This window comes from Neoarius graeffei, chromosome 16 (genome assembly GCF_027579695.1).
Source record: "Neoarius graeffei isolate fNeoGra1 chromosome 16, fNeoGra1.pri, whole genome shotgun sequence".
Taxonomy (NCBI): Eukaryota; Metazoa; Chordata; class Actinopteri; order Siluriformes; family Ariidae; genus Neoarius; species Neoarius graeffei.
Window position 1 is genome coordinate 54,047,520 of NC_083584.1, and position 72,089 is coordinate 54,119,608.

The 72,089-nt window shown below is 41.3% G+C and overlaps 3 protein-coding genes across 3 annotated transcripts; all 3 read right to left on the reverse strand.

Moving 5' to 3' along the window:
- Positions 1–15,598: 15,598 nt before the first annotated feature.
- On the reverse strand, positions 15,599–16,722 carry hoxa1a (homeobox A1a). The gene is made up of 2 exons (XM_060942155.1): positions 16,104–16,722; positions 15,599–15,951 (listed from the first exon to the last, which is right to left on the reverse strand). The coding sequence occupies exons 1-2, from the start codon at positions 16,714–16,716 to the stop codon at positions 15,599–15,601; spliced, it is 966 nt and encodes a 321-aa protein (XP_060798138.1). The 5' UTR covers positions 16,717–16,722.
- Positions 16,723–39,476: 22,754 nt separating this feature from the next.
- Positions 39,477–55,231, reverse strand: hoxa3a (homeobox A3a). Its single transcript, XM_060942264.1, is given in 4 exon segments — positions 39,477–40,234; positions 51,636–51,762; positions 51,764–51,940; positions 55,136–55,231. Coding segments are annotated over 4 exon segments (1,158 nt in total).
- A 10,293-nt stretch (positions 55,232–65,524) lies between these two features.
- Positions 65,525–67,200, reverse strand: hoxa4a (homeobox A4a). The gene is made up of 2 exons (XM_060942156.1): positions 66,795–67,200; positions 65,525–66,309 (listed from the first exon to the last, which is right to left on the reverse strand). The coding sequence occupies exons 1-2, from the start codon at positions 67,198–67,200 to the stop codon at positions 65,984–65,986; spliced, it is 732 nt and encodes a 243-aa protein (XP_060798139.1). The 3' UTR covers positions 65,525–65,983.
- Between the last annotated feature and the right edge of the window lie 4,889 nt (positions 67,201–72,089).

The window sequence follows — 72,089 nt, forward strand, 5'->3', positions numbered from 1 at the left end:
TGACATTGCTACATGTGTGTGGAAGAAGAGTATGGAGACAAAAATCTTAGTTTCTCCATCGTTAGCCTGTGCTGCCTGCTCTCCGACTCATGGTTAAGCTAGCATTGGCCTTCCAGAAGGTCTAGGGTGATAAATTTTGGTATCTCCCACTATAAATCAAAATCTGATTGGTTAATTCATCTGTCACTTCCTACATAAACATACACTGCCATTGCCTTCTGTCCCGGCAATGAACTCCTAACCAATGAGTGAGCCAACTCTAAACTCTTCTCTGCCTTGAGATAACAAACAAAAAAATCTCTTTGGATAATTATTTTTTTAATATTTTCAGTACCGGGGCGGCACGGTGGTGTAGTGGTTAGCGCTGTCGCCTCACAGCAAGAAGGTCCGGGTTCGAGCCCCGTGGCCGGCGAGGGCCTTTCTGTGCGGAGTTTGCATGTTCTCCCTGTGTCCGCGTGGGTTTCCTCCGGGTGCTCCGGTTTCCCCCACAGTCCAAAGACATGCAGGTTAGGTTAACTGGTGACTTTAAATTGACCGTAGGTGTGAGTGTGAATGGTTGTCTGTGTCTATGTGTCAGCCCTGTGATGACCTGGCGACTTGTCCAGGGTGTACCCCGCCTTTCGCCCGTGGTCAGCTGGGATGGGCTCCAGCTTGCCTGCGACCCTGTAGAACAGGATAAAGCGGCTAGAGATAATGAGATGAGATTTTCAGTACCCCTTTCATTTCTGAAGCAAATTTGATAGAAAATGAGGCCAAATTAAAGAGAGTAAGAGAATAATTTAGATTATTAATTATTAATTTTTTTAGAAGAAGAAGACAGCTTTATTTGTCACATGCACACTTCAAGCACAGTGAAATTCATCCTCTGCATTTAACCCATCTGAAGCAATGAACACATACGCACACACACTCAGAGCAGTGGGCAGCCACACCAGAGCGCCCGGGGAGCAGTCAGGGGTTCGGTACCTTGCTCAAGGGCACCTCAGCCCAAGGCTGCCCCACGTCAACCTAACTGCATGTCTTTTGGATTGTGGGGGAAACCAGAGCACCCGGATTTAGAATAATTTAAATTAGAGAATAATCATAATAATTCATCTCATCTCATTATCTCTAGCCGCTTTATCCTTCTACAGGGTCGCAGGCAAGCTGAAGCCTATCCCAGCTGACTACAGGCAAAAGGTGGGGTACACCCTGGACAAGTCGCCAGGTCATCACAGGGCTGACACATAGACACAGACAACCATTCACACTCACATCTACGGTCAATTTAGAGTCACCAGTTAACCTAACCTGCATGTCTTTGGACTGTGGGGGAAACCGGAGCACCCGGATGAAACCCATGTGGACACGGGGAGAACATGCAAACTCCACACAGAAAGGCCCTCGCCGGCCCCAGGGCTCGAACCCAGGACCTTCTTGCTGTGAGGCGACAGCGCTAACCACTACACCACCGTGCCGCCATCATAATAATTATGAAAGAAATTAAATATAATATTTGAAATGCTGATATATATGTTTGGGCCTTTTCTGAAGGCCAAGAAGGCCCTGATGGTTTCCATATATATAATATATTTTATTGGAGTAGCTGCATCTCACTTCACTTTGTATGTGCCATTGCCACTTCACTTTGTATGTGCAATGGCAAGAAGAAACCTTGCCATTGCACATACAAAGTGAAGTGGCAATGGCACATACAAATGTGTATGTGATAAATAAACCTTGAATCTTGATAATGATTGTGCTATCCAGTTTTGCTTTGGCATAACCTCACATTAGCTTTATCAAAGTTTCCTACTGGGACAATACAAGGTTGAAGCTCTCTTCAGTGAACAGGGGATGTGATGTGAAACCATACACTGAAAATAAGGATTTTTTTCCCATCTGCCACCCCTTCATCTTTATTTATTATTACTTCTTTAATTTCAAGTGTAAATTCATGACATTAAGTGAAGCTGGTCTGAACCCCACCACCACTGACCCAAAAACCATGATAATACAACCCCAATTCCAAAAAAAAAAGTTGGGACTCTGTGTAAACTGTAAATAAAAACAATGCGGTGATTTGCAAATCACTGAAACCCTATATTTCATTGAAAATAGTACAAAGACAACATATCAAATGTTGATACTGAGAAACTTTATTGTTTTTTTTTAATCTATGATCATTTTGAATTTGATGAATTTGACGTCAGTAACATATTTCAGAAAAGTAGGCACAGGGGCATATTTACCACTGGGTTGCATCACCTCTATTTTTAATAACACTGTAAACGTTTGAGAACTGAGGAGACTGATTGCTGTAGTTTTGAAAGAGAAATGTTGTCCCATTCTTGCCTGATATACAATTTCAGTTACTCAACAGTTTGAGGGTCTCCTTTGTCATATTTTGCACTTCATAATGTGCCAAATGTTTTAAATGGGAGACAGTTTAGCACCCGGACTCTTACCATGGAACCATGCAGTTTTAATATGTGCAGAAAGCGATTTGGCAGTGTCTTGCTGAAAGAAGGAAGGCCTTCCCTGAAAAAAGATTTTGTCTGGATGGCAGCATATTGCTCTGAAACATGTATATATCATTCATGATATAGGGTTTCCATGATTTGCAAATCTTCACATTCTGTTTCTACACAGTGCTTTACAGAGTGTCCCAACTTTTTTGGAATTGGGGAGGTAGACAGACATGCAAACAAACCAACAGACTAACCTGATGAGACATGGCAATACCAAGTAGATAAACAGATAGACTGAAAAAACAGATTGACATGGAAAGACATGATGAGACATGAAGAGAATCAAACATATGGACAGAAACAGACAGAGAGATAGATAGGCATACACAGATACTCATGACAGGATCAAGCATGGCTAATAATGGGTTGTAAGAAAGTTAAAGGGGATGTATATATGCTAATGTAGGAGGTATGATATCAGAGAGTTGGATGATGAAAAGAAGAAAATGTCAGGGACCAAACAGGAGAGGAGATCAAATGCGCTCAAACCACAGTTTATTAATAACAGGGGAAAAGGGAGTATGTGTGTAGTCCAGTGGCAAGAGAACTGAGAGGCAGGGACAGCTGGTGGTGACATCTGAGGTCTCCCATCCAAGTACTGACCAGGCCCAACCCTGCTTAGCTTCTGCAAGCTGACCAAATCAGGCGTTGTCAGAGGCATGGCTGTAGGCTGACAGTACTTGGGTTTCAGGCAGTCTCCCAGCAAGCAGACCCTCAGCAGGCAGGAGTTAGAGAGCAGGCTGGAACACAGTCACAAATCAGGTAGCAAGATAGGGGACAGAAATGCAGGGTCAGGTTACCAGGGCTGAAGAGTAGGGCTCCAGGCAGGGCTGCTCACACAAGGCAGATGGAGAGGCAGGCGAGCAGCAGGGCTGAGCGAGCTGGAGATCAGGCGAAGATACAGGAGAGGCAGGCAAGAGGCAGAGTCGACAGAACGGAAGGCAGATCAGGTTACCGGGGCTGGAGAGCAGACAGAGTCAGATGGAACAGGATATTTACAGGAGTCAGAGTAGTAGGAACACAGAGCAGATTATCAGGCTGAGAGTTGCAGACGATCTGACACAGAAGCTTGGGAGGACTGCAGCTTAAATACACACAGGGGGAAAGCAGGTGATCGGCAACAGCCAATGACAGTCACTGAAAGATAAGAGGAAGTGAGTGCGGGCATGGCCGGTAATGCTGAGTGGAGAGGTTACCTGAAGAGAGAAGCCCACAGGTAGGACCATGACAGAACCCCCCCCCCTCAAGGGACGGCTCCAGAAGTCCCTAGCCACAGATCCACCAAGACGGGCGGGAGGAGGGGGAATACCAGTGAAGGGTTAGAACTCCTCTGACCGGTCAGAGTCCAAGGCCTCAGGATCTGGTTCAGGATCAGGGACAGTAGCGGTGGGCGCATCGTCATTCCGACAAGGCTCCTTTTGTCGACCCCTCCGGTTGGCCGGCTGGTCCGGATGCAGGCGATGAAAGGTACTGATGAGGTCTAAGATTCTCCCAGCAGGGACCCACATCCTCTCCTCAGGACCATAGCCCTCCCAATCCACCAGGTATTGGAGGCCCCTGCCCCTGCATCGTGACTTCAGCAGTCGCCGAACGGAGTAGACCGGGCCACCATCGATGAGACAAGGAGGAGGAGGAGAAGGTGCAGCTGGGACCAGCGGGCTCTCGTGCACTGGCTTGATCTTAGAGACGTGGAAGGTGGGGTGCACTCTCATAGATTTGGGCAGTCAGAGCTGGACAGCAGACTGGCTGATGATCCTCTGGATAGGGAATGGTCCGACAAACCGAGGTGCTAGCTTACGAGACTCCACCTGGAGGGGCAGGTCCTTGGCAGATAGCCACACCTTCTGGCCCACCCGGTAGGTGGGCGCAGGCGTCCTCCGACGGTTGGCGCCAGTAGAGTAGCTGGTGACTGACTTGGAGTGCAGCGCGGGCTTGAGACCAGGTGCGGTGACATCAGCGTGCATAGGTGAGGGCAGCCGGGCAGGTGACCTCTCCCTCCTGGCTGGGGAACAGGGGTGGTTGGTAGCCATACACGCAGTGGAATGGGGACAGCCCGGTGGCTGAGCTGGTGAGGGGGTTGTGAGAGTATTCCACCCACAGCAGGTGCTCGCACCAGGCCCTAGGGTTGCGTGACGCCATGCACCGAAGTGCCTTCTCCAACTCCTGGTTAGTCCGTTCTGACTGGCCGTTGGACTGGGGTCGGAATCCGGAGGTGAGGCTGGCGGTGGCCCCGAGTAGGTGACAGAACTCCTTCCAAAAAGAGGAGGTGAATTGCAGCCCCCGGTCCGAGACGATGTCCTTGGGCAGCCCATGGATGCGGAAAACATGTTGCAAGACGATCTGGGCAGTCTCCTTGGCTGACGGTAGTTTAGGGAGGGGAACAAAGTGTGCCATCTTGCTAAAGCAGTCCACGATGGTGAGTATGACCGTCATCCCGTTAGAAGGGGGTAGACCCGTAACAAAATCCAGGGAAATGTGGGACCAGGGTCACATTGGCACGGGCAGAGGCTGGAGCAAACCGGCAGGAGGCCGGCTAGAGGACTTATTTTGATTACAGGTAGGGCAGGCTCGGACGAAGTCTTGCACATCCCTGCTCATAGTAGGCCACCAGAACCATTGGGCGAGCAGGTGGTAAGTGCGAGTGGAACCAGGGTGGCAGGCTAGACGGGAGTCGTGTCCCCATTGTATAACCTGGGATCGCAGGTCTTCAGAAATGAAGAGGCGACTTGTGGGGCATGCACTGGGGCTGGGTTGGTCACGGAGGGCTTCCCGCACTCGTTCTTCGATGTCCCAGGTCAGAACAGCAACGATACAGGGGTCAGGTAGGATGGAAGCCAGGTCCTTGGAGGGGGCATCATCCTTCTGGAACTGGCGGGAGAGTGCGTCAGGCTTGGTGTTGCGAGATCCAGGCCGGTATGAAAGGGTGAAATTGAATCGGGTGAAAAAGACAGCCCAGTGGGCCTGTCTGGGGTTGAGTCGTTTGGCGGTGCGGATGTATTCTAGATTCTTATGGTCTGTCCAGACCAGGAATGGGACTACGCATCCCTCCAGCCAGTGATGCCATTCCTCCAGGGTGAGCTTGACCGCCAGCAGTTCCCGATTGCCTACGTCGTAATTGCGTTCGGCCGGCGATAGCCTGCGGGAGAAGAACGCACAGGGATGGAGCTTGTTGTCATCCGCAGACCTCTGTGAGAGCACTGCCCTGACTCCCATGTCCGAGGCATCCACCTCAATGATGAATTGCTGCTCCTCATCAGGCAGCCAGAGGACGGGAGCAGTGGTGAACTGAGCCTTGAGGGTGGCAAAGGCTTCATTGGCGGCCGGAGTCCAGGTGAAGGGCTGTTTGGTGCTGGTCAAGGCAGTGAGGGGTGACGCAATGGTGCTGTAATTACGAATGAACTTCCTGTAGAAATTTGCGAAGCCCAGGAACTGCTGAAGCTGCTTCCTGCTCTCTGGTACTGGCCATGAAGTAACTGCAGAGACTTTGGCAGGGTCCATCTGGATGCTCCCTTCTGCCACGATGTACCCCAGGAACCCCACAGACTTGGCATGAAACTCACTTCTCTGCCTTGATGAAGAGAGAGTTTTCCAGGAGGTGACGGAGCACTTGCTGGACATGCTGGGTGTGTTCAGACAGGGTTTTAGAGAAGATCAGGACGTTGTCGAGGTAAACAAACACGAACTTGTTCAACATATCTCACAGGACATCATTCACCAGAGCCTGGAATACCGCTGGCACGTTGGTAAGGCCAAATGGCATCACCCGGTATTCATAGTGACCGGCGGGGGTGTTGAACGCTGTCTTCCACTCGTCTCCCTCCCTTATCCAAACCAGGTGGTAGGCATTCCGGAGATCGAGTTTGGTGAAGACCGTGGCTCCCTGGAGTAGCTCGAAGGCGGAGGTAAGCAGTGGGAGAGGGTATCGGTTCTTGAGGGTGATGTCGTTGAGACCCCTGTAATCGATGCAGGGGCGCAGGGATCCATCCTTCTTTTCCACGAAGAAGAACCCAGTGCCGGCGGGAGAAGAGGATGGATGGATAAGGCCGGCAGCCAGAGAATCACTGATGTAGGCCTCCATCGCCTTCCTTTCTGGGGCGGACAGAGAGTAGAGACGACCCTTGGGTGGTGCAGTGCCTGGGAGGAGATCAATGGTGCAGTTGTAGGGCCGGTGAGGAGGCAAGGAAGTGGCCTTGGTTTTACTGAATACCTCCCGAAGGCTGTGATAACACACTGGGACATTAGTGAGGTCGGGGGCAGAGCTGGCAGGTGGAGTACGGGTGTTTAGGATGGTGGCTCGTAAGCAGTCCTTGCCCCATTCTCTTATCTCTCCAGTGGCCCAGTCGAGGTGAGGACTGTGCTGGCAGAGCCATGGATAGCCCAGGATGAGGGGTTGGCCGGGGGAATGGAGCAGGTGAAATTGGATGGTTTCGTGGTGGTTGCCTGACAGTCATCAGAACAGGGGCAGTGAGGCGGGTGACGGTGCCAAGGAGGTGGCCATCCAGCGCCCTGGCTGGCACAGGAGAGGATAAGAGATGGCTCTGCAGACCCAACTGGCGTGCAAGCTCGGTGTCCATGATGTTAGCCTCGGCGCCAGAGTCGATCAGGGCGGCCAGGGTGTGGGTGGAATCCAACAGACGGAGACAAACTTGGAGCATAGGTTTCTGGCTGGTGGAGGACTGGATGGTCATTGAGCCCAGCTGGGCCCCTCCTGTGTCCGGTGAGCTCATCACTTTTACTATGCAAGAGGCAGCACGGTGACCATCACCCCCACAGTACAGGCACAGATTGGAGGTGATCCGACGCTGGTGCTCTGCCGGGCTGAGGGAAGCACGGCTGATCTCCATGGGCTCTGACTGGTCCAGAAGGCTCAGCAGAGAAGCAGCAGGAGACGTAGAAGGGGCTGGGTTACTCCGTGCGCTGGTGACTGACTGAGTCTGGCGGGCCCTCTCTCGTCGACGGGTCCGGACCCGGCTGTCAATGCGGACAGCCAGGGCAATGGCCTCATCGAGTGTCGATGGTTGTTCGTACAAGACCAAATTGTCCTTCATGTAGTCGGCCAGGCTGTACAGAAAAGCGTCCACCAGCGCCTGCATGTTCCACTTGCTGCGCCGGGCCAAGGTCCGGAAATCGATTGAGTAGTCAGCCACTGTTTGTCCGCCTTGGCAAATACTCATCAGTCCTCCGGATGCCTCTACTGACGACGAGCCCAGGTCGAAGACCTTGGTCATCTCCGCTGCAAGCAGGGAGAAGGAGGCACACGCCGATGTCCGGCACTCATACTCTGCAGTCCCCCACAGGCGGGCACAGCCAGTCAGACGAGTGATGACGAAGGCCACCTTCACTGCCTCCGACGCAAAGGTTCTGGGCTGCAGGTTGAACAGCAACCGGCAGCTGGTCAGGAAAGCACGGACTTGGGAGGGATCACCGTCAAAACACTCCAGACTGCCGACCTTGGGTTCCAGGGCATCGAGTGTAGCAGGAGCACCTTCCGGAGCTGGAACGTCAGTGGCGGGTATGACGGGGGCTGATGCAACAAGGGGCTGCGGTGGTTGACTCGGAGGAGCAGGGGGTGCTAGGGCGGTGAGCAGCTGGAGTGCTTGGTCCAGTTGTCATTGCTGTTGATGACCAAGCTGGATCAGGGCTGTAATGTCGGCAGACATCCGACTGACCTCCCCTTCGGTGCGCTGCAGCCGGTCTAGGCCAGAGGGTTCGGGCGCTGACTCCATGTAGTGGTCAGATCGTTCTGTCAAGGACCAAACGCGCTCAAACCACAGTTTATTAATAACAGGGGAAAAGGGAGTTGGGAGAATGTGTGTGGGTGAAGTCCAGTGGCAGGAGAACTGAGAGGTAGGGATGGCTCGTGGTGACATCTGAGGTCTCCCATCCAAGTACTAACCAGGCCCGACCCTGCTTAGCTTCTGAGACCTGATGGTATCAGGTGTTGTCAGAGAGGTGTGGTTGTAGGCTGATAGTACTTGGGTTTCAGGCAGTCTCCCAGCAAGCAGACCCTCAGCAGGCAGGAGTTAGAGAGCAGGCTGGAACACAGAGTCACAAATCAGGTAGCAAGATAGGGGACAGAAATGCAGGGTCAGGTTACCAGGGCTGAAGAGTAGGGCTCCAGGCAGGGCTGCTCACACCAGGCAGATGGAGAGGCAGGCAAGCAGCAGGGCTGAGTGAGCTGGAGATCAGGCAAAGGTACAGGAGAGACAGGCAAGAGGCAGAGTCGACAGAACAGAAGGCAGATCAGGTTACCGGGGCTGGAGAGCAGACAGAGTCAGATGGAACAGGATATTTACAGGAGTCAGAGTAGTAGGAACACAGAGCAGGTTATCAGGCTGAGAGTTGCAGACGATCTGACACAGAAGCTTGGGAGGACTGCAGCTTAAATACACACAGGGGGAAAGCAGGTGATCGGCAACAGCCAATGACAGTCACTGAAAGATAATAAGAGGAAGTGAGTGTGGGCGTGGCTGGTAATGCTGAGTGGAGATGTTACCTGAAGGGAGAAGCCCACAGGTAGGACCATGACAGAAAATAAGGTTTTCGAGAGGGTTTATGGTGTGTGTGTGTGTGTGTTTTGGAGGGATTAGTTAAAAGGCAAGTCTAATGAGAAGGTACCCCAAACTTTTTCAAAGTGTGAGGGTTGGTGCTGGAATGTAATTTGTTCCATGGATATGTATTCTTTGAGGAAATTTAACCATTACATGATATTTAATATATTTCTAGTTTTCCAGGTTTTGAATTTTAGATTGGTGGATTTATCAAGAGATCTCCAAGAAAACAGGGATAGAAATATTGGAATGCTCCAGCTCATAATAGGACAAGTTCTGTTCATGACTTCTTGCCAGAAACGTTGAGTTGGTGGGCAGGGCAAAGTGGATTGGAGATAATTATCTGGGGTGTTTAATGTACAGTGTGAGCATGTGTCAGAGTCTGTGAGTCCCATCTTATACTTCCTGTGCCGAGTGATATGTGCTCTGTGGATTACCTTGTACTGTATTACTTGTAGGTTCATTAGCCATTGTGAAGGTGTTCCTGCAGATTTGATTCCAGAATTTGCTATTGGGAGTAAATAATAAGCATTTTTTCCAGGCTTTCACTTGGATGGAAATTGTTGAGTTTACTGTGGATATTAGTTTGTAAAAATTTTGAAATAATTTTCTGTTGGTTGGCTATTTTGTTAACTTCTTCTACTAGTAAGGATGAGAGTAAATTGTTATTTGATATATTGATTACAGATTTTAGAACAGACTTGCTGGAAATACTGAAGAAATTGTTCTTTCCCAATACTGTACTTTTGGACTAAATGCTGAAAAGTGATTAAACTGTTATTGTAGAAAAGGTGATGGTGTGTGATACCACTTTGCTTGCATACAGTGTCTTGCAAAAATATTCATCCCCCTTGGTGTTTGTCCTGTTTTGTCACATTACAAGCTGAAATTAAAATGGATTTTGGTGGATTTGGCAGCATTTGATTTACACAACATGCTTACCACTCTAAAGGTAAAAATTGTTGTTTTATTGCGACAAAAATAATAATTAAGATGAAAAAACAGAAATCTGGAGTGTGCATAGGTATTCACTCCCTTTTGTATGAAACCCCTAAATAAGAGCTGGTCCAACCAATTCATTTCATAAGTCACATAATTATTTGATTGAGATCCACCTATGTGCAATCAAAATGTCACATGATCTGTCACATGATGTCTGTATTAATCAACCTGTTCTGGAAGAACACTGACTCTGCAACACTATTAAGCAAGCAACATGAAAACCAAGGAGCACTCCAAACAGGTCAGAGACAGAGCTGTGAAGAATTATGGATCAGGGTTGGGTTATAAAAAATATCTCAAACTTTGAATATCCCAGGGAGCACCAATCCATTAGATTCATTATAGCAAAATGGAAAGAATATGTCACCAGTACAAACCTGACAAGAGAAGGCTGCCTACCAAAACTCATAGACTGGGCAAGGAGGGCATTAATCAGAGATGCAACAAAGACACCAAAGATAACACTGAAGGAGCTGCAAAGATCCACAGCAGAGATGGGAGTATCTGTCCAGAGGACCACTTTAAGCCATACACTCCACAGAGTGGGGCTTTATGGAAGAGTGGCCAGAAAAAAAAAATGCATTGCTTAAGAAAACACATTTGCAGTTTGCCCAACAGCATGTGGCAGACTCCCCAAACACATGGAAGAAGATTCTCTGGTCAAATGAGACTAAAATTGATATTTTTGACCATCATGGGAAATGCCTTGTGTGGTGCAAACCCAACACCCTGAGAACACCATTCCTACAGTGAAGCATGGTGGTGGCAGCATCATGCTGTGGGGATATTTTTCATCTGCAGGGACAGGAAAGCTGGTTAGGACTGAAGGAAAGATGGATTGCACTAAATACAGGACAAATCTAGAGGAAAACCTGTTTGAATCAGCCAGAGGTTTGAGACTAGGAAGAAGGTTCACATTCCAACAGGACAATGACCCTAAACATACTGCTAAAGCTCCACTGGAGTGGTTTAAAGGGAAACATTTAAATGTCTTGGAATGGCCTAATCAAAGCCCAGACCTCAATCCAACTGAGAATCTGTGGCAGAACTTGAAGATTGCTGTACACCAACACAACCCATCTAACTTGAAGGAGTTGGAGCAGTTTTGCCTTAAGGAATGGGCAAAAAAAATCCCAGTAGCTAGATGTGATAAGCTAATAGAGACAAACCCCAAGAGATTTGCAGCTGTAATTGCAGTAAAAGGTGCCTCTACAATGTATTGAATTTGGGGGGTGAATACCTATGCACACTCCATATTTCTGTTTTTTTTTTTCATCTTAATTATTGTTTGTGTCACAATAAAACAACAATTTTCACCTTTAAAGTTGTAGGCATTTTGTGTAAATCAAATGATGCTAACTCCCCAAAAATCCATTTTAATTCCAGCTTGTAATGTGACAAAACAGGACAAACACCAAGGGGGATGAATACTTTTGCAAGACACTGTACTTTAAATATGTGTTTTTTGTTGAGTTGAAAGTCAGGGTTGTGCCATGTTTACATAGTTTCATCGTTGATTTTAAAATTGTGTTGATTTTCCACCAGGCTTTCAGAGATGTTGAAAGTGTAGAGCCATTAAAGCACTTATGGTATTTAATAGTGATGTTGAACACCATAATTGCTTTAATGACTATAATTGCTGGTCCAGAGCAGACAGGAGTGGAGGACTTTCACTGCTGCCTTACATGCCAGTCACCATAATGAGTGCCAAGTAAGTAAGTAAGTCATAGTGGTGTTGAGAAATAGTAGATCAGAGATTGAAATTTCTTTACATTCTGATTGTTCTATTTCTAACCATGTTCTATTGTTCTATTTCTAACCGTTCTGATGGTTTGGATTAGTCCAATTTGTGATATACTTTAAATGATTTGTCAGCTAGGGCGGCACGGTGGTGTAGTGTTTAGCGCTGTCGCCTCACAGCAAGAAGGTCCGGGTTCAAGCCCCGTGGCCGGCGAGGACCTTTCTGTGAGGAGTTTGCATGTTCTCCCCATGTCCGCATGGGTTTCCTCCGGGTGCTCCGGTTTCCCCCACAGTCCAAAGACATGCAGGTTAGGTTAACTGGTGACTCTAAATTGACCGTGAATGTGAATGGTTGTCTATGTCTATGTGTCAGCCCTGTGATGACCTGGCGACTTGTCCAGGGTGTACCCCGCCTTTCGCCCGTAGTCAGCTGGGATAGGCTCCAGCTTGCCTGCGACCCTGTATAACAGGATAAAGCAGCTAGAGATAATGAGATGAGATTTGTCAGATAATAATTTTTAAACATCAGGATTAACTTTCCTATGCTCCATCTTCATTTAACATTTTGTCAGACTTACAGGCTTAGCACTCTTCCACCCAATGAAAATGACCTGTAACCCTCTTTGCCGATATTTCCACTGCCAAGCTAATCATGCTGTCCTTAAATACCCATGTTGAAATAGCATCTATGTATTTGTTCTTGACCAGATATACTTGGTTATTTTTGAAACATAAGCAAGAATACACTATACTCTTTGCATATCATTGTCGTATTCACACTGTCATTAAAACAAACTTGCTGTGTCTCTTTCAGTGTATGAGAAACATGGCAATGTCATGTACATTTTAATGTCTCAAACTAATCTGGCCATTTGCTTCTGACCTCTCTTAACAAGGCATTTCTGCCTAAAGAATTGCTGCTCACTGGAAGCTTTTCCCCCTGCACATTCTCTAGACGGTCTAGGGACTGTTCATGGATAAATCCCAAGAGCTCAGCAGTTTATGAAATACTTCAATCAGACTGTCTGGTACCAATAACCACTCCACAGTCCAAGTCACAGGCACAATCATGGATGCATCAAGATTGTAACACTAGAAAAGAAGACATCTTAGGAACTAAAAAAGTAAAATACTTTATCTTGTATATAATCAGATTGTTCTTGTATTTCCTATAGTACGAGAAACCAAATATAAGATTATGAAACCTTTTTTTTTTTTGTTACTAATTACAAGCAAGAAAATTTCTTTTGTAGATAAATTTGCACAATTTTAAGCATTTATTTCTAGAAAAGAAAGTAAAATTATCTGCTAACAGATCAGGAAATCCTAAAACTTGAATTTAGTAAAATGTCTAAAAATGGACTTAATAATCTTATATTTGCTTTATTGTAATCTTATAAAAGGAGATGCTATGTATGAATATAAAGGTAAGACTTTTTTTTTGCAGTGGACGAAAATAAGTCAAGTGTTTGAGATTCACTGATGTGCCTACAAACTACATTAAGATTTCTCAGCTTTATTGTGCAACTTTAAAACTAAAACACTGAAGCAGTGAACCGTTTAACCCACTGAGCTGAGATCAGGGAGAATATATCGAATCATGTACAATATTATGCTTATTATTTACGAACCAACAGTGTGTACAATACGACAGTTAGAACACATAATAAATAGAAAGATGGTTATAATACAGATTTCCTTTTTTAAAAATCATCTAAATCCACGATTACTTTCTCAGCGCTCTGTTGCGATAGGCAACAATACCATCTTTTTTTTAGTATGAGCCACTAAAAGTGCACAAAACGGAGGCATCTGACAGTCTTACCGCATGTAAGTAGATGTAATGTACTACAGAAACGTGTAAGGAAATGCCGAGCGCAGATGGCAGTATTTACACAATCACAGGAAACCACAGACAATTTATATAGTCTAATCTGCGTTTATTATCTCCTGCCGTCTTACTCTTAAACAGAGAAGTCACATGACCACATGTGGCACCTCCAGAATGGTTGTGTCTCAGTCAGACATGATTGCACTGCAGTGTTTGAATTAAATCTATTATTAAGAAATAACTTCATGATCGACCAGGAACTGCAGAACGTTAAAGATTTGCGCGCGCACGTGTTCAAGTACTCGCACATTTCAGAGACTCTTAAGGACTTTTTGTACATTGCTTTTATTTTTAGGCCTCCGTGTAACACCCCCCGAATTAAGAAGTCACAGTATGCCAATATTCCTCCTCTGGGACGAGATCCACTCGAGCTGGGGAGCACGTTCCTCCTGGTGATGACAGTATTGACAAGCCAATCGTTGCATTAAAGAAACCATTAAAGGTGCCATGAAAACGTAGACCATCATCAGATTCCTCTGAGAAACTGTGGACGTGGGAATATGGGAATAATATTAGAATGTGACTTTCGCTGATGTATTTTTGATGTTACTCAGTGGTATTTATAGCTACTAAATTCTGATTAATAATGGCGTTCAGACAGACTGGAACTAGGAATGGTACAAAGAAGCCATGATACAATAAAATAAAATAAGTTTATTTTGTATATATGGACCCGTATTTCTGATAGAATAGAATTACAGTTCAGCAATTATGACGTAAAGCCACGATCGACTGATAAAACTCAGCTCGACTGGGGCTGCAAGGACACGAGAAACAAGGCTGCTGAGGATGCTGAAGCATCCCCCGACTCTCAGGATTCCCATAACTACTGCTGCAACTATAATAATAATAATAATAATAATAATAATAATAATAATAATAATAATAATAGACATTTTAAAGCTGAGCATTTTGAGTAGTTTTTTTAAGTTTGGATGTTACATTATTCCTTTATACCAAACATTTGCCAAAAAAATCACCTTTTTTTAATTTTTACATTTATTATTCACCAACTCACGCTTTGTAAGGAACGTCCGCGAGACTTCCAGACAGGACTTTGCGCTTTCCGACTTCACATTAACACGACAAGCTGCGTTTTTGTCTCAGTAACTTCAAGGAAAAAAAAAAGAAGGAGAAACTGGATACTCTGTATAGGGACACTAACTGTCTGTTAAAAGCGCTAATGTTAAATAAATGTCTCTTTATAGAAAACTTCACCATATCAACGATTATACACTTTTCTTTGGTAAACAACACGTTTTTAATCCGTTTATTATTATGTAGGCCTAACTGAGCTGTTACTATATGAACAATAACGCATTACAACGCGCGCATTATTATAAACATTTATTTTACAGCTGTACTAAATCATTATCATTTGACCGTGTGTGACGTCATAGCGCATGACATCTGTATGGTGCTTCAAATTCCAGTATCCCCGCTAAAAAAGGCTTTTCCCAGTCCCTGGTTACATGAGTGTCAAGCAGGATTCATACTGAACAGCCTGGGTAACAGATGCTGATAAGACGAGGTAGCTTAATGCAGACTTGTTTTCAGCCAAACAAGGTTCTCCGATAGCACTATTCTCTTTCTCTTTAGATTAGTAATTACATTTCCATATCTTGCATCCTTTTCTATAGGCTACATGAGGTCGGCGTGTTTAACTGAGCCATCCAGACGTGGCAACTGTAATTATTGTGTCCGAAATTACACGAGCCACTTAATTTCATTTAATTATTTAACTCGATTGCCTAATATCTTACAATAACACACTGAATTGTCAAAGCCCATAAATAGTGCATTATTTTAGTGACAAAATGCCGGACAGATCCAGTTACATAAGTCCACCATAATTATGGATCTATGGTGCTGTATTTCTTATCCAATTAGCACAAGATAGGCTATTAGCCCGAGGAGTAAGGATCAGTCGCAGAGGAACCAGGAGATGGCGTTGACGGTGCAGAGAAAGAAAGCTCGGATGAAACTTCAGCCTTTTCTGGGCCGTCTCCTGGTACCGACTCAGTTTTTGGCAGCAGACCCTCTTTTTCTCGCTTCTTCTGTTTCATGCGACGATTCTGAAACCAAATCTTCACCTGAGTCTCATTCAGCTGGAGCGCAGCAGCTATCTCTACACGCCTGGCGCGCGTCAAATACTTGTTGAAGTGAAACTCCTTCTCTAGCTCTGTCAGCTGTTTGGTGGTAAAATTGGTCCGAACAGTGTTGGGCTGCCCGACATAGCCATACTCTCCTACTTTTCCTGAGGAAAAAACGAATAAAAGAAAGCAATTCAAGAATCTTCAGCATTCTTAGTAAACAGGCACGTTGTCTCTTCCTAAACTTTAATAATAAACATTATCAGCCTGGGCACTTTTAACTTTAGCTTTACATCAAGTTCAAGACTCCAGTCACCTGTTTTTGGTGGGTTCCGTTTAACTTTCATCCAGTCAAACGTCTGCGCCGTTGATACACCATCTGATAGAGAGGAACAGCACGCGTTGTGATGTGACACATGCAGAGAAGATAGATGATTTGAGCAACCAGTCAGCAACGTCGCCTGATCCTGACCTTGACCACACGTAGCAGCTGAAAACTGAAGTTGCCCAGGTAAGCTGCCGGTGTAACCATGTCGAAAATGATGATGACGATGATGGGGCTCAACAGTATTTCCAGAGTAAACCAATGGACCGCACTGACTTAAACCTACAGTGGAGTCAGAATCCTGGTTCACGGTGTAGTGATTATAACTGGTGCAAAATGTTTGAGCCCCGTAAGATGGATGGGCACCATAGGCAATTGACAGTGTACCAGAGGATTGGTAAGAGCCGGCTTTATGGGAGTGATTTGAAACAGAGTCCGGTGACGCTCGACTAGTCAAGAACCGCTCGCTCCCGTTGCAATTATTTACCGTGACGGAACACGACTGGAAAGTTCCGTGATCTGCATGGAATGCACTGACAGAGCACGAACCCCCGCCACCCCCATCGCCGCCGCTCATCACTGAGTAATCTAAGAATGTATTCATTCTGGCATTGTCTCCAGCGTCTCTTCTACCGTCACGATGAAATTGTATATTGCCACAACCACGGTCCAACCGCCAGACTTCCGCCGGCTTCAATCAGCGGAGTTGTGAGGGAGGCTGCGCAGAATTGATATGAATGAGCTGTGACAGTCACGTGAGCCAGGTCAGCCAGTTGATTTTGCCGGGTGTTGAGCTCCGTTCGCCTCGTGCTGACAGGTAGTCGTTAAAGAGTAAGGCTATGCAAATCCGAACCTCTTGTCGATCATAATGACGTAAGCACACCCACTGGTTCCTACTCGCTGACTGATGAAACAATAGTGTTAGAAGGTAGAGATACTGTACTGCACGGACAAGTGGAAGAAAGGATCCGTCCCCACATATACGGAAACTATATAGTGAACTATGCCAGTGTGAGGTAAGACAAGTTGCATGTAATATAACTTGCCATATATAGGTAACTGCGTCGTGTTTATTGTTAACGGGTCGTCTACTCTGACTAAATGTCTGTGCGTATAACCTACTATTGGGTCGGAGACGGTTATTGAGTTCTCCGTCCTCAAACCACACACACGCACACCTTTTCTCTGAACATATCTTTTGTTCACATCTTGTAAATATAGTTTTGCTCGCATAGTTAGATTCTATATTAGGCTACAGCATGAAAATGACAATTAGGCTACATGAATTGTTGATGTTACCATCTATCCATAACTGCTTATCCCGTGTTGCGGGCAAGCTGGAGCCTGTCCCAGCTGTCTATGGGCTAGAGGCAGGGTACACCCCGGACAAGTCGCCACATCATCGCAGGGCTGATGTTATACCCGAAAGGCTTCATGTAAAATCCATGGACGGCTAGCAGTATTCATTTTCCACACTTTCCTTGTGGAATTTATTTGATCATATTTTGATGCTTACTTTTCAAGAAAGGATTAAAATCTCCATAGTTTCCAAATTTCGATTCGAGGCACTGAATTGCAATAAAATGTAATTAAAAAATTAGAATAGTTCCCTTGACTGTAGAACCTCCCGCTGAACATACTTGTTTATTTAATTTTATAACGATTTTATGGCTGCATCCCAGCAGTCCATCCTATGTCCCCTTCCTGACCTCGATAGAAAACGTCATGAGGTCAAGGAAAGATGTAAATGAGAATCCATACAGACGTAGGAAGAGACAAGTACAGTGCTAAGGGAATCCCACTGCATTTATATTCTGTATATTCTGAAAATGGACTACAACTCCGTGTGTTCTTACCATGTTCCTTCATGCGGGTTAGAAAAGCGGACAACACGGTGAAAAGAAAATACTTCATTACCAAGGAGGGAATTTGAGATTTTATATATATATATATATATATATATATATATATATATATATATATATATATATATATATATATATATGCATGCCACCAGACACAAAACTGAAACGAAATGATTGCTCACGCTCACTTTCCTGTCCTCTCATTTTTTTTATCGACATGGATCCCAATTATTGTATGAAAAATGATGGTTATATTTATAACAAATAGACATAATTTAGAAATACAAACTCCTGCTGCATACATTAGTGCGTGAAAGGTGTGCTGATGGTGCTTCGCTTTAAATGTTGCTGCCGCAAGGAATTGTGGGACGGCATTATCTCATTTCCTACCAGGAGACATTATATATTGAAGCACCTTTCCTTAATATGTACAGAAATCCAGTAATTCTTATCATGACTGCCACTTAGATACTTCCAGGTCATTTCACTCAGTTAGGAACCAGCAAAAAAAGACTACTGGGACGCATTTTGTTGTTGTTGTTGTTTTTAATGAAACAAGATCCTTATTTATAAACAACTTGGCACTAACATCTTAACATAAAAATAAAACTGGCTACGGTACATATAATAAATAAACAATTCAGAACCTACTAACTAACTAATCAATCAATCAATCAATCGGACTTTTTTAAATTAAAGGTCTTTTAACTAAAGGTCCAAATACACGAGCCGCCATACTGCGCCCCCTCTGATAGTAAGGATGAAGTGGTCGTTGCTTATTTTCATGCAAAAAGGCGTTGCGTGTTGAGCAGGAGGATATTCAACAAAGCGAGCTTCTTTGGAATAGTAGTCCACTGATGATATAGCGATATGGCTGCAAATCAGAGACCCGTTTCAAGCCAGCAACTTATAACTAAATCATTCTAAGAGTATAAAAGCATTATTAAAAAGAAAAACAATATCCCGGTAATTAACAAAGCTCAGAAAGCAGTCTAATAGAAAATAACCAACAAATTAAATGCAGAAGGGCATCCATCCATCCATTATCTATAATTCTTATCCATCATTGTCGTGGGGGAGCTGGAGCTTTCCCAACTGACTTCAGTCGAGAATCGGGGTACACCCTGGGCAGGTCAGCAATTCATCGCAGAAGAATCAATCAATCAATCAATCAATCAATCAATCAATCAATCAATCAATCAATCAAATGTCTTGTCTAAACGTCCATTCTTAATGCTCTTAAACAAAAAGTAGGCACTGACAACGTCGCAGACCTTTTTGTAACTGGACAAATTTGTAGATTCTTGCTATTTTTTCTCCTATGTTCAGATAACTTTAATATCCTAAGATTTGTGGATTGCATAAATATATATGTTTTAAACCTGTCATAAATATGTTCAAACCTGTCATTGAAGATGAAACTAAAATGTGTCCCAAAACACCAAACGTAATTAAAAATAGTTTTCAGTCAGTCATTCTTTCCTATTTTTTCCATATAATAGGGAATTTTAAAATCTGTCCTGAGAGAGAGAGCTTTACTGTGTCTGCATAGTAATTGCTCTAGAGCCAATTGGCAAGCGGCCTACTGCTACAAACTAATTTTAAAAAGTAGAGAAGGGGAACGCAGCCCTGTGATGACCTGGCGACTTGTCCAGGGTGTACCCCGCCTTTCGCCCGTAGTCAGCTGGGATAGGCTCCAGCTTGCCTGCGACCCTGTAGAACAGGATAAAGCGGCTACAGATAATGAGATGAGATGAGAAGGGGAACGCTAACTTCACGTGATGCATGCTGGACTTTAAACAGTGCATACTTAGTAATTTTGTCCGACTTTCACCGGCGTTCCGGAACGTCACCATGTCACATGACTTTAAAACCTCGTGGGGGGGAAAGTGGCTGCAGTGCTCTCCATCCGCTGCACGAGCTAGAACGTGTCTTCGTGACGTCAGATCATCATCAACGGCTGGAATCTCCGATGACAAACATGACCTTAAAAAAAAAAGAAGAAAAAAAAAAAGAATGTGTGAATAGTCTTACATTTTGGAAACACTTGGATTTCTGCAACAGTGGAGCTGAAAACCTTTTTATACCCCATTATTTTATGCTGCGGTGTAGGCTGGTGATAAAAATGTGCAGAAAACACTCCACAGTGAATTTATGTGAATGTATCCCAACAAAAGACTGATTAAATGAACACTATAATGTATTTAGTCAATTATCGTGTTCAATTTAATGAAAAGGAAACGGGAATTTCAATTGTAAACAACAATAAGGAAGATAATTCCGCAAGATCTCATGTTAGTCACGTCGGCTGCAAAGGACAAGAGGAAAGAGAAACAACTCATCCCCGACTGAGACCGGTTCACGCTGACCATCAAGTGGTTCAAAGTCAGCCGAAGGTGAAAACGCACTGATTGGCTACTCGTTGGTTAGTTTGTTGCTCTATTGTGATTTCAATCCAAAACACTGTATGAATGTTTAAAGTTCATTGTAGTAGAACAGCACCAACAGCTCAGGCCTGTAACTGTAAAAGTTATGTGCTCTAACAGAGCAAACAAAACACACTTCCTTGGAGATGTGCATTTTTTTTTTTCCTCTACTCCGAGCATCGAACGTCCGGAAGTGGGAAATGATGTCATTACCTCTTGGAAATTACCACTGGAGATCTTATAAGGCCTATAAGGACTTTGCTACAACGCAGGATCGCAGCATCCTTTCCGTTATTTCAGGCAGCACGGTGGTGTAGTGGTTAGCGCTGTCGCCTCACGGCAAGAAGGTCCGGGTTCGAGCCCCGTGGCCGGCGAGGGCCTTTCTGTGCGGAGTTTGCATGTTCTCCCCGTGTCCGCGTGGGTTTCCTCCGGGTGCTCCGGTTTCCCCCACAGTCCAAAGACATGCAGGTTAGGTTAACTGGTGACTCTAAATTGAGCGTAGGTGTGAATGTGAGTGTGAATGGTTGTCTGTGTCTATGTGTCAGCCCTGTGATGACCTGGCGACTTGTCCAGGGTGTACCCCGCCTTTCGCCCGTAGTCAGCTGGGATAGGCTCCAGCTTGCCTGCGACCCTGTAAAGGATAAAGCGGCTACAGATGATGAGATAATGAGATGAGACTATAAAAGCATTATGGCAAAGAGCATGAGCAGCATGGCAGAAAATATGTCACAATAAATCTGTAAGAACTTAAAATTAAAACAAACAAATAATAGCCTATATAAAAAGTATTTACATTTGTTCTATAATTAAAATTAACATTTCCAACTTGATCCCAGTAGATTATGACAAAGTCATACAAAATAGAGGATTTTTTTTTTTTTTTTTTGTAACTAAGGGGCAATTCCATGTAAATGTCAACCTCACCATGCAAAAATAAAGCAACATGTAATACATCAAAACCACTCCCAGAGATATCACCTAGGCCTGTATTTTACAGATGTGAATAAGTTGAACCAATTTGTAACCAACCTAATATGTCACTGTCAGTCTTTCTTTCTTATAATGTAAAACCCAAGCTAAAATCAACTTTGATCATGTACAATTCTATATTATTGCCACAAGCCACAGAAATGTATGCTAAAATCCACAAAACAGCAAAACAATAGCCATCCTAAATATTATTTAAGAACTTTGATAGTTTTAGCTGATATTTAGAGAGTTTTTCAAAGGGTTATGGTGGTTAAATTGCTGATTTTCTAAACATATGCCATGTCTATTTCAGACGTAATTTAAGGCCAGATTTTTACTTGGTGATATATGTTATTTGACACAGATATCGATTTTTTTTAATCCTGTGTTTTAATAGCCGACTGTCTATGCTTTGAGTCCGACGGAGCAATTATTCCTGACTCTTGTTTCCACCCGACGGTCCCACGAATGCACAAGGCTCAGCCAATAGAATAGACCAGACACGTTTCTCCATGATTTATACGTTGCCATAGTAATTCAGTGGGGTTTACTAGTCCCTCCCCCCCGTTGTAATTGAAGGACAGAGGCTTATTTCAGCAGGCCAGGTCAATCTTATCGAATTAGCTCGATTCGTACTTTTTCATGACAAACCTGCTTGATATTTATCGAGCAATAACAAAATATAATAATAATAATAATAATAATAATAATAATAATAATAGTGTGTGTGTGTGTGTGTGTGTGTGTGTGTGTGTGTGTGTGTGCTTTAGCTCAAAATGAGAAATAAAAACGCGGACTGGCTTTTATTTATGCAGTGGTCCCTGCTATTGTCCTGTGCTGTCAGGGTGCAAGAAAGAGGTTGATTTATGAGTTTGGCAGGAAATGAAACATCTCAGGCATTTCCCCCACGCAGCGCCTCAGACAAAGACCCGAGAAAGAAACATCCATGCTGTGTTTTACAACTTAAGATGAAAGTTTGTACTTTTTGTAAATGATATATTTTGATCATGAACTTGATCTCCAGGCGGGTTCTGATGGAAGACGTACAGTTTGTGACAAAAAACAGTATACACCTGTATTTGCAGTATGACAAAACATATTCTCACTTGTGCTTTGCTTACTTTCCGTCGGCTATGGTGTATTTGTGCTCGAGTAAATGTTTCAGTTATAGGAGACATTGCTCCAGGGTTTAGTTATTTAAAATAATAATAATAATAATAATAATAATAATAATAATAATAATAATAATAATAATAATAATAATAATAAATAAATAAATAAATAAATAAATATGACGTGTTTTTGAAATGACAAATTTATTCTATTAAAAATATCAGATAAAAGAAAGACCACCTATTTCACTTCATGCTTCAGGTATTAATTTATGATCTTAGTCAACACAAGCTAATCAAGATATCTTACCTCTTATCATTTAATGATAATCTGGAAGTTGTGACTGTATGAAGAAATTATTTAATACGAAAATCAAATATTCCATTGTTCATGTGCTTAATTATTAGGTCAGACGCTGCAGATCTGACCTAAACAGACGTTATCCGTGGACAGGTCTTCAGGCTGCCCAGACACAGACAGCGCCTGGCGCTGAATAAAAATTATTTTAGTCTTGCAAAAGCCAAGCCACCTTCAGTGGAGATCTGAAAACAGACAAGCGGTTTTGAATAATTGGCCTTTTGTTGTCCCGTGATTCTCGGAGAGGGGTTGGAGATGCATCTAAGATTCGTGTCATTAAAAGCTAACGCGTTTCTGACACTCGAGAAGCAACAGTGAAGCTGCTGATGATCAGCAGAATAGAGAAGGCTATCAGACTATCTGAGCCTATCTGACTTTTACCAAGGATGGGTTCATGAACTCTCATCATCACCTTCATACGGTATCACAAACTGCATTTTAGCTTCCTTTGGTACAAGGCTGTCGTTTCTGCTTTATGCGAGGGACCTGAACTGAACCACATTTTAACTTGGCGTTCAGTTACGTCCAGCACGACCACCGTTCTCAATCTTCGAGGACCACATAAATACTTATTAAAATGGAACTCCTTCTCCAGCTCCAGAAGCTGTATGTTGGTGAATGGTCCTCAGACGTCGTGATCGTCCTCCTCCGTTGATGGCCAAACGACCTGTGCGCTCGGGAGAGTCTGGAACAGAGGCAGTGTGTCCACGATACCACATTCAAAATTATAGGCATAAAGATGATTGATTAAATAAATAAATAAATAAATAAAACCACAATAATTTACGCGTTTTTATCTTCACCTACGAAGCAAAAGAGTAGTGGAGTTTGATTATGGACTAGGCTAAGGACACAGTCCTCTAGATCGCTGTGGTGCAGTTAGTAAAATTCCGATGAAACAATTAAGAACATAATGACATTGCAGCTCACCTATTACAGCGCGCAAGAGCAACCACCAAACAGAACAGCAATTATATCACATAGGCTTTCATAAACGTTATTTTATATATATATATATATATATATATATATATATATATATATATATATATATATATATATATATATATATATTTCAGTCGTTTCGAAATTACAGACCATGGTAAGATGGCTTTGGGAGTCTTCCGGTTCTTCCATTCCTTTACGCATCATTTCTCAGCTCATGCAGACTGTCCATACTCTGTTAGCGGACCGTCACTCAGGTGTACAGGTTAGCAGTTGTTCTTGGAGGTCTTTTTTTCTCGCGTCCCCGGTTATTCCGGCGGCGATGACGCGGCTGGTTCCTGGGACTCAGGCTAGGACATGTGTGGCCGAAGGGAGGAGGGATAAGCGCCCGCGAACGCATAAACCCTTAAATGATGAGCTCTGAAAGCCTCGTCGATATGAAGAACAGACGTCAGGCATGCGGCTCGCAAGGGCTGACTACTGATGAAGCCCGTTTCACGATCAAACTCGTAATTCATGGTTTAGTCTTACAAGAGGGGAGAGTTTCTCTCGCTTGAGGGTGCTTTAAAAAAAACCCACCTTGGTCAAAAGGTAATCAGAATGCTATCAGATAAATTCTGTTTATTTTTGGAATTTAGCGATTATAGACTTTGCCTTTCTATTATAAAACTATTCACTTCATGGTAGCATGTTTGAGATTGCACAGAAAACTGGCACATAATTGTTTTACCCAGTGACAATTTGGGGTTTATAATAATAATAATAATAATAATAATAATAATAATAATAATAATAATAATGTAAACAACGGCCTTGCGAAGTCTTTTTTTTATTTATATACGGTACACAGTGTTGTGTTTAGCTGAAGGCACATTAACAATGGCGACAAGAATAAAACGTTATTATAACACTGGCGAGAATATTTAAGTGTACCCTTTGCAAAACAGCCTTAAAGATTAAAAATCGTAGATGATCTGCTTACATTCAATACTGTCAGCATATGTAAAAAAAAAAAGCTAAATTAAATATTAAAATCTATAGCCATCTATTTTACGTATTCTCATAACATAATTGCACTTGTGTGGTATAATCTACATACAGATAAATCGAAATCTTTAGGATCAAGCGTAAATTGTTAATTGTAACAATGACGTTGGTGTGTCTTTTTGGGTTCCACTCAGGAGAACATTATCTGTTGTTTTACTTTATGTCTAACAGACTACGCACACAATGTTGTGTGACTTTGCATGTCTTATGATATAAGACCCAAATAAATAAATAAATAAATAAATAAATAGGGTTATTGCGTAGGTTATTTAATATTCATTATAGTTTAATATTCAATAGTCATTTTCAACATATTTTCAGATGTTAAAATGTGACTAGACAGACTGTGCGTCCGCTTGCACTTTTAGTGCTTATACTAAACAAAGAGTCATGGAAGCCTGCGTGTGATCAATCTTACTCACCAAAAGGTCTGACAACATGGCACCCCCACAACATATTTCAGCTCTCTCTGTAAGATCCAATGAAACCAGAAAGAGACTAAGAAGACTCGACATACGGTCTCTCCTGTTTTATTCTGCTTTAAACTCACACTCGAGTCAGTTCTCTTTTGGATGAAACACAGAGGAATTATTTAAGTGGTGAGTAGTTTAAATCCACCTGCTTTATTCAGTTTTCTGTTGCGCAATTTTATGTTCAGTGCAATTTCTTTCGATTTTTTTAAGTTAAAGATAATTTACTTTGGCTTTTGCAGTAAGAAACTATTGAGTGGGGATCTCTTTTGATCTCGTGCGCACTGAAAAACAAACAAACAAACAAACAAACAAACAAACAAACAAACAAACAAACAAACAAAAAAAGACACAGGTATACTCACCATTATTTAGTAATACATCAGTTCAGTTTTTACGATTTAAATAATTATTATTCGTTTATTTCTTAGATAATGTATGTTACACACATGTGCTTATACGGGCTCTTACTCTGGCTTGCTCGACTTATCAAATGGCATAAAGCTCCTCCAACGACAGACACACACACACACACACACACACACACACACACACACACATTTAAATATATAATGTGTGTGTGTGTGTGTGTGTGTGTGTGTGTGTGTGTGTGTGTGTGTGTGTGTGTGTGTGTGAAGGCGGTTGCCAAATTTTCTCTGGAATTGTGTAATTAAAAAAAAAAACACCACCATTCTCCGATTAAAAGACCTTTTCATCTTGAATTCTTCTCCACTCAGACACACACGGGGACCTGGGAGGCTGTCCGAGTGTAATGGATGAGTCTACTCAGAGGAACGAGGCCTCGACTGCAAGACCTCAACATACAGCAAGATGCAGGAAATTACTGAACATGCATTACATGTGCAGCAATAACCAATTTATGTAACATACCTTTTCATGAGAACATGGAAAGTTTTGATATGATTATTTTTTTTGCCAGTGAAATAATATAGTTCTTCTTCCTTCCTCTTCTCTCATACACTCAAATTCTGACTCATTCTGCATTAAAGTTTCATCTGAATGTGATAAATTAAGGCAACAGCAGAACTCATCTCATCTCATCTCATTATCTCTAGCCGCTTTATCCTGTTCTACAGGGTCGCAGGCAAGCTGGAGCCTATCCCAGCTGACTATGGGCGAAAGGCGGGGTACACCCTGGACAAGTCGCCAGGTCATCACAGGGCTGACACATAGACACAGACAACCATTCTCACATTCACACCTACGGTCAATTTAGAGTCACCAGTTAACCTAACCTGCATATCTTTGGACCGTGGGGGAAACCGGAGCACCCGGAGGAAACCTACGCGGACACGGGGAGAACATGCAAACTCCACACAGAAAGGCCCTCGCTGGCCACGGGGCTCGAACCCGGACCTTCTTGCTGTGAGGCGACAGCGCTAACCACTACACCACCATGCCGCCCCACAGCAGAACTCAAAGAATTTAATTAGAACTTAAGAGATTTTCATTTTGACTTTATTTAGTTGTATTCTCTAAAAATCTTTAAATACTCGAGAGATATTTGATATTTCTGATGGTAAAAAAAGAAAAAAGTTCAATGAATGTAGCGATCTTATCCTGTGGTAACATGTCCATGCAAACTGTTGCCTTAATTTTTGTAAGTAATTTTAACAACTCAATTTGTACAGATTATGAATGAAATACAAATATGACACTTTGTACAGGTAATGAAGGATTTAATTTTTTTTTTTACAAATATTGTAATTGGCAAAATGTACTTTTTGAACCAATTTTCATTTTATTAAATTTTATCATGTAACTTCAAGTAAATTTTGATTTAAATTGTTAAATATTGCACAAATAAAAACAAGTAAATCCACCTATTGGTCCTTTCTTTTACTTATTGGCTTGATGTGAGAGCTTAAAAAATTTAAATCTAACATAAACTGTTTTTTTTCTCTTATTATGCAGGAATGCAAAACGAACACAAAGGACATCACCTGAACCTTATATTGTGTATAAATCTGATTTTGCTAACCACTTAGCAGTATTAATGCTAAACTGTCAATGGCAACTAAAATGACTCAAACAGGAGAAACACCTCTTATTACTTAATGGGGCCTTGTCATGGTTGGGCCAGTCTTGATACAGACTGCTGATGTAGTAGAACTTGTATGCACACACAACCCCTACAACTGAGTGAGAAGCACAGAGAAGTTGAACTTTACCAAACACTTGTTATTGCAAAATATTCCATAACACAACTCCAGGTCTTAAAGCCAATATGAAAGTCAAGGTCAAAAGCCATACCCACACCCAGGTATATGACACAGCTACAATATTATATATGACTGTATTAATTACCTCCACCAACTGTGTTGGGGGAGGTTCACCTCCATTTGTTTGTTTGTTTACCTGTTCCCAACATAACTCAAAAAGTAGTGAATGGATTTTGATGAAATTGAGGAAACATGAGACTTTGGCCAAGGAACATAGGACAGTATAGCACAGGTCTCCTATAGTGACAACAGTCACCCTGGAGGCATGCCAAAAACATAAATTAATTAGCTTGCTGAACTCAAGTTCAACAACTGACTAGATTTTGATGTAAATCCAGATATGTATGTGGATCTAGGATTTCTATGCCTGTTCCCAACATAATTTAAAAAAGTAGTGAATGGATTTTGATGAAATTTGGTGTACAGCTATCCTAGGTTCAAGTGATTTGAGTTTGATGTTAATAATATGTGGCTTGGTGGAGGTATGGCCTCTACTGCATGTGCTTCTAGTTTTAATTGTGTTACTAAACATATGTGAAGGAAATAGAAAAAAAAACAATTTATTTGCAGCACCACAGCAATCTCACAGTCCACCTCTAGCAGGCATGTGAAAGAGTCAAACTGGTTCAAGTAAACTACTTTTTTTCTTGTTTTGTGAGCATTTGCAATATAATTGTACATTTAATTCAGTAAATTAAATAAAATATACACTTTAGGTTTTCATATCAGAACTTGCAGAATAGGGAAAATGTGATCTCAATAATTTAGGCATGGTTGTTTCTGCTAGACAGGATGATCTGAGTATTTCAGAAACTGCTCATCAACTAGGCTCTTCATGCACTATAATGTTTACAATGGATGGTATGAGTGCAAAGAAGTGAGTAGCAGTTGTACAGAAACAACTTGTTGATGAGGGCAATCACAGGAGAACTGCCGTTTCCCACTGACAGGAAATCCATGGTAACTCAATTAACCACTCTTTACAACAATGGTGAATAGAAAAGCATCTCAGAACCCCAAACATGCCAAACCTCAAGGGGGATGGGCTACAACAGATAAAGCTCAAATGAGAATCTGATCCTGAATACCAAGAATGGGAAACTGAAGCTACACTGGGGACAGGCTCACTGCCACTGGAAAGTTGAAAGTCTCTCTTTTTCTAGTGTTCCAACCTTAGTCACAGAACACATTTGAAGTTCATTACATTTATATTAATGGGAGTTTTAACCCAAGCAAAACATTGCCTGACTGAGCACCAAAATAAAACTCTATTTCTACCATATTTCTATACAAACAAAATAAATACAGTTGTGGTCAGAAGTTTACATACAGTGACATGAATGTCCTCTTGGATATGAATGTCATGGCAATATTTGGGCTTTCAGTAATTTATTTGAACTATTCTTTTTCTGTGGCCGAATGATTGTACAGCATACATCTTTAATTAAAAACAAACTAGAATTTGGTGCTCAAGTTTTAATTTTCTTTGGATTTTCTGAAATCAACACAGGGTCAAAATTATATATACAGGGTCAAAAATTTACGTACGCACACTTAGATTATTAATTCAGAGATACTGAAACTTCTAAAGTGTCTTTTATTTTGCCAAAGCTGAGGTCTCTTCTAACTTCCTGTTAGTCATCATGATTGACTACAGCTGGTAGCTTCTCTGTGCCTTCATAAAAAGGGTTTGTTTACAGCACTCATTGGACTGACCAACACACAATACAATGGGAAAATCCAAGGAGCTCAGTGCAGATCTGAGAAAGAGGATCGCAGATATACACAACTCCAGAATGTCTCTTGGAGCCATTTCTAAACAACTGCAAATTCCAAGATCAGTTCAAACAATTGTATGCAAGTTACTGTGAGGTGTAGTCACTTTGCCAAGCCACTTTGCTTCAAGAAAACCCAAACTATCTCACTCAGCTGAAAGGAAATTGGTTTGGATAGTCAGGAACAACCTGGGAACCACCATGGCACAGCCCTGCCATGAACTGGAAGCTGATGGATCACTGTCTACAGTTCAGATCACCATGGACTAAGGTGGGGTTTACATTAGACCGTATCAGCGGATCATCAGATGAACATTTTTTAAACGATTAGCGTGCACACAGCAATGCCAATACATGATTCGCGTGCACACAGCAACGCCAATACACGGATACGCTCGGCTCCGCAGGCATCCTGCGCTCCAAATCACTCCACCCTGAACAGCGAGTGCCCTCTGGAGGCTGCGCACTCCGGCCCTGTGCAGCTCACAGAGCGCGCGAGTGAAGCGCACGAGCAGTGATTCGGGACTGAGCCGCTGTGTGTGTGATCCCAGTGCATATCGGGCAGCATGCGCAAGTCACTTACCACTTGCAAGTGGAAGGATGGCAAGCTGCTATCCAAGAAATAACCCCCTGCTCCAAAATTGATACCTTCAAGTTTAACTAAAGTTTGAAGCTGACCACATGGACAAAGAAAAAGCCTTCTGGAGGATAGCTGTCTGGTCAGATGAGACAATGGTTGAGTTGTTTGGCCACAATGAAGGAGGACTACCTCAGAATTATTCAGCAAAAAACATCAGAAACTTGAACACTACTTGGGACTTGAGAGTTAGAACAGGACAATGAACCCAAACATGCATCAGAACTGGTTGTGGAGGATAAAACAGGTTAAGATTAAGCTTAAAACAAGTCCCAACTTCAACCCTATTGAAAATATATGGACTGTGCTTATAAGTCGAGTCCATGCCAAAAAAAAAAAAATTAATTGAGCTCTACCAAGTCTATCATGAAGAATCATGAAATATCCCACCAGAATTCTGCCAGAAGCTTGTTCATGGTAAACAAAAATGTTTGGTCAAGGTGAATCTTGTGAAGAGACATTTTACCCAAATATTAGGTGTGCTGTATGTATATTTTTGTCGCTGTATGTATAATTTTGACCCTGATTTTCAGAAAATCCAAAGGAAATTACAACTTGTGCACCAAATTCTAGTGTTTTTTTTTAATTAAAGATGTATGCTGAACATTCTGCCACAGAAAAAGAACAGTTCAAAGAAATTACTGAAAGCCCAAATATTGCCATGACATTCATATCCAAGATGACATTCATGTCACTGTATGTAAACTTCTGACCACAATGTATGTTTTCATATTTTGATCCATTGCTCCATATAGCTCACAAAGATCATTTGCTGTGCACAGGGCTACACTGAGTATATACAATGTTTTGCAAAAATATTCATCACTCTTGGTGTTTGTCCTGTTTTGTTGCATTACAAGATGGAATTAAAATGGATTTTTGGAGGGTGAGCACGATCTGATTTATACAATATGCCTACCGCTTTAAAGGTGAAAATTGTTTTTTTTTATTGTGATGCAAAGAATAATTAAGATGAAAAAACAGAAATCTGGAGTGTGCATAGGTCTCCCCCCCCAAAAGTCAACACTTTGTAGAACCACCTATTGCTGCAATTACAGCTGCAAGTCTCTTGTGGTATGTCTCTATTAGCTTAGCACATCTAGCCACTGGGATTTTTGCCCATTCCTCAAGGCAAAACTGCTCAAACTCCTTCAAGTTAGATTGGTGTTCAGCAATCTTCAAATTATACCACAGATTCTCAGTTGGATTGAGGTCTGGGCTTTGATTAGGCCAATCCAAGATATTTAAATGTTTATCCTACTAAACTACTCCAGTGTAGCTTTAGCAGTATGTTTAGGGTCATTGTCCTGCTGGAATATGAACCTTCGTCCCAGTCTCAAACCTCTGGCCAACTCTAACATGTTTTCCTCCAGAACTGCCCTGTATTTAATGGCATCCATTTTCCTTGAGTCCTGACCAGCTTTCCTGTCCCTGCAGATGAAAAATATCCCCACAGCATGATGCTGCCACTACCATGCTTCACTGTAGGAAGCATGGTGTTGGGTTTGCACCACACATGGCATTTCTGATGATGGCGAAAAAGATCAGTTTTAGTCTCATTTGACCAGAGAATTTTCTTCCATGTGTTTGGGGAGTCTGCCACGTGCTGCTGGGCAAACTCCAAATGTGTTTTCTTAAGCAATGAATTTTTTCTGGCCACTCTTCCATAAAGCCTTGCTCTGTGGAGTGTTTGGCTTAAAGTGGTCCTATGGACAGATACTCCCATCTCTGCTGTGGATCTCTGCAGCTCCTTCAGTGTTATCTTTGGTATCTTTGTTGCATCTCTGATTAATGCCCTCCTTGCCTGATCTGTGAGTTTTGGTGGGCAGCCTTCTCTTGTCAGGTTTGTAGTGGTGATATATTCTTATCATGTTAGTACAACCCCGATTCCAAAAAAGTTGGGACAATGTACAAATTGTAAATAAAAACGGAATGCAATAATTTACAAATTTCAAAAACTGATATTTTATTCACAATAGAACATAGACTACATATCAAATGTCAAAAGTGAGACATTTTGAAATTTCATGCCAAATATTGGCTCATTTGAAATTTCATGACAGCAACACATCTCAAAAAAATTGGGACAGGGGCAATAAGAGGCTGGAAAAGTTAAAGGTACAAAAAAGGAACAGCTGGAGGACCAACTTGCAACTCATTAGGTCAATATATATATATATATATATAAAAACTCCTTCTCACCCCCGGCGGGGGGGGGGGGGGGGGGTGGTATCCATGTCATCCTCAAGCTCGGGTCCTCTACCAGAGGCCTGGGAGTTTGAGGGTTCTGCGCAGTATCTTCGATGTTCCTAGGACTGCGCTATTCTGGACTGAGGCTTCAGATGTTGTTCCTGGGATTTGCTGGAGCCACTCTCCCAGTTTGGGGGTTACTGCCCCAAGTGCCCCCACTACCACGGGAACCACGCAACTCTTGACCTTCCACATCCATTCCAGCTGCTCTTTCAACCCTTGATACTTCTCAAGTTTCTCATGTTCCTTCTTCCTGATGTTGGCGTCAGCTGGGATCGCCACATCTATCACCACCACCCTCTTCTGCTCTTTGTCCACCACCACTATGTCCGGTTGGTTAGCCAGGATCTGTTTGTCAGTCTGGAAGCTGAAGTCCCACAGAACCTTGGCCCTGTTGTTCTCAGCCACCTTCTGTGGTATGGCCCATTGGGATTTGGGTACTTCTATTCCATACTGGTTGCAGATGTCCCTGTATACTATCCCAGCCACTTGGTTGTGCCTCTCCATGTACGCTGATCCAGCTAGCATCTTACACCCTGCTACTATGTGCTGGACTGTTTCAGGGGCTTCTTTGCACAGTCTGCATCTTGGGTCTGATCTACTCTGGTAGATCCTGGCCTCTATGGCTCTTGTGCTTATGGCCTGTTCTTGTGCTGCCATGATTAGTGCCTCTGTGCTGTCTGTCAGTCCTGCATTATCCAGCCACTGGTAGGATTTCTTGATATCAGCCACTTCCTCTATCTGACGGTGGTACATGCCATGTAGGGGTTTGTCCCTCCAGGTTGTCTGTTCCTCCTCCTCCTCTGCACTCTCATCAGGGTTCTGCTGCCTGAGACATTCACTTAGCAGTTCATCCTTTGGGGCCATCTTTCTGATGTATTCTCGGATTTTCGATGTTTCATCCTGAACCGTGGTCTTGACGCTCACTAGCCCTCGGCCTCCCTCTTTCCGCCTAGTGTATAGTCTCAGGGTGCTGGACTTGGGGTGGAACCCTCCAGGCATGGTGAGGAGCTTTCTAGTCTTGATATCTGTGGCTTCTATCTCCTCCTTTGGCCAGTTTATGATACCAGCGGGGTATCTGATGACTGGTAGTGCATACATGTTGATGGCTTGGACCTTGTTCTTACCATTCAGCTGACTTTTCAGGACCTGCCTTACTCTCTGGAGGTATTTGGCTGTGGTTGACTTCCTTGTGGCTTCTTCATGGTTTCCATTAGCCTGTGGGATGCCAAGGTACTTGTAGTTGTCTTGTATATCACCTATGTTGCCCTCTGGTAGGTCAATCCCCTCAGTCTGGATCATCTTGCCTCTCTTTGAGACCATCCGGCCACACTTGTCCAATCTGAATGACATCCCTATGTCATCGCTGTAGATCCGGGTGGTGTGGATCAGTGAGTCTATTTCTCGCTCGTTCCTGGCATACAGCTTGATGTCATCCATGTAGAGCAGGTGGCTGATTGTTGCCCCACTACGGAATCGGTACCCGTAGCCGCTCTTCGTGATGATCCGACTGAGGGGGTTCAGGCCTATGCAGAACAGCAGTGGTGATAGCGCATCTCCTTGGTATATGCCGCACTTGATGTTGACTTGGGCAATGGATTTTGAGTTGGCCTCTAGGGTTGTTTTCCACATTTCCATTGAGTTCTGGATGAAGGTCCTTAGGTTCCTGTTGATCTTATACAGTTCCAGACATTCCAGTATCCATGTATGTGGCATTGAGTCGTAGGCTTTCTTGTAGTCAATCCAGGCAGTGCACAGGTTGGTCTGTCTCTTCTTACAGTCTCGGGCAACTGTTCTATCGACCAGTAGCTGGTGCTTGGCTCCTCTGGTGTTACTGCCAATCCCTTTCTGTGCCTCGCTCATGTATTGAGCCACATGCTTACTCATTTTTGCCACAATGATGCCTGACAGGGCCTTCCATGTTGTGCAGAGACAGGTAATTGGCTGGTAGTTGGATGGGATGGGTCCCTTCTGGGGGTCCTTCATGATTAGGACTGTCCTGCCTTGGGTTAGCCATTCTGGGTGGGTTCCATCCCTCAGCAGCTGGTTCATCTGTGCTGCTAGGCGTTCATGGAGTGCAGTTAGCTTCTTCAGCCAGTACGTATGGATCATATCGGGGCCTGGTGCTGTCCAGCTCTTCATCTTTGACACTCTTTCTTGGATGTCTGCCATTGAGATGGTTACTGGTTCTTGTTCTGGGAGGTTGCTGTGGTCAGCTCTTAGGTCCACTAACCATTGGGCATCGGTGTTGTGTGATGCCTTTCTTTCCCATATGTCTTTCCAGTATGTTTCCACCTCAGCTCTTGGTGGGTCTGACCGGTTGTTGTTCCCCTGCCACTGAACCTTGGCTGGTTCAGTGGAGAACAGCTTGTTTATTCTTCTGGCCTCTCCCTCCTTGGTGTATCTCTTCAACTGGGTGGCCAGAGCTGTTAGTCACTGTTTGGCAGTTTCGAGTGCCTCTGGTATGGAGAGTGAGTTGTACTTCCTGGGTGCCCCTTTATTCACCATGTTCCCTTTCTGGGGTTCAGCTAGCTGGCTAACTTCTCTCCGTGCTGCCTTTATCTTGGCCTCTAATCGTCTCTTCCATGGTGGATACTGTTTGTTATGTCCCGCGCCCGTACTGTGTATCAGCTTGTTGGTCTCAGTGATGGTTCTTGTGGAGATTGTCTTAAGAGCAGCATTCACATCTACTAGTAGATCTTCTGAAGGAACTTGGCAACTCAGCTTCAGTATTCACGATCTTCCTTCTCAGGCCAGCAGCTCTTGTTTTGAGGCTGTTAGGTGTTGGGGCTTGGTACCCAATCTCTGGTTGTGGGGATGATGACATCTCCCCGCTGACCTGTCTTCCTGGCTCCCCTTTGCCGTAGGTTTCGAAGTATCCAATGGTCCCACATTCGCTGCATGTATCCCCTCTCTCTGGGATTGCTTGTATAGTAGCATTCCAGATGTCTGGTTCCAGTAGCCCATTTCTCATCAGTTTGCCCTGGTTCCCTAGCAACTGACGCAGACCTTGTTGACCCGGGCGACTGAGCCGGTATGACTCTATCAGTTATGTCTTCACTCATTCCTGAGGTAGGCTGATATATCATGAGGGGTCTTGCCTAAGGACCCTTACTGGATGATGTTTTGCCCCGACCGGGATTCGAACCCCGATCTCCTGCGTCGTAATCAGTGAGCATCGTACTGTACTATCCAGCTGATATATATATATATATATATATATATATATATATACACACACACACAGAGTATCTTACAAAAGTATTCATCCCCCTTGGTGTTTGTTCTGTTTCTTGCATTACAAGATGGATGGGTGCAAGACACTATGGTTTGTAGGCTTTTCTAGGTCTCTGGCTAACCATTAGATGGCCAGGAGATGGGAAAAGGTGAAAATTGGACTCATCAGAGATCACATTACTCCAGTCCTCTCCAGTCCAATCCTTATGGTCTTCAGTAAACCTCAGCCTGGCTCTTCCTTTCCTCACATTGCTGAAGAGCTATTTTCTAGCTTTGCATGACTTCACCCTCACCCAGAGTAGCATATTTCTAACCATCCTTGCCATGCACTTAACCCCAGCTGCCATTTGCCATTCTTTTTGTAGGTCACTTGACATCAGTTGATGAGTAACATTTGAAGGAGCTGATGATCATCCCAGTCAGTGGAGCGTCGTTTTCGCCCTCTGCCAATCTGTAAATTTGTTGTCCCCAATGTCTGCTGCTTGATCTTCTTCTAATGAACTGCTGTCTTTGAAATTTTGAGGATGGAAGCACCCTGACGCTCACTGCATTCCTCTGCGAGTAAAGCCAAAATTGACCTCTTTTTCTCACTCAACACTTTTTAACTCTTTTGGCATGATGAATAGATATTTTTGTATTCCAGTTAAGTTTAAGGTACTACTCATACTGTTTTGCCATCCAAACTGGTCCTACTGCAAGAGGATAGTGATGACCACAGCAGTGGTTTTGATACTTTTCCTCATTAAATAAGATTTGGTTCAGGTGATCACCTAATTGGTACTTCATTAAGTAAAATGAGGTGTGCTTGTGTTGAAATTCCAGCACAGCAACTGGAATGAAATGGCTGGTATACATAGAGATGCTGATTTAAGAAAAAATTGAAGTGAAGTGGTCTCTTAATTTTTTCCATCTCTCTCTCTCTCTCTCTCTCTCTCTCACACACACACACACACACACACACACAAAAACAAAAAACAAAAAACCAAGTGTCTCAAACAATTAGAATATTGTCAAAAAGCTTATATTTTTCCATCAGTTATTTAAGAGAGTGAAAATTTAATATATTCAAGACTCATTAGATGTAAACTAAAATGTTTCAAGCATCTTCCTGTTTCAACTGTGATAATTATGGCCTACAGCACAAAAGCATCTTAAAATATTAGATATTAGAATACTTAATTTTGAGTTTGAGTAAATACAGTATTTATTGGTCTGGTTCAGTACACGCAACCACAATCATAGGGAAGACTGCTGACTTGACAGTTGTCCAGAAGATGATCATCAACACCCTCCACAAGGAGGGTAAGCCACAAAAAGTCATTGCTGAAAAGGCTGGCTGGAAAAGGTGCACAAGCAACAGGGATAACCGCAGCCTTGAGAGGATTGTCAAGAAAAGTTGATTCAAAAACTTGGGAGAGCTTCACAAGCAGTGGACTGAGGCTGGTATCAGTGCATCAAGAGCCACCACATAGAGACATCTTCAGGAAAGGGGCTCCAACTGTCGCTTCCTCATGTCAAGCCACTCCTGAATCAGAGATGTCAGAAGCATCTAAACTGGGCTAAGGAGAGAAAGAACTGGACTGTTGCTCAGTGGTCCAACATCCTCTTTTCACGTGAAAGTAAATTTTGCATCTCATTTGGAAATCAAGGTGCTAGAGTCTGGAGGAAGAGTGGAGAGGCACAGAATCCAAGGTGATTGAAGTCCAGTGTGATGTTTCTGCAGTCTGTGCCATGTCATCTGCTGGTGTTGGTCCACTGTGTTTTATCAAGTTCAAAGTCAACACTGCTGTCTACCAGGAGATTTTAGAGCACTTCATGCTCCCATCTGCTGACAAGCTTTATGGAGATGCTAATTTCCTTTTCTAGCAGAAATTAGCACCTGCCCACATTGCCAAAACTGTGACCAAATGGTTTGCTGACCATGATATTTCTGTGCTTGATTGGCCAGCCAGCTGACCTGAACCCCAGAGAGAATCTCTGGGGTATTGTCAAGAGGAAGATGAGAAACACCTGACCCCAAAACACAGATGAGCTGAAGGCTGCAAAGCAACCTGGGCTTCAGTAACACCTCAGCAATGCCACAGGCTGATTGCCTCCATGCCACACTGCACTGATACAGTAATTCAAGGTAAAGGACCCCAACGAGACTATAAATGAAACATGGAGAACCCATGGCTTAATGGTTCAGGAGAATCAGGTTTGTTAGCAAAAAAAAAAAGTCACTGGTTTGATCCCCTGGACCAGCAGGAATGGTTGAAGTGTCCTAGAGCAAAGCACCTCACCATCAACTGAAATATAATATATATCTGGTATGTTCATTATACATGTTTTTCAATTATAAAATGAACATTATTGTTATTAAATAAATCATGAGGAAAAAATGTTGCTTAAAGGAACAGTCCACCATACTTCCATAATGAAATATGCTCTTATCTGAATTGAGACGAGCTGCTCCGTACCTCTCCGAGCTTTGCGCAACCTCCCAGTCAGTCAGACGCAGTCAGACGCGCTGTCACTCCTGTTAGCAATGTAGCTAGGCTCAGTATGGCCAATGGTATTTTTTGGGGCTGTAGTTAGATGCGACCAAACTCTTCCACATTTTTCCTGTTTACATAGGTTTATATGACCAGTGATATGAAACAAGTTCAGTTACACAAATTGAAACGTAGCGATTTTCTATGCTATGGAAAGTCTGCACTATAATGACAGGCGTACTAACACCTTCTGCGCACTTCGACAGCGCATTGATATCTGAGCTCCGTATCAATGTGCTGTCGAAGCGCGCAGAAGGTGTTAGTACGCCTGTCATTATAGTGCGGACTTTCCATAGCATAGAAAATCGCTACGTTTCAATTTGTGTAACTGAACTTGTTTCATATCACTGGTCATATAAACCTATGTAAACAGGAAAAACGCGGAAGAGTTTGGTCGCATCTAACTACAGCCCCCAAAAATACCATTGGCCATACTGAGCCTAGCTACATTGCTAACAGGAGTGACAGCGCGTCTGACTGCGTCTGACTGACTGGGAGGTCGCGCAAAGCTCGGAGAGGTACGGAGCAGCTCGTCTCAATTCAGATAAAAGCATATTTCATTATGGAAGTATGGTGGACTGTTCCTTTAAAGTCTCCCATTTTTTGCTGAAACACTGTAAATATATGAAAGTTGCTTTATAGCTTGCTTTTGATGGCTTGTCCAATGAACTTTTCTTTTCAGATCTATCTGGGAGGTAACAAACCTAAGAACTAAAGTAAATGTGATCGTACATATTTTTTGCCAACTGTAGCCTAACAGTTTTTTGATTTCAGAATGACATCACTGCTTTGAAACAGCTTGCTCACACAGTCACATTAGATAGCTTTCCAGAAACATACACATGGCATCCAGTTGAGAAGCTGAATGAAGTAAATTGCGGTTTGTTAATTTGTCAATAAAACTGTTTCCTTGTCCAGCAGCCCTGTTTTTCAGTGTTATATATAAAATGGTTAAATGCTTTCTTTGCATAGTATAATATTAGAAAACTCATATACCAGAATACTGTACTCCTACTAGAAAGGAGTAGCCTAGAAATTCTTAATGCATTGGAGTAAATCGAAATATACATTTCTGTGCAGCCTGATTGAGAAGTAAGCCAGATGAAATAAACATCCCTGTTGTCGGTCATTTCTCCTCATGTACAACAATATGAATAATGGACATAAAGAGGAAAACTTCAGTTGTGGAGCAGCAATCTATTAGAACCATCCTTCTCATTTAAAACCTCAATAGAATGTCTTGACTATACCCTTTTTAAAGATTATTTCATATGCACGGGGGGGGGGGGGGGGTCTAATGCAGATGCAATAAAGAACTTCATATGCAAGCACTATTGTCTGTCAAGGATATGAAAATATAACACTATTAAAAAAGACAACCATTTTAAAACAAAAAAAGGCAACTACCTCACTCAAGAAAAGAGAACGAAAAAAAGTAAGCTTGGGTGTATCAATTCAGCAGCATGTGTGTGAGTGAATAAATAATGTGAAGATATTTAATAACATTGTAGATGTGTCAGTTTAGGTATTTCTTGAATTCTTCCCTGAGAGTTATGCAGTATAAAGTCCAATGCACCATCATTATGGCTGTTCCTCATGCTGATTACACTATTGTAGTCTGTACTGTCATGAGCAGCTTGAGGGTGCTGCGGCAGATAATAAATTGAACTTCCATTACTGCCATTGCTATCCACAAAGGTTCCATTAGCACCTACATATACACTATTGCCTTGCCTTTGCACACCATTGTGAATGTTACCTTGAAAATGGTGCTTGTCACTCTCAGGCATGGCTGAACTGGTTCTCATGTATGCCTTTTGAGAAGATGGGCAGTTGTTCAACATACTGCTTAAGGCTTGTGGATATGATGTAGACAGGCTACAGGTGTTGCTCTGAACACTGCAATAAACTGTTGGGGACAATGTGTTGTACGGCACACCGTTTACCATGGATTGTATTGAGCTGACATATCCTCCTTCCCTGGCCACAGAACCTGAAGTTGGAAGAACTGAGCTATTTGGAGACTGTCCCTTCTGATCTTTCTTGTACTTCATTCGGCGATTCTGAAACCAGATCTTTATTTGGTGCTCAGACAGACTGGGCAAATTTGCCATCTCGACCTGTCGTAAGCGGCAAAGGTAGCAATTGAAATGAAGTTCTTTCTCTAGCTCGATGAGCTGTGAACTGGTGTAGGCAGTGTGTGCACGCTTAGCCGTATGAGAGTTGGTTGGGCTTTTATCTCCTGAACAGCTGTCTAAAACACAGAGGAAAGATAAAATCAGTACAGTCAAACAACACTGATGTAATATTATTACAAATGCTATCATTAAATACATTCTAAATATATAGACCACGGGCGATTGCTCTAAGACAACGAGGGAGGCTCAGCCTCCTCTAAAAATGACAAACATCGTGTAGGATGAATTGCGCTAGGCTTATGTTATAGCCGACCTTATAACATTGCTATTTCAGATCCAGAATCATAGAAATATATGTGCTCAACCCAACTACAGTGCGAAATCATTCCGTTATAACTTTCCCCAGTTCACCTAATGTGTGCGTGAGTTTTTCCCCCTCGTGACAGCGCGATGCAGCCCAGCCTCAGTGGATTGGGAGCTATGTGCTTGTCAATCTCAAAATGCAAGACGATTATTGGACAAATACTGCGAAAATGCCCGCCCACGGAGTCTCACGGACTCCCAGCCTCAGTGGACTTCAACGGCATTTGGGAGCTATGCGCTTTTCAATCTCAAAATGCAAGACGGTTATTGGACAAGTACTGCGAAAATGCCCGCCCATGGACTCCGAGCCTCATATGGGAGGGACATGGCAGTTTCCACGAGGAGACTGGTGATTGGTGAAAGCGGCCAGATATTTTCTTTGATTGACAGCTCGTTTCAACTATAGACAGGCAGCGGTACAGTGTTGCCAGATTGGGCGGTTTTAAGTGCATTTTGGCGGGTTTTGAACATGTTTTGGGCTGGATAACGTCAGCAGTATCTGGCAACATCAGTTCAGTCCCATGCGGATTCGCAAGTGCTGTGGTGTATTGTAAGAGATCGGCTTACATTTCGATTTCATTCATTACATATGGTTTCTACCAGCTTTTTTAGTTTGTATATATTTTCATTGTAAATAAAGTGTAAATATAGTGTTGTCAAGTTTGCTATCTTAGTTCCAGAAATGTCGTTTATTTGAGTGACTGAACTTGAACTTGAGGGGGCTAGTCAGCTAGCAAGAAAGCTGCGCATGGATGCCAAGCATTGCTGATTTAATTTTGGCGAAGCCATTTGCCAGTCTTCCTTTCGAGGAAAAAATTAAAATTAAAGAGCAGGGTAGACCAACACCTCAAATTGACTTGGTGAAAAAGGTAGGGAATAATACTCGTTCCTTTCAGCTCTCCTGGTACGAGAAAGTGAATTGGCTAACAGCAAGTGACCTACATCAACAACAGTAAATAGGCTACTTTAGTAATATGTCATGGATGGACCAAAAATATAGAATCTATTTAAAATGTTTATGCTGAGTATATTATATTGGAATATATGTTTTTCTGGATATGAATTAAACACAGCTACAATTTGGAAAACATTTTTAAACAAAAACACAGCCGAGGTCAATTTTTAAACAACATGCCACAATTTTAAAATATAAAATGTTAAAATATAACCACCACCACCTCCAACACCACCATCATGTATATTGGACAGTAGGCTAATGGGCCAAAAGAACCTGTTATTTCACAGTTTGTGACGCTGCCAACAATCAGCCAGATCAGAGGCAAGAGTATGGGCAAAACTGATGTGTTTTTTCTTTTAAAATCTGGAAATATCGTAACTGACCAGCCTCCCCTGTTTGAAAGACTACCAGCTGCCACTGATATAGACCCACATTAACAAATGAAGCCTGCATCATTGCTTTATTCCACGAGGGCTGCCTCATTGCTCCAATGGCAATGATGCAGCCCTAGTGGAATAAAGACATTAAATGTGTGCTTGGCTGAAAATCTTAAGTATACAGTCCTCTCCAAAAGTACTGGAACAGCAAGGCCAATTCTTTTGTTTTTGCTATACATTGGGGTTTGATGAAATACATTTGGATTTGATGGATATGAGACAACAGCTCAGAATTTCAGCTATCATTTCCTGATATTTAAATCTAGATGTGTTAAACAAAGCAGAACATGGCATCGTTTGTTTGAATCCACATTTTTTCATGTGATCTTTTTTTTTTTTTTATGTGAATGACAGGTGTTTGTTGCCCAGGCATGGCTGTTAGATTGATTGTTGCAATTAATAGCTCTGAACATTTTGGTTGGAGCCCTGGATTTCACCTATGAAGACTGCATTTGTTGTTAAAAATGATAATCCAACATGAAGACCAAAGAGCTGTCTATGGGAGAAAAACACGCCATTTTGAAGCTGAGAAAAGAAGGAAAATTGATCAGAGCCATTACACAAGCATTGGAAATAGCCAATAAAACAAATTGGAATGTCATGAAAAAGAAAGCAACTACTAGTGTACGAACAACCAGCCATGATTGGTCAAGGAAAATAACAGCAGATTACAAAAACACAGAGCTGTGAAGAAAACCCCAAAAACCTCCATAAGCAGGGGTGAAGGTATCACAATCAAAGACAACTTTGAGAGCAGAAATAGAGGCTATACCAGAAGATGCAAACCACTCATCAGCAGTAAGAATCAGAAGGCCAGGTTGGAATTCACAAAAATAAATTAAATAAATAAATAAAAATAACCACACAACACCAGAGATGACCTACAAAGTTCTGGAACCAAGATTAACCTCTACCAAAGTAATGGAAAGGCCAAAAAGGGTCTAGAAAGACAGCATTTGTTCATGATCCAAAACATACAAGCTCATGAGTCAAGCACAGTGGAGGTAGTGTCATGGCTTGGGCTTCATGGCTGTTTCTGGATCAGGCTCACTAATTTTTTTTTCCACATGATGGTTCTGAATGAATTCAGAGGTCTACAGAAGCATTCCGTCTGCTTTTTTTTTTAAACAGAGAAATGCATCCAATCTAATTGGGAGGGACTTCATCATACAGTAAGCCAATGACCAAAAACACACTGCCAACACAGGACTTCATCAGGGGAGGAAAGTGGAAAGTTGTAAACTACTCAAGTCAGCCACCAGACTTTAAACCAAATGATCAGCATTTCACCTTCTCAAGATGAGATTGAATGGAGAAACCCTCAAAAACAAACAACTGAAAGAAGCTGCACTACAAGCCTGGAAAAGCATCACAAAAGAAGAATGCAACAGTTTAATAATGTCAGTCAGTCACAAGCTTGATACAGTTATTGCAAGCAAGGGATACGCAACTAAATGTTATTTACTTTAAGAGTGTGTTTCAATACTTTTGTTCACCTAAAAAGTGGGTGGTCTGCCACCAAAGTTGCCATGTTTTAAGGTGTTTAACACATCTAGATGTAAATATCAGGAAACGAAAGCTGAACTTCTGATCGATCATCTCATGAATGTTTTGATCTCAAACCCTAAAGTCTTTGGTGTATGACAAAAGAACTAACCTGGCTATTCGAAAACTTTTGGATGAGACTGTATTTCCCTACCGTGTATAAACCAACCCCTTCTCACTCCCAGACACATCAAATATTGTAACATGGGCAGAAGACAGAGGAAGTCCATGTGCGCATATGCAGGTTTACCTGCTTCTGTGTCTTTTCCTTCTTCTTTTGGGTCTTACAGCAGCTGGCATCCAGTGTAGCATTACTGTCATCTACAGGTTTACCTTGACCATGCACTGATATTTACATCATTCTGTCGTGAAACAAACATCTGATCACACAGAGGTGCTCGCTGACTGAACCAAACTATTTATTAGTTTAGTCCTGCTTTTCCTTTCCTTCACAACATAATGTATTTTCTTCTCACTTTCTGTTATGTTTCATTCACTTCCTTGTGCCTTGTGCGAACAGGGAAAGCCCACCACATGATGCATGACAGCATCTTGAATTGAGTCAGGGTTTTTTCTAGAAAAATTTAGTATGAGGGCGCTCACCATGGGGGGGCCGGTTGTCCCCCCCCCCGCCGTGCAAAGCCTTTGAAAAATGCTCCAATGGGACATTCTGAGGCTATCTGAGAGGGAAATTGTAACAGATTGTCTGTCAACATTGAAAAAGAAAGAAGTAAGGCCAAATTTTTAAAAAAAAATAGTGTTTCCGGTAACCCGACCGATCGAGAATTTCCGCGTCGAAATTGCCGACCGTAAAGTTTTTATTACAAATTTCCCTTGATATTTTAGTGTAAGCGGCGTTGGTTTGTCATAATTTTTTGTTTCAACGCATTCAAGTTGTGAAAGAAACGATAAAAAGTAAAATGTTTCGCCACTTCTATCAGCCCTCCTGCATAAACTGAGCCGAGCCGCCATTTTGAATCCTCATTCAAGGCTGTAATGCAAATTGCTTCCTTTTCAGTATACAAGTGCACTTCCATGGCAGGGAAAAACACTACATTTTGCCGCCTATGTAGTCCCCTATTTATACAAATAGGAGTCATTCAGGATTCAGCCATGTTTTTGCTCGACCCAAGTTCTACAGTAGGCTAGGCTAGGCCGTCTGCTTTTAATGGAAGTAGCCTAGCCTAGGACGTTATTTTCACGTTATTACATGAAAATATCATGAAATATCGCTTCCGTAGATCATAACTCGAACTCTCGCAATATTTTTTTTATTCGTTTAAAGATTTAAAACACTTATTTTATTATGATGTGTGGTATAAAGGATTCTGTGCCAAAATACTATTTTGTAAGATGTTTACTTGTGTTAATTTTTTCGAACAAAATAAAAAAAATTAAGAAAAAAAAAACTTTCCTACCTACTGACCTTATTTTAGTATTTCATGTTACCGGAAACACACTTTTTTTTTTTTTTGGCCTAATCATCTTCTGCCCCGGACAGTCTTTGGCTTTCTTCCGCTTTGTGCCGCGGGATGACATCTTTAAATGCCCAAGTGTCAACAAAAACAACTCGCGAACTACTTCTGTCAAAAGCTCCCGCGCCGGTGGGTGAAAGGTCATTCAGTCTCGAGAAATCTCGCTCTACAAGTCAGCTGACCTTGTATGTAACCCATGGCAAATCTCGCGAGAGCAGCCGCGACAAGTAAACAACTAAACAACATGGCGCCTCAGTCTGGAAAACGCCAATTCAGATTGTTTTTGCACCGTCTGGCGGTGTAGCTACTATGATTGGAATATTTTTGGAGCAATTATAACGTATTTGATGATCAGACACATTGTCACGTAGTGTTGCTGGGATGTTTTCACGGAGTCGGTAAGGGGGCGCACGCTGAGAGTAAGAGGGCGCAGCGCCCCTGTTCCCCCGTTTAGACGAAAGCCTGTGAGTCATGGTGAAGCAAGAAAAAAAAATAGCAGAGAATTTAGGGCCACATGGCTCTAAATTCAATAATTGTTCTATTGAACAAATCCTAATAAAATTGGAAGTCTGGGATTCAAATTCAGTAGCTTTCAGTCCACTAAACAAAAATAATTGGGTGTCAGGGAAAATTATTTTTATGACCTAAACTTTAAATATCTGAAAGGTAGTCTACCTTTAAAATACATTCTCAATAATTGTGTGACTGCACCAGAATTCACAAATCTTCCCCCCATCAAAATTTCTGATGGTCTCACAAACACATCTAGGCTTTTGTCATCTGGTATTGCAGTACATTTACCAGGTCCCCATCACCTGCCCAATTTGATTGACATGTGTGGGGTGCAAACTGAGAAGTGGCCATGGAACAGTTGGCAAAGATGCTTCCTAACCTGTACTGTGCATGTGTTAATGTTTTACCATTCAATTCAAATTGACAGACATGAGCAAAAATGTCATGTTATGAAATTGGAATGCCCAAAATGTGTGAAGTATAGACCTACATAATACTTCATACTATTCATAATAACATACTTTTGAAGAGTTTTATGCTATAATTCATATTGCAGCATTTGCTTTGTACATAACATTTCTGTGCATCAGTTTGAATTAAAAACTGTAAACCATAAGTAGTTCAGATCAGACAGCATCTTCATGACCTGATCCATGTCTCCTTCCCAAGTGTACCATGTTAGCACATGACTTGCAAGTAAAAATGTGTTTGCACTGCAGTTTAAAAAAAGAGTTGCAATGTGCATTTCCACATCGACAACTGGTTATAACCATCAAAAACGTCCCCTAAATTTGAAATTTCAACTGGTCAACTAGGGTGGTCTCAGTTCCTTCCCAGTTTATGGAGTGATGTCAAATCAACATGGCCACAATCTGGACAGTGTAAAAGTCCCTCTTCTCTACTTTTAAATTAGGTTACAGCAATGTTGGTGTTAGAATGCAGGCACTTACAGATGTATGCACAGAGGAGAGTGGAGTACAGACTGTCAACAAAGCCAAGACGAGAGACTAGCATCAGAGTCAGTAAACAAGCAAGAGTCAGGCGATCGGTGAACAATGTAGGGAAGAGAAGGCAAAGAGCGAAAACATGAGAGAAATAGCAAAAGGAATATAAATAGGTAAGATGGTTTCTTTATATTAGTTTGTGTCAGTTTTCCTTTGTGTATCTTTGTGTATCTGTGTGCTATTTATGTGTATCTGTACCTGACTGTAAGACAAGTTTCCCTTTGGGACAATAAATTTAAACTGAACTGAAGGGTCAGAAATATGAGCCGCAGTCAGAAAGAAACAAGGCTTGGTATGACCAAGGCAGAATGATACTTCACACTGGTGTTTGTTTGGGGAGCTTAAATAGAGGGACAGGTGATTAAGGAAATGAGACAGCAGAGTTTCAAAAGGCTGAAGACAGATGGTGCTGTGTTTCATGGGAACTGTAGTTCAAAGTGTCCATGTTTGTAGCTTGTTCCTTTTCAGTAAGTTTACTGACAGACCCCCCCGAGGAGCTACAGTACCTCCGGGAGCTACATTCTTTCTTGGACGACCCCTACCTCTGGGTGCTGGTTTGTCAAGATATTGGGCATGAAATTCTTGTTTGAGAAGCAGGTCAACAATGTCTTTGGCCATGACCCAACTTTGTTCCTCAGATCTATATCCTTCCCAATCTACCAGGTACTCAACTTGGCCACTTCTTTGTCTTGAGTTGAGAATCTTATTTACCTGGTAGATGGGCTCTCCCTCTAGATTGAGTGTAGGGTGCTCCTGGACTGGTGTGTTGCTGGCAAGGGGGCCCAGGATAACAGGTTTCAGGTGTGATACATGTAAGGTAGGAGATATCCAGCTGTGAAGGGGAAGTTCAAGACGATACCTCATTAATGCAGTGCAAAACTTTGAATGGGCCAATGTAGCTTGGTTGGAGTTTTCTACATGTGTTGGGTTCTCTCAGGTTCTTTGTAGCCACCCATACTCTGTCACCAGGGGAAAAGTTCAGAGTCTCTCCTCTATGTTTATCCGCATATTCTTTATACTTGCCACTGATGGACCTCCCAGGTAGTTTGACTATGTGTGAACCAGTCAGTCAGTCAGACAGCTTGTACCTAGCTGGGTGTGTCATCCCAGGGAAACAAGGATGGTTGGTAGCCAAGTACGCACTGAAGCAGTGTTAACTGGGTAGCTGAGTGTTTGAAGGAATTCTGTGCATACTCTGCCCAAGGAAGGAAGCGTGCCCAGTTCCCCTGGTTATGCATGCAATAGATCCTCAGGAAACAACCAATTTCCTGATTTGATCTCTCTACTTGGCCTTTAGACTGGCGATGATAGCTTTACGTGAGACTTAGATACTCTCCATGAAGCTTGTCCAAAAACATGAAATGAATTGGAATCCCGGGTCACTGACTATCACCGGGGATGCCATAGTACCTGAAGATTTGCTGAAACAAAAGCTCTGTGGTTTGAGAAGCTGTGGGGATGCCTGGCAATGGGATGAGTTTAAGTGCCTTTGAAAATCAGTCAATAGTCACCATTATAATGGTGTTACCTTGTGAGGGAGGAAGAGCCATGATAAAGTAAATGGAAAAGTGTGACCAGGGTCTTTGAGGAATTGGGAGAAGGCACAATTTGCTGGCGGGTGGGTTCTAGGAACCTTTGCTTTGGCACACTCAGAACATGAAGTGATGAACTGGTTAATTTCCATGAGCATGTTCTCCCACCAGTACTTGTTCTTTAACATTTGGTGAGTGCATTGACTGCCAGGATGCCCTGTGACAGGAGATGCATGTGCCCAGATGAGTCTGCTGTAAAGATACTTGGGTACATAGAGAAGACCAGGTGGGAGATGAATGGGACTGGTTTGAGGCTATGACTTCCTCATTTCCTTGTCCAGCTCCCAGGTGATGTATTGTATGAAACACAGTGGTGGGAGGATAGGATGAGAAGCTGAATCTTGGTGGGATGGACCAAAAGCCTGGGATAGGGCTTTGGTATTCTTGGAACCTGGACAGAATGAAATTGTGAAGTTCAATCAGGTGAAAAATAGTGCCCACCTGGCCTGACGTGGATTTAACCTTTTGGCTTTCCTGAGACATTCTAGGTTTTTGTGATCTGTGAAGATTATGAAGGGGTGAGTAGCTCCCTCTAGCCAATGTCACCACTCCTCGAGGGCCAGTTTAATGGCAAGCAGTTCTCTGTTCCTCACGTCATAATTCCTCTCTGCTGAAGATAGTTTATTTGAAAAGAAAACTACTGGGTGGAGCTTCTGTTTCTCCCCAGAGCGTTGGGAAAGAATTGCCCCTACTCCTGTATCAGGCACATCCACTTCTACGATGAACGGCTTAGTAGGGTCGGGATGCTGTAGTATAGGGGCCAAAGTGAAGGCAAGTTTGAGCTGACTGAAGGCTTCTTCTGCCTCTGGGCTCCACTGTAGGTGCTTGGGCCCCTTCTTCAGCAATACAGTTAAGGGAGCTGCCAAAGTGCTGAAACCCCCAAAAAAACGGCGGTAGAAATTTGCGAAGCCCAAGAAACGTTGAAGGTCCTTTATTGATTTGGGTGTCAGCCAGGAAGTGACAGCTGATACCTTAGAGGAGTCCATGCTTACTCCTTCTGCACTGATGATATAGCCAAGGAAGGAGATTTGGCTTTGATGAAACTCACATTTTTCAGCCTTGACAGAGATGGTTCTTCAGTAACCATTTGAGAACTGCTCTGACATGTTCCTGGTGACTTTTTATTTCTGAGAAGTAGATCAGGATATCATCAATGTAAGCGATAGCATATCTACCTAGCATGTCCCGTAGCATGTCATTGATAAGGCACTGGAACATGCTGGGCACTGAAGAAAGGCCATAAGGCATTACCCAGTACTTAAAGTGTCCGGCAGTAGCACTGAAGGCTGCCTTCCACTCATCACCCTTCTCTATCCTGATCAGATTATATGTGCTGCGTAGGTCAAACTTAGAAAAGATCCAAGCAGATCTGAGTTGCTCCAGAGCTGCTGGGACAAGGGGAAGAGGATAAGGGTATTTTACAGTGTCCTGGTTTAAACCTCTGTAATTGATGCAGGGTCTTAGTCCACCTCCTCGTTTCTCCACATAAAAGAAACTAGCAGATGTGGGAGACTTGGAAGGGTGGCTAGATCCTTGCTTGAGGGCCTCCTGAATATATGCCTCCATGGCAATGTGTTCCTTTTGGGATAGAGGATAAATATGACCACGTGGTCAATTGTGCAGTCATAAGGCTGGTGTGGTGGTAGCCTGCAGGCTTTCCCCTTACTGAAGACCTCCTAAAGGTCCCAGTAACAGTCAGGAACATTGTCCATGGAGTCTGGTTGAGGACTTTCCACTGAGGTGGAAGATACTTTGACCTGAGGATGAGAGAAACAGCTCTGGAAGCACATGGGTGACCACTAAAGAATTTCCTTACTTTGCCATGAGATCAGAGTGTCATGCAGCTAAAGCCAGGGATATCCAAGGATAAGGTCATGATCAACTGTTGTGGTCATGTACAGGGAAATGAATTCTTTATGCAATGCTCCTACTTGAATCTGAACTGGGCTGATGTGTGTGGTGACAAAACCATCACCTATGGGTCCTCCATCGATAGTCCTAATGCTGAGTGTACTGTGCAGAGGGGTGGTAGGCAGATTGAGCTTCTGAACAATGGTACTGCTGATAAAGTTCCTCTCTGCCCCTGAATCAACAAAAGCAGAAAGGACACATGTGGAGGACACCACCTTTAGTAAGACTGGAATCTTAAAGGATTTTGAGTTCAATTTTCTCACCGGACTTGTAGATCTTGCTGGTGTTTCTGCTGGAGCTACACGGGCTGGACGGATAGGACAGTGCCAGATGTTATGCTCAGAGCTCTCACAGTAGAAGCACAAACCCTCCTTATGTCATCTAGCATGCTCAGCATGGGTTAACCTGGTGCATGACACCTCCATGGGTGAGCTGTCCTCAGAAGGCTGAACAGAACTGGCACTTTCATGGATAGAGGGTTGGTGTTTTAACAGTTGGTCGAGATGAATATCTAAGTCAATGAAGGAGTCCAGAGTGAGGTTCTCATCTCTAGAGGCCAGTTCACTAATGATCTCAGGGTGCAAACCTTGCCGAAAAACTGCTTTCAGGGCTAGATCGTTCCATCCACTGGTAGTCGCTAATGTCCTGAAGTCCAGGGCATACTCAGCAACACTTCAAGAACCTTGAGAGCTGGCAAATAGACTCTCCCCAACCTCAATCCCCTCTGGTTCATGGTCAAAAACTCTTGAATAGGGAGAGGAACCGCTCATATGATGTAGTCTGCTCACCACCCTTGTCCCAAATGACAGTTGCCCAGTGTAGTGCTTTGCCAGTGAGAAAGGATAGGAACTTAGCAAACTTGTGCTCATCAGATAGATTAGGCATGGTGGTGAAATACATAGAACATTGAAGTAAAAAACCTTAACATGCAATGGCGTCTCCAGCGAACTTCTCCAGTGTGAAGAGTTGCAGCGCTGGGCTAGGGGGAGACTCAGGGCATGCTAGGAGGGCCTGAGACATCACAGTTGCGAGTTGTGTCATCCAAGTGTTGAGGTCAGCGAGCATCTGTTGATGTTCTCCTAGTAAACACCCCTGCGCGTTCAGAGCAGTCTGTTTAGCATCCTCCGCTACATCCATGTTAGGTGAAGTATCTTATTAGAACGCAGGCACTTACAGATGTATGCACAGAGGAGAGCAGAGTACAGACTGTCAACAAAGCCAAAACGAGCGACTAGAATCAGAGTCGGTAAACAAGTTAGGGTCAGGCAATTGGCAAACAATGTAGCAAAGAGCAAAAACATGAGAGAAATAGCAAAAGGGTCAGAAATACGATAAGCAGCCAGAAAGAACCAAGGCTTGATATGAACTGAGTAGGCAGAACAATACTTTGCACTCCTATACTGTATGTTTGTTTGTTTGTTTGTATAGTGTTAAAGACGAGAGGCAACTACACTGTGCATTACTAAATTCATGCCAACATTCTTGACTATTACAACATGAAGCCCTTGGCAGTCATCGTTTCTCCCTCTGCGTCCATCACTTCCATTCACTTTCAAATGTTTAGTATGTATATATATTTTTTTTCTATGTGGCTAAACACATTTGGGGTGATAGCCTACATTATTTTTGTTTTTATTCATGTGTTTGTTTCTTTGTACATTTGGAAGGCCATATGTGTATGCAGACCTTCAGACTTATTGGATTTATTGTTGTCATCACCTGATCTTGTGATACTTGATTTTTGCTCCTTGGTGTGATGTGACTCTTTCATTCAGGGTAAGATTTGCTTGACAGGGGCTGATGTTAGGGAACTGTGTCCTGCCTTCTTTGCATTTTGTCTATTACGTACATGAGTTTTGGTATAGGCTATTAGGAGACAGTCGATCATTGGGTCCTAGTGTATCTTGGGTTCTTTTGGTTTGTGAACAGCCTTTAGATTTGTGAAGTGTAACAGAGCCAGTGGAGGACTGCAAGGAACAGGCTGGTTGTTGGTCATCACTTGCCACATGAAGGACTGAGAAGTACAACCCCGATTCCAAAAAAGTTGGGACAAAGTATAAATTGTAAATAAAAATGGAATGCAATGATGTGGAAGTTTCAAAATTCCATATTTTATTCAGAATAGAACATAGATGACATATCAAGTGTTTAAACTGAGAAAATGTATCATTTAAAGGGAAAAATTAGGTGATTTTAAATTTCATGACAACAACACATCTCAAAAAAGTTGGGACAAGGCCATATTTACCACTATGAGACATCCCCTTTTCTTTTTACAACAGTCTGTAAACGTCTGGGGACTGAGGAGACAAGTTGCTCAAGTTTAGGGATAGGAATGTTAACCCATTTTTGTCTAATGTAGGATTCTAGTTGCTCAACTGTCTTAGGTCTTTTTTGTCGTATCTTCCGTTTTATGATGCGCCAAATGTTTTCTATGGGTGAAAGATCTGGACTGCAGGCTGGCCAGTTCAGTACCTGGACCCTTCTTCTACGCAGCCATGATGCTGTAATTGATGCAGTATGTGGTTTGGCATTGTCATGTTGGAAAATGCAAGGTCTTCCCTGAAAGAGACGTCATCTGGATGGGAGCATATGTTGCTCTAGAACCTGGATATACCTTTCAGCATTGATGGTGTCTTTCCAAATGTGTAAGCTGCCCATGCCACACACACTAATGCAACCCCATACCATCAGAGATGTAGGCTTCTGAACTGAGCAACTTGGGTCATCCTTCTCCTCTTTAGTCTGAATGACACGGCATCCATGATTTCCAAAAAGAACTTCACATTTTGATTCATCTGACCACAGAACAGTTTTCCACTTTGCCACAGTTCATTTTAAATGAGCCTTGGCCCAGAGAAGATGTCTGTGCTTCTGGATCATGTTTAGATATGGCTTCTTCTTTGAACTATAGAGTTTTAGCTGGCAACGGCGGATGGCACGGTGAATTGTGTTCACAGATAATGTTCTCTGGAAATATTCCTGAGCCCATTTTGTGATTTCCAATACAGAAGCATGCCTGTATGTGATGCAGTGCCGTCTAAGGGCCCAAAGATCACGGGCACCCAGTATGGTTTTCCGGCCTTGACCCTTTTGCACAGAGATTCTTCCAGATTCTCTGAATCTTTTGATGATATTATGCACTGTAGATGATTATATGTTCAAACTCTTTGCAATTTTACACTGTTGAACTCCTTTCTGATATTGCTCCACTATTTGTCGGTGCAGAATTAGGGGGATTGGTGATCCTCTTCCCATCTTTACTTCTGAGAGCCGCTGCCACTTCAAGATGCTCTTTTTATACCCAGTCATGTTAATGACCTATAGTGCCTTGCAAAAGTATTCATACCCCTTGAACTTTTTCACATTTTTCCACCTTACAACCACGAACTTAAAAGTTTTTTATTGAGATTTTATGTGATAGACCAACACAGAGTTGCACATAATTGTGAAGTGAAACAAAAATGATAAATGGTCTTCAAAATTTTAAACAAATAAAAATCTGAAAAATGTGATGCGTGGCTCTACAATTCAGCCCCCCTGCATCAATACTTTGTAGAGCCACCTTTTGCTGCAATTACAGCTGCAAGTCTTTTGTGGTATGTCTATACCAGCTTTGCACATCTAGACACTGAAATTTTTGCCCATTCTTCTTTGCAAAATAGCTCATACTCAGCCAGATTGGATGGAGAGCGTCTGTGAACAGCAATTTTCAAGTCTTGCCACAGATGCTCGGGATTTAGGTCTGGACTTTGACTGGGCCATTCTAACACATGAATATTCCTTGATCTAAACCATTCCATTGTAGCTCTGGCTGTATGTTTAGGGTCATTGTCTTGCTGGAAGGTGAATCTCCTTCCCAGTCTCAAGTCTTTTGCAGCCTCCAACAGGTTTTCTTCCAGGATTGCCCTATATTTAGCTCCATCCATCTTCCCATCAACTCTGACCAGCTTCCCTGTCCTTGCTGAAGAAAAGCATCCCCATAGCATGATGCTGCCACCACCATGTTTCACAGTGAGGATGGTGTGTGCAGGGTGATGAGCAGTGTTAGTTTTCCACCACACATAGCGCTTTGCATTTAGGCCAAAAAGTTCAACTTTGGTCTCATCTGACCAAAGCACCTTCTTCCACATGTTTGCTGTGTCCCCTACATGGCTTCTTATGCCTGTCTTTCAACAATGGCTTTCTTCTTGCCACTCTTCCAAAAAGGCCAGATTTGTGGAGTGTACGACTTATAGTTGTCCTGTGCACAGATTCTCCCACCTGAGCTGTAGATTTCTGCAGCTCCTCCAGAGTGATCATGGGCCTCTTGGCTGCTTCTCTGACCAGTGCTCTCCTTGCTTGCTCCATCAGTTTAGGTGGATGGCCATGTCTTGGTAGGTTTGGAGTTGTGCCATACTTTTTCCATTTTTGAATGATGGATTGAACAGTGCTTCTTGAGATGTTCAGAGCTTGGGATATTTTTTTATAACCTAACCCTGCTTTAAACTTCTCCAGAACTTTATCCCTGACCTGTCTGGTGAGTTCTTTGGTCTTCATGATGCTGTTTGTTCTTCAGTGTTCTCTAACAAACCACTGAGGCCTTCACAGAACAAGTGTATTTATGCTGAGAGTAAATTACACACAGTAGGAGTCTATTAACTAATTAGATGACTTCTGAAGGCAATTGATTGCACTGGATTGTATTTAGAGGTATCAGAGGACAGGAGGCTGAATACTAATGCACACCACATTTTTCAGATTTTTATTTGTTTAAAATTTTGAAGACCATTTATCATTTTTGTTTCACTTCACAATTATGTGCTACTCAGTGTTGGTCTATGACATAAAATCTCAATAAAAAAACTTTTTAGTTCATTGTTGTAAGGTGAAAAAATGTGAAAAAGTTCAAGGGGTATGAATACCTTTGCAAGGCACTGTATTGCCAGTTGACCTAATGAGTTGCAATTTGGTCCTCCAGCTGTTCCTTTATTGTACCTTTAACTTTTCCAGCCTCTTATTGCCTCTGTCCCAACTTTTTTGAGATGTGTTGCTGTCATGAAATTTCAAATGAGCCAATATTTGGCATGAAATTTCAAAATGTCTCACTTGCGACATTTGATATGTTGTCTATGTTCTATTGTGAATACAATATCAGTTTTTGAGATTTGTAAATTATTGCATTCCGTTTTTATTTACAATGTGTACTTTGTCCCAACTTTTTTGGAATCAGGGTTGTAGTTCTGCTGATTGGCATCATAACCCAATGCATTTACACGTTGACTGGAGAAGCCACTGTAAATGGCCAGACTGTCACAAGAGGTTGCATTCTGCATTTTGTCGTTTCTCAATACTTATTTCATGAGCTAACAGGGTCCTGACACCATCATCAAAGAACATTTGCACAATGTTCTCATGGATATCCTCCAATCGGCTCCTGGGGTGCACCTTAAGTAGAAGGAAATATGATAGGCGAGTGAAATCTGTCCTATCCATCTTACTTTTCAAAGCTTGGCAGCAAAGAGAGATGTAGAAGGGTGGCTCGCCACTTACCTTATGGCCAAGGGTAACAATAGTGAACACTGACGATTGACGATATATAAACATTGGAACTGCACTATATACACACTGAGAGAACTGGGTCTTCAATGAAGGAATACACATAAATTGGCCAGTCATTCTTTTGCATTCCCTGTTTCCTACTATACTTTTCTTGATATTGTGCTTGATAATCAGCAATCTGCAATGAAATTCCAGTTATGGATTTGGCTTTGACAGTCGGAAGAATTTTCTCCTTTCTCTCTCCCTACCTGATTGGCTGCTCGCCACAGCTGCCCATGACACCATAACAACCACATTCTCCTCCATTCGCAAACGCCCAACAAAGATGGATAGAGGTCCTTTGGGAAACCTAAAAACCCGGTGGCCGTGCGTCTCTATGACCACGCCGTGAACCTTTCCTCAGCAGCTCATAATAATGGCTTCTGTCGCCACATACACTACCGGGTTGATGTATGAGGGTTACCAGGTGAGAGAGAGAAGAGAGAGAGAGAGAGAGAGAGAGAGAGAGAGAGAGAGAGAGAGAGAGAGAGCGCAATGGGAAGGCAATGAGCCTCAACAACCAATGGCAGGCAGCTTTATGTATGTTAGAATCAGAGCCAAGCCAGTAATACAAATTGAAATAAATAAGTAAATAATCCAAACAGTATAATACAATCTCTATATACAAAGCTAATAGGCCTCACAAACATTTAATTCAACATTATATTAGACGAGTATAACAACCTATATTTTCTGGACAGAATATAATTTTTTAGGACAAGAAATGAGAACTTAAATAAAAAATCAATTAATACAATATTCCATATTAGCTTCAAATTACTACATGTTTATTATTATTATTATTATTATTATTATTATTATTATTGGAATTTTTTTAATCAAGAATGTGATAAAATATCTGGAGGCTTATACATGAAGATTAAAAACCTAAATTGCAATCTACAGCAATGAGGGAAAATAAGTCTGCACAACAGCAACAACAACAACAACAACAATAATAATATTAATCATCATCATCATCATCATCATCAATATTACGTGTATAAGAAAGACAATAAAGCCCATCTAATACAAGGCAAAGATTAACAATTGAAATTAAAATCCCTCTTTAGTTTTTCTTCACACTCAAATGTAAGAAGTCTGAGCCGCAAAGTATGAAGACCCCTGCTGCCCCATCAGAGGAATCTAGCTTATCTGTGAGTGATCCTGTGTGTGTGTGTGTGTGTGTGTGTGTGTGTGTGTGTGTGTGTGTGTGTGTGTGTGTGTGTGAACTCTCCCTGAACCGAGATTTAAGTCGCGCGGTCATAAATCACAAAGTCCACTATTAAACATACTCCGCTTCTCGCTTTCTTACCTTCGCTTGTGACGATCAGCGCACAGCACGGCGCAAGCTGCTCTCATTCAGCGGCTCCGGAGAAAAGTGCAATCAGAAAAACAGCAGCAAAGCGCATTTTCAGGAGCTCTGGAAGTAAAACAAACCGCCGAGTGACTCAAGCTGAAGGGTGCTTTACAAAAAAGAAAGTTTTTTTCCTTTTCTTTTTAAGGTTCACACAGACCGGTGCAAAAGTGAGAGTACAGTCCGGTGCGCCGTGGCCCTGGCGCTTGAAGAATCTACAAGCTAAACTCGTGCCCTTGTTCTATAAAGCTGGCAGTGGGCTGCGCTTCTCTGAGGCTACATCCACACGACAACGGCAACGAGATGTTATTTAAAAATATATCGCGTCCAAATGGGCAACAATCAGTAAAATATCAGGTCCATATGGCAACGCAACGCTTGCTGAAAACGATGCAATACACATGCCACTTGAGTCCTTCAGTATGCACATGTACAGACGCATCAGCTCGCGTGTACACAGATACACACTCACAAATCTCAGCAAACTCGAGAGAAACAGAATGCCAACGCATGCAGAAAAATCTGCAACGAATGACATTAACTTAATAACTAAATAGTTATTAAATAATGACATGACGTTACATAAATATCACGTCCCTTTTTAAACCGCAGATAGCAGATAATATTTACACACACATTAAACGGACAATATAATTAGCACATTTTCGAAATAGCCCCAAACTGATGTCACAATAAACGGAAAAATTTGGCCTATAGCTTTATTTTGTACTTTATTTTTACATTGCTCTATAAAATAGACTGAAAACCTGATAGCGTGTTACTGTCGATGTGTGTGTGTGTGTGTGGGGGGGGGGGAGGCGACAGCAGAATTAATAATAATAATAATAATAATAATAATAATAATAATAATAATATCTGGATTTCCGCATAAAATAAATAAAATAACACCATGTTTAGGGTGTCAACAAATACGAATTGTTAACATCATTTTTAAAAACAATAATACTGAATTCTTCACATGGACAGATAAAGATGAGCGGTAGCAGGGCACAGCGTGGGTTGGTGTGTGGGATCCTAAAATCCACGAATGTGCATGTTTTTTCATAGACTCAGCACTTGTGAAGGAAAAAAAAATATTTGGTTAAATATTTACTCCATTGTTTTTATAGTCATTCATTGTTCGGGTTGCCTGGCTAATTGTTAACACAATAGTCAAGAAGCCCAGTGAGTCTGCCTAAGCAAGCAGTTGTGGAGCTATATTTCATAGGTCTATCAATTTTAGGGGAAAAAACAAAACCAAACAAACAAACAACAACAAACAAACAAACAAAAATCCCTCTTCATTTGTAACTAATATCATTTTAAAATGACAACTTGCACCTCTAAACCATAGTTTGGGTTTGTATAACTGCATGTATAGCTTTTTTTTTTTATATAAGGATTGAGTGAAAATCAGCTCACAACGACACTTTGATTGGTTGTAGGCCTACATATTTTCATTTCCACTTAACGTACAAGGAACACAGTCTTCCGGTTTATTTCATTCAAGTCTGTATAAAGAAAATGGAAATGAAAAGTAATTTATTTTTTCATTATAGACGCTAGCACAGCATGGCATAATAAGCAAATAGCCTTAAAGATGAGCTCATAATTTAAAATGTCACGTGGTGACTGTATGCATGCCATATTATATACAGTCTAAACATAATAATAATAATAATAATAATAATAATAATAATAATAATAGAAGAAGAAGAAGCATGTGCATGATTGCCTTTTAAAGGTTCACTTGAATTAACAGTGGCCTGTTCATATGGTCCAACAGTGCCGGAAATCATTCAAAACATAGGATTTTCTATATGCATAAAAAATCGAAACTATGTCTGTAGCAACAATGTAAAGAAATTATGGAGGATACCAATAAAACGTAGTAATTCCATTATAGCAAGTTGATTTTCAATTTTCATAGCATTAGTTTATATCTATCTATCTATCTATCTATCTATCTATCTATCTATCTATCTATCTATCTATCTATCTATCTATCTATCTATCTATCTATCTATCTATCTTCCGTCTTTCCTTCCTTTCTTTCTGAATTTGGATCGAATAGTCATTAGCTCGTGACCAGCAGCTGCACACAGTGCCCCGGCCCATAAATCAAGGCTCGAATACCATGACCTCGGCGCAGTTGCGCGCGCCTGGATGCTGCTCCGTCTCACTTCATATCCTCTTCTCCCTTTCGAACTTCTACATGAAACGACCCGCCGATGCTCCTTTGAGTGTTATTCTCTGGCTTTAGATTTGTTCTTCTGGGAAGCACCGTATTTACACATTCTACAAATTGGATTGGTTTGTAAACCATAACCACGTCGCTGTGTGCTCTAAAACGAATCAATAATAATTTAGCTTATACGTAATCTACACCTAAAAATTAAAATTAAAACCTTAAACTAGGGTAGATAATCTAAATATAATGAAGAAATGCAAACGACATTTTCTTACAGACCGGAAGCCATAATATTTCCTCACAATATTTTTTTTGTCATTGAAGCACTGCTATTTAAGACAAAAATTACTGTTCATGCAAAGAATTTTTAAATAGACCAATTGGTAGTTTAATTGGAACACCACCGCAAACAATTCTGATTTCTAGATTGAGGGTTTTGGGGGTTTTTTTGGCTTAGAAATATGATCAGTAGTTGATGCTGAAGAGGACTTGATGCATGTTATAGATATGTCTATGATTGTTGACAACAATCATAGACATATCTATAACATGCATCAAGTATAGCGTAACAATTTGTTGTTACGCTATCATTTTAATAAAATAAAAAAACTATACATGCACTGTAATGTGAACATAACTATCTAAATATTATATTTGATGTTCATTGAACGGGAGCATACTGCCACTGACCTTTTCCCAGAGCTGCCATAACTCATGGGAATAATGAACAATCACCGGAAATATACCTCAAAATAAAATCCATCCTCCTTGCGCAGGGATCCTCTTATGACAGAAAACACTCGTCCAGCAATGTAATTCTATCTATCTATCTATCTATCTATCTATCTATCTATCTATCTATCTATCTATCTATCTATCTATCTATCTATCTATCTATCTATCTATCTTCAGCATAGTCACAATGGCCCGACTCAGCTCTTTTGAATGGAGTGGGATCGCACCATACCAAAGATTGATCGCACACCACCTCCTCCACTTTCTAACCTCTTACCATTATTTCACATCCATAGTTTGGTACCTGATCACGTGATTCACGACCCAGCTTTAAAACCTCTATTTCAATATGTGAAACACAATGAGGACAATCTGCCATACAGATCACTGAGGCGATAAAATTCACTGAGTGCCGATATTTTTCCAAACTTTCGTATTTTTGCATCCTTTTAACGGTCAAGTCGAAGTCTTTTTACCACAATAGATGAACTTTGACTTTATAACCAGGTTGTGGCGGTGGTGGCGCATGCGCTAGCGCGAGGTGAGGATAGGTTTATTTAAAGTTTGGAGTGACTGTTGATTGTAGAGTAATGGATGTGAAGCCCTCCAGAAAGAGGCTGGAGCTTTTCTGCACAAATCCCTGAATGCTGCTGATGATCATTTAACATTGGACTTTCTTTCCATTATCCGGGAGCTAAGTGCTTCTATCTTTTTTTTTTTGCATTTCTCCCCTCCCATCCTCTTTCATATAAGAACAAAGATCATGTGCGCTCTTTGAACAATGGCATATGTAGCTGTCAGCTGCATTTGCGCAACTAAACAGTAGTCATCCGGGAAATGTGGCCCTCTCTTGGCGATTACGGGCCTTTTTTTTCTCTTTACCTTCCAAGAAAACGTGTATAGTAGCTCAGGTTAATCACTACTGATACATATGTTCATTCAACATGAACATAAAATTCATACCACAATACACATATATCCATAACTTTAATAAGCTTGCATTGTGAGTATATTCGATCATAGTAAAGTCTAAGAAATATGATGTGGCACTTTTGGTGCTCATTTTCGACAACACATTGTTTAACTTGCATGGTGAGTCTAGCGGATGTGGTAGACTTGAAGACCATTCATCAACTCAATCGGACACGAATCCTTCTCCATTGCCTGCCTTCATGTAAATGTTTCGGAGTCGAATTTGCTTTTTTATATCAGAGTTAAAATAAAACATCTTTAATTAGGATTTGTTGAAAACCCTGCGGTGCTTACGACTTTTTGTTTAGATTTAAACAACGCTTCCCGTAATTACCTTAATTTAACAAAAAGCATGGGACTGCATTAACTTGTTTATCTCTTTCCAATACGCTTGCCTCATTTTAGCCAGGGACGCTCTGTGTCCTTTTTCACCATCTCACCCCAACATTTCTGACAATATTAAAACCGTGGATATGTAAATACCGTGACAAGAATTAAGATGTCACTCAATTAAAAATATTCGGAATTGCAATGCAAAATGTCACAGAAGTTGTACTAATTGCCTGATGATTTTTTTGTAATAAAGAACTACCATTGTTTCAAAAGTGAATATAGTCATTATGTCATGTCACAGCTTCCATATACGTCTTAATGTTTAGCGTTTGTCATCTGCCCGTGCTAGAAAATTGGTGCAAGAAATAGACGTAATTGGACTTTTGGGGAATATTTTGAGGCAATAATAATAATAATAATAATAATAATAATAATAATAGGAAGAAGAAGTTAATATTAACTATGTAGTTATAAACTACCAATATCAATTAATATTAAATATTTAAAGCTTCATCTAATATTGATATGATGCGATTATTAAGGATTAAGTAGGAGGGAGGACTTAAGTGACCAGCATGGCAGAGAAGAGCATGCAGTTGTTTCATATACTCACCGTCCATTTTATTAGGAACACGTGCACATTCATGTTGCCAAATCATTCAATCAGTGTTCGCATCAAACATCAGAACAAAGAAATTGTGATCTCTTGGTGCCAGATGGACTGGTTTGAGTTTTTCATAAACAGCTGATCTCCTGGGATTTTCACATCAACAGTCTCTGGAATTTATAGAGAATGGAGCTAGCTAGCTAGCTAGCTGGCTAAATAAATAAGAAAGAAAGAAAGAAAGAAAGAAAGAAAGAAAGAAAGAAAGAAAGAAAGAAAGAAAGCGACAGTTCTGTGTGTGGCAACGCCTTGTTGATAAGAGAGGTCAGAGGAAAATGCATAGATTGGTTTGAGCTGCGAAGGGAATAGTAACTCAAAGGATCACCCTTTACAGCTGCACTGTAAAATATAATAAGTTGACTTTACTTAAAAAAAATATGCAAAGTCGTTGCCTCAAAAAAAGTCATTTATGTTGATTTAGATAAATTAGATTGGGTTAACTTATTTTTTGTGAGTTTGCAGTACTCAAATTAACTTAGATTAGTTTGGTTACATTAACTTATTTATTGTGAGTTTGCAGTACTCATCTTATATAATTTTGATTACATTAACTTATTTATTTTAAGTTTACAGTACTCAAATCAATGGCTTTCAGATATCTTTTTTCATAAATTTAACTTAATATTCATGAATTGTGAAAGCTTAATTCTCTAGTTTTACTCATCCTTCATATTGAGGCCAATTTAACTTTAATTTTCTTGACCAAAGAGTTTTGCGAAAGACAATAGGACACATGCTAATTTAATAAAAAAACAAACAAACACACAATACAAGGTAATGAGCCCCCAAACAAAATGAATGGTGAACACATTGGATTTACTTTGCAATTAACATTTATTTTAAATGCTAAACAACGCATCATTTAAGGCTCTGGAAACATGTTCCACTTTTGTTAATCCTGGTGCATGTGCTGAAAAGACCGCGCGTAGATGGGGCAGGTCTGCGCATGTCTAAACACAACGCCCAAAGGACTCTGGGACAATAAATTATATTTTCTAATTTAACTGAAGTGGAGTACACTAAGTTAAGCGTGTTCTCCAACTTGAAATTAGCAGTTATTTATTTAATATTAGTGTTGACAACAGGTTGATGATTTCTAAGTTTGATTCACTAATCATTTCTAATTAATTTGAATATTTGCATTTACAGTGTGTGGTGAGCAGAAAAGCATCGGTACAAAACACTGAATGAAACATGGAATGAAACGAAACACTGAATGAAAACATTAGGCTCCAACAGCATATCAGGTTGCTCTCCTGCAGCCAAAAACAATAATCTGAGGCTATATACACCAGCCATTCCTGTATTCTCCCTTGAAATTAATGAGAAGGGGAAACGCCACTTGTCATTTTTCCTGGAAAATTGCATAATTTAAACTCATTTTGTCCTCTGCAGTGTCGGGAAACTTGTCAACAATGAAGTCTTAAAGTCTTGAGACAGTCTTTTAGTTTACGTAGGTCTATTCAATTCACTAAATATTCCTGTTTCTAGGGTATTCAGATAGCCTACTAAAAACACAGATATAATACACACCCGTGGTTTTTTTTTTTTTTTGGCCTTCATTGGAATGGCCTACATACTGTACTACTTCTACCATACCGGTTCCTGGCTTATAATATCTTCCTTTTCAATAATTCGCAAGACTTTGCTGTAGGCTATAATTTTCTTCGACTGAAAACATATAGCCTATAAGCCTATTTGATTTGACTAGTCAGTGGGCTAATTTACGTGGTTTTTTTTCTTTTTTCTTTCTTTGTTTTGTTCTGCTATTTTTATACCGCTTTACCGCATTCAGGTTATATTCGAGTTTCACTACTGCCTCACGCGCCCAGAAAAAAAAGACTTGCATGAAAGGGCATTTGAGATAGTAAGGTCAGAGGTCAGGGGTCGTGCATAGTGCTGCACTTCGATGATTGGACAGCTACTCTGTGTCCTTTGCGTGAACTCAAAACTATTTGGCAGGTTCCGCCTGACACTGGGTCACTAGCTGCGATGAAAAGGTTCTTTGGAGGTCTGTTGTTACAATAAACATTTTCATAAGAGTAATTTTCAAATTCAGAATAATTAATAGTGGATGGACGGCGATTGCGCAGTTATCTGGCTTCGCATAAGCGACGAAAATAACCTCCTTGTTCAAGCGTGGAAAGAGGCCTAATAGCTTAGAGTCCTTAATTCTGCAAATGCATTTAATTTAAAATATTATATGAGGTACCATTAAGGGAACGTGTGTATTTGTATATTTATTTAAGCTAAATATCACATTTAATATAAAAAAGGAATATATTTTTCAACGTTATCCATTCATTTTAGGAATCCAGGTTACGACAGAGGCCAGAAAGAAAAAGGGGGATACTTTTGCGAAGTATTTTCTGGAAGGTTTTTCAATGACATAACCTTTATTACCTAAAGTTTTTAGCCACTGTCTATACTTAAAAACCCGCTGAATTCGCTTAATCCAAACGCGTACATCGGTTCCATGTGCTTGAATTAAGTTACATTAACACAATGTGTTTTTCTACAACCAAGTTGATTGGATCATATAGGTATATTCAAAACCCTGAATAAAATCGTACTCTGCTCTCTCACTGAGGAGTGAACCTGAGACAGCCACATCACCCCGGGCTGTTCTACCACGTACGTTTTAATCGCAATAATTTAATACTAGCCTATAGTTATAGTTCCTGTCATTGCCAACATCCTCGCGAGATTTCATCACATAATTGGTTTACGTAAGTACTACGTGAATTCATCGCGCTCACTCTACATACAGTCTAGTCATTAGAAACTCGTTTTTGAAATCACGTTTTGATGAGAAACTTTATGTAAATTTTACTCCATACGTTCTCTTAAATCCGACCCACCAGATATTCCAAGGGTTCCCCCCAGTACTACTATTTATGAGAACCAGGATGGCTTTTAAATGCTGTGGAAAAAATTACTGAAGACAAATTAACTGAATTAATTGATTCCTCAATGCTTTCTTGCACCCAAGCCCAGTAATGGTAGGATTACTTTAACTCTAAAGGTTCTTTTTTCAGTTTTGGAGAAAATGGATCCGGGGCCTATATAATACACATTAACATAATTGTTTTATATTGCTGCTTTTTTCCCCATTACATTTTATTTGTAAATTGCCAACATTGAATAAATATACCTCCGGCAGAGTCGGTTACATTATATTGAAAACAATATTTTTTTTTATTTTCATATCAGTACAGGGGTTAAATCTCAGCCCGGCTTCAATAAAGGCTTAATTATGTGAGTATGAATTTAATTGAGCATAAAACTCAGTACAGCTCCACGAAAGCATGTAGAGAATACAACTGAAATGGCAAGTGAATAAAGTGTTATTTGTGAGTTCTGTCAACAGTACTAACAATAAATTATTGCTCAATGGTTTTGTTGCTTTTGTTTGTTTTCTTACTATAGCATAATGACGCAGAAGTATACTTTGCCTGTGATTTATGGCTATAGTTAAACCAGCTTTGCCTCATGTGGGTGGAATACATGTTGGTAAGAGATAATGGACGCTTGGATGTGGCATTCTGATCAACTGTATTTTAAAGCATTCTAGAGTTACGAATAATGGTTTTACACATGTAGCATTTCAGACAAAAATGTTCTTTTAGCAGCCTTGGATTATTGAGTCTATCTAATCTAAATATACGAATTACTGACAATAAACGCATTTATTATTTCCAGTGATACAGTTACTTCAAATGCTACAGAATTGCATTGGTGTACAAATAACTCTAAGTACACGATTATTCACAGCTTGAATGACATCAAACACACCACACACATATACTGTACATGGAACTAACAAAGACTACGTTTACGAATTCTTCTTAGAATGAGATTATTCCGACATTTGTGCTTTACTTCTTTTTGTACACGTATCACAGCCCATCTCCATGAAGATAATTCAGGTCCAAATATAAGATTCATGCTTCCTATTCGTACTGGAGGACATGATCTAATATCGACAGCAAAGATGCCATGTTAAACTCTTTCATGATGCCAGAAAAGAAAAAAAAAGAAGCGAGCTACCCGTTAGATGGGTTGATTCTCCAGTTCAAAACGTCCGAGTAAAGCGAGGTGACAAATGGATCAATTTGAATGGGAGGCAGACTGAAGCACTCCCCTCCTTCAACATTATAAAGTAACACTGTGAGGTTAGTCCGAATACTGCCCTGTATTCTCTCTCCTTGCTCAGTTCTAATGTTCTTCCACATCTATAGACTTAATGAACATGGAGTGGGAAGTAGTGTCTGTTGCTGCTGTCCTGCGTCCGTTTTCACTTGGTGGTTGGAGGAAGAAGAGCTGCTAGAACGGATCTTCGTATTGGGCAGTTTGTGGTCTTTCTTCCACTTCATGCGGCGGTTCTGGAACCAGATTTTTACCTGTCGCTCTGACAGACACATGGTATGCGCTATCTCCACGCGCCGACGGCGGGTCAGGTACCGGTTAAAGTGAAACTCCTTCTCGAGCTCAAGAGCTTGCTGGCGAGTGTAGGCGGTGCGAGACCTCTTAGGCACTCCTCCAGCGTAGTTCGCGGTCACTAAACAAACAAATAAACAAAAAAAAAGGAGGGATATCACATGGTATTCATGAATGACCATAAACACCAAGCAGCCACTAGATCTTTTAAGAACAGAATAAATGTGTCTTATATGCTTAGATTTGATTACGTCTTACTGATAACGTGCTTCATTTTCAACCAGCCCTCATATGTCTAGTGTGAGGCTGTTTATATGGGAGCCAACATGCCCAAAGGTGTGATCATTATTAAGGAAAACCACGGATAAACGACGGGACGTCTTTGAGACAGCATGAAACAGAAGCAGATGGTGGAGTAGAACCAAAACAGATAGTCCTAATAAAATTTACGAGGGCTCCTATAATTACCGAGACAACGTGTCTGGGGTACTAAATCGCCCAGAGAGCTAAGTGTCAAACATGCTATTTAGCAGGTTAATTTCATGGGTTCCGACGAACACCTTCAAATTCATTATTGGTGTTTTATTGACCGTGACATACACTTACTCGAATTAACGTGGACTTTTTTCATCCAAGGATACACTACCGGCTCCTTTCCCTTCTTGGGGTCACAGTGAGCTTCAGTGGCGAGGCTACAATCCTTGCTTGTCGTCGTTGCGCAGCCTTCGGTACCCAGGTGGGGCCCGTGATTTTGTGGAACAGCCCGAGGTTGTATGTGAAGCCGATCGTTGAAATCGACGAGGCTGTTGCTTGAGACGTTACCATAATCATAGCCCGGGTCTTGGTAGTTTGGTCGCGGGTATGTTGCCCCTTCGTGTTGGGAGAAGCCTGATTCTTTTGGTCGCTCGTAGTAGTCTGAAGCTACGGAGATGTAGTTATCTTCGTATTCTTCGCAGGGAGGGAAAGACGGCTCGATGTAATTCGAATTGATCAAGTATGAACTCATGGTCATTAATTTGCGCAGTGCAACAATTCTATTTTTATCGTACTGTCTTTTTCCTGATCTCGTCAAAAACCCACCTAGTCCCTCTGTCAAATGTACGAAGTTGTCTAGTCACGTGAAAAAATAGACCAATCAAAATTGACTGTGGGTGCCGGGTAAATAAGCACCAATAGCAGGCTAAGAATGAGCACAACGACAATTTGACGGACTGACCACGAGTCTGTATTTCTTAGTAAATTTAAAAATATGAACTCTAAAAAAAAGGTTAATAACAAATAGCGAGATGATTACGAGTTAAGAGAAATAAATATGCACACTAACACGGAGAAGAGCAACATACTATTTAAGATAGCTTGGACAGGAGAATAAATAAGATTAAGTATACAGCCCTTATTTCTCCTTAGAAATTAATAAAAGGCATATCAGATTTCTGTCCACGCGGAATGCATTCACTTAATAACAAAAATTATATTATAGTATCGTGAAGACTTTCATAGAATGTAATATCTGATCGAATCTTGCCACCAGTAAACAAAACGAACAGAGGAAAATGTATTTATCAGTTATTATATAAGTATGCACCTACAGATTCTTCAGGAATTCTTTAACGGTGTATTGGGGGAAAAAAGAGCTCTTAGGGTTGTACATGGAACCCATTCTGATAGGGAAACACTTGCTCTGTATAGACCATTTAACGAAGCCCCAAGATGGACAAACGAAGAAACTCTAAAATGAAGAGAAGTGTTCTATTTTCCCAGTCTCCCTTGAGGGACAATAAACCGCATATCATGACAAACAGTTTACAGCAGAGGTTCTCAGATCTCAAACGACTCTAGAAAATATATTTGAGATCCCTTAGTACAGATTTATGAACATAATCCACTTGTTTAAATATTAAGCCCATTATTTTAACGTGTACAATAATATTCTTGCTATTGGAGCTATCGGGATTGTAGGTCCAAGCTGACTGTTTGAGTTACTGAGGATTGATTTAAGAAAGCAAAATAAATAAATAATAATAATATAGTAACGTTGATCATGTTGGGTTGTGATTTCCACTGGAACAAAATAAAAAATAAAAAAAAATCCAATCTGAGAACCACTGGTTTACGGTAATACTCCATGACTCTATGTCAAATAAGCACAAGCGAAGGCACAGGAAGGCCAGGCATTCGGGAGTAATTCAGTGAATTCAGTGAAAGAAGAATCTGATTTGTGCAACACTTTCTTTGCATGAATTTGCATCAGTTTATTTAATACATCACATTTCATCTGGATAAGTTGCGAGCAATAAGTTACAACACCAAAGCTTAAATGAATAGAAATACATAAAAGAAACAAACGCAAATATTACCTCCATAATAAATGAAACATCCTTGTAACTCCAAAAATGGTTAAATTTGGTAAAATCATTTATATACTTTTATATAAAACTTCTCTTTGCAGACAATGTTCCTTAAGCCTTGCTTCATTATATCAATTCATTATCTTTTCTGATCGTCTTGTTTTCACTAGTCCACGGCCTTTCATATCTATTAATACAGTTTAGATAATTGTAAAGAAATTCTTGTCATTTGGAAGGAGAGCCTGAAAAGGTACCTACCTATGGGACATAGTAATATGACAAATGTAAAGCTTTCTTTCATATATAATTATAATTTCACACTATAAACTCTACCTTTCTTCCAAAAAAAAAGTTTATGTATTGGTTGACAATTAGTTAAAATATTAATACAGGAAAGATTAACTTTTATGAGTTATATATATTTTTTGTTTGCTTGTGCTACTGTTTGAAAGATTGTTGATTGGTTTTTATAAGTATCTTTGTTGTTGAAGATTAATGATAATGGAGGTCATGAGGAAAGCCTTGCTTCATTATATCGATTCATTATCTTTTCTGGTCTATTGATTTTTCTTAGAGCAAAAGAAAATAAGAATAAGGACAGGCAACCGCGAAAACCAGAGTTTAACGCTTCTAGCTACAACACAATGTGTAAGTATTTCTTACCTTTCCCTTGCCACAGGTATCTTGCAATTTTCCGACACTTTCCCTTTTTCAGGTATGACCTGGGCTGAGTTTCCCACCGCAAAGCATCACAAAGTGAAGTTCATCTTGACTGAGAGAGAGAGAGAGAGAGAGAGAGAGAGAGAGAGAGAGAGAGAGAGAGAGAGAGAGTTCAATGTGATGCTGCCTCTACCTTTTAACGATGAACTTCGTACTGCTAAACCCTCATATCATGATAACGTCTGCTTTAATAAAGCTCAGCATGGGCGATCACTAGACCCCACTGTGTGCAGCACTCAGAAGTCAGAAGTGTCGGGCTAATCACCACCAACTTTGGCCTGACCCTTCAATGACCCAGTTTCCATTTCGTCTCTGATTAATCTTTCTCACTGACAGTCTTTGTTAAATAGCGTGGCGTGCGCGCTGAAATAACGCCATTTTCATTTTAGTTAGACGTAGTGACCTAGCTTTCAACCCGTCCTTGGACTAGCTTGAATTGGGTATTTCATATCAGGACTCAACGGAATTACAAAATCAAGGGCACAGAAGATTCTACAAACAAATTATTTAAAATAGCTTTTTTTAAAGTAAAGCAGTGAGAAGGAAGCTATGAGGGAAACTAATACTGATATTAAAAGCGTAAAGGAAAAATGAGAGTGTAAAATGTTTGTATTCGTAAATAAACAATGGGTTACCTATTTTAACAACAATAACAACAACAACAAAAAAAAAACCCACGAGATTTTTGTTTGTTTGTTTTTTTTTACACATTTTGTTTGTGGGACATTATTATTTGGTTGAACATTTGGATATTTTATTGCTGCACGAATCCATTTTATGACATTTTATTATATGCCTCTGCTAATGTGTTATCCTGAGCTGAGCTAATTGTGCATTTTTGTCATGACGTCATATTTTATTCGATAGATTTTATTTAGAACATCTTTTTGTTTGTTTATTTGCTATCTATCTATCTATCTATCTATCTATCTATCTATCTATCTATCTATCTATCTATCTATCTATCTATCTATCTATCTATCTATCTATCTATCTATCTATCTATCTTCTCGATTATTGCTTTTTATAGCTATTTGGAATATTCTCTACAAGCTGTAAGTCTAGAAGTTTAAAAAGCTGAAAGCTCTCTGCTCGAGGTCCGTGCACTGGCAGTGTTCCCAGTCGGAGCGATTTAAATGTTTATTCTCTAAAGAACTTAACAGTTTTCTGTCGGTGGCTGACATTGGCTGTGGATGAGGTATTCATATCAACTGCCATTTTAAGTTAAGGGCACTCATGCTTTTTTCATCGTTTCTACTCCGATTTATTTCTCATCTTGAATAATAATGGCAAGTTTCTAAACCCTGACACGGAATCACTTATGAATCACAGCAGCTTCTCCAGCATTTCCTCAGCATCACCCCTCCTCCCCTTTCCTTTTTTTCAACTAATGAACATTGACAGCCCAGACAAAACTCACAAGTGGTCAAGACAATGGATCACTAAGTTTAATTTTTGAAAATTTCTAAACTTGAGCTCAGTATCCAAAACTTGTCATGACAATTGGAGTTAAACAGAAGAAACACGTTCACATAACGTAATGGGGCTATGTTATTATTATTATTATTATTATTATTATTATTATTATTATTATTATTATTATTTATTTATTTTTTTTATTTTTTTTTACAGGTACATGTCATCAAAGATAAATATTGTTCCCGAAAAAAAATAATAAGTCAAAACTAAAGTTGCACTTTGTAGTAGAGCAATCATTCTTACGTTATCTGAATTAAATATTTCTTTTAGTGATGACGAGAATGTCAGTCAGTGTAACGTATTATTTACAAAAGTTGAGTAAACAAGAAAAAACCGGAGGGAATTGGTACAAGTTGTTGTTGTACCAGCTCTGATTTTTGCTTTTTTTCCCTAGTGTAATAAATCATCTGAAGTTGATTTACACCACCATTTTCATGCTATTTTGACAATATATATCACAGTACATTTTTATTTTATTTTCGAAAGAAATTCTCTATGAATGCATGTCTGTATGTCTTACAGATATTGTTGTCTGCACATTTCTTGTGCACCAAGGAATAAATGAAGCAATTAAAGGCTAAAAGTTGGATCCATCCCTGCAAGCTGTCACTGAGAGGGTGTGGTGGGTTTATATTAGATCTCACATTATTCGGACACTGGTTCCACCTGTCACCACTAGTGCATAATTATCATTATGTCTCTTCTCACATTTTTGTTTTATTCGAGCGATCAACATATGAGATTAATTAATGAACTCCAGACTGACGGTTCTGTGATGGTTCCATCTGTCGCAAACAGAAAGAAATGTTCTACTTGGCTACAGGACGGGGTGTAGGATGAAGAAAGACTTCTGAGAAAAGCCTGCCTTGTTCACTGAAATAGCACAGGCGGCTTTTGTTTTGGTTTGTTTGTTGTTTATTCGTTCAAACAAAATTCAGTAAACTCGCGAAGTAAAATCAAAGACTCTTTAACCCGAGCCTGCGGTTTGTTTGTTTGTTTGTTTGTTTGTTTGTTTGTTTGTTTGTTTGTTTGTTTTTTAAGACTGTAACGCCAAATATTGACCTTGTTTGGTTTATTACTGTCTACTGTTCTTATCTTATTGTTTTATGTAGAAACATTTAATTTCACTATTTTTGAAGGCATTTTTGCTTTACCTTATTTATTTGCATGTGCCTAAAACCTTTGCACCGTAATGAAACATATACTATATTGTATGCATGTAATTACCCGTATGTAAGTATGCAACAAATAAAAGCCTTTACAAAAAGAAACACAGATCGCCAGGACTATCTGGCTGTTCTCACTTCCAACGCGTCAGATACTGAAGCTTGGGCAGAAGCCGTTAGTGTCACTG

Bases quoted from the DNA above. Each gene is read 5' to 3' on its own strand.
- hoxa1a (XM_060942155.1), bottom strand. From the start codon at position 16,716: ATGAATACATTCTTAGATTACTCAGTGATGAGCGGCGGCGATGGGGGT. The intron at 15,952-16,103 runs GTGACTGGAGTC...TTTTTTCCTCAG, and splicing joins ACGGAACCCACCAAAAACAG to GAAAAGTAGGAGAGTATGGC.
- hoxa4a (XM_060942156.1), bottom strand. From the start codon at position 67,200: ATGACCATGAGTTCATACTTGATCAATTCGAATTACATCGAGCCGTCT. The intron at 66,310-66,794 runs GTAAGTGTATGT...TTGTTTGTTTAG, and splicing joins AAAAGTCCACGTTAATTCGA to TGACCGCGAACTACGCTGGA.